Source organism: Taudactylus pleione, unplaced genomic scaffold (genome assembly GCF_031769625.1).
Source record: "Taudactylus pleione unplaced genomic scaffold, aTauple2 ptg000305l, whole genome shotgun sequence".
NCBI lineage: Eukaryota > Metazoa > Chordata > Amphibia > Anura > Myobatrachidae > Taudactylus > Taudactylus pleione.
Window position 1 is genome coordinate 9,026,624 of NW_028284706.1, and position 72,089 is coordinate 9,098,712.

At 42.3% G+C, this 72,089-nt stretch overlaps 1 protein-coding gene across 1 annotated transcript; it reads left to right on the top strand.

Annotated features, from left to right (window-relative positions):
• Positions 1-3,347: 3,347 nt before the first annotated feature.
• On the top strand, positions 3,348-49,871 carry LOC148511560 (pancreatic secretory granule membrane major glycoprotein GP2-like). Its single transcript, XM_088442100.1, has 11 exons — positions 3,348-3,468; positions 7,981-7,995; positions 9,054-9,236; positions 9,689-9,790; positions 26,047-26,267; positions 27,889-28,043; positions 29,601-29,846; positions 30,142-30,298; positions 34,642-34,699; positions 35,700-35,735; positions 48,286-49,871. Exons 1-11 carry the CDS (start codon positions 3,390-3,392, stop codon positions 48,345-48,347), a joined length of 1,314 nt encoding a protein of 437 aa, XP_088298226.1. The 5' UTR covers positions 3,348-3,389; the 3' UTR covers positions 48,348-49,871.
• Positions 49,872-72,089: the final 22,218 nt, after the last annotated feature.

Genomic DNA, 72,089 nt, shown 5'->3' on the forward strand with positions numbered 1-72,089 from the left:
CTGTGCCCAGCATAAATCTTCTCGACAGGACCCGGCTGGTGAATTGTTGCCATTACCCACCCCATCACGTCCATGGATGCATCTCTCCATGGACTTTGTCACAGATCTGCCAAACTCTCTAGGGTTTACTACTATCTGGGTCATAGTAGACCGATTCTCAAAGATGGTCCATTACATACCTCTAAAGAAGCTGCCTACTGCTCCTGACCTGGCTCACCTGTTCATTCAACATGTATTCTGTCTCCATGGTCTTCCTGTTGAGATAGTCTCTGACCGTGGTGTTCAATTTACTGCAAAGTTTTGGAGGGCCTTATGTTCTGTACTTCAGGTGAAATTAAATTTTTCCATGGCATACCACCCGCAAAGCAATGGCTCCACTGTAAGGGTTAATCAAGACCTTGAGACCTTCCTGAGGATTTTCATGACCTTGTCTCAAGATAATTGGGCCGCATTGCTACCATGGGCCGAGTTCACACATAATGCCTCCTACCACTCTTCAACAAACCAAACTCCATTCCAGATCGTTTACGGTCTTCATCCCCAGGTTCCTGAATTCCAAAGCCTGCCTTTCTTTGATGTCCCAGCTGTAGAAGACATGGTGCGGGATTTTGCTGCCATCTGGATTCAAGTGCGTGCTGACTTGGTGAAGGCGTCCTCCCATTACAAAACCCAGGCCGATAAAAAGCGTAGGAAGGTACCACACATGCAAGTTGGAGACCAAGTCTGGTTGTCCACCCGGAACCTACGTCCCAGAGTACCATCTATGAAATTTGCCCCACACTTCATCGTGCCCTTCACCATAATAGAGGTCATAAACCCCGTGGCTTATCGCCTTCAGTTACCCTCATATCTAAAAATTCCTAATTCCTTTCATGTGTCCTTACTCAAACTGAACAAGTTCCACAGAGTCATGCCTGCTTCTCCCCAAGTCCAGACTGAAAGAGGAGTCGAGTTTGAGGTCTCCCAGGTCCTGGATTCCCATCTTCGCAGAGACCGTTTGCAATACCTGCTGGATTGGAAGGGTTACGGTCCGGAGGAGCGCTGTTGGACCGATGTCCGAGATGTCGATGCTCCTGCACTCATCAGGAAATTCCATTCTGCCCATCCGGAGAAGCCTGGTGAGTGTCCTGAGGCCACCCAAAAAGGGGGGGGCACTGTCATGGCGAGGGTTTCTCGGCATGGTGGTCGGCGGGTATTACCTGTGAGGTCACTATGGTGGGGGGTGTCTGGCGGTGGCACTGGTGTTTGGCGAGGGGCATTGGCTGTGCGTGGTTCTGTGCAGGCACATTGTCACTCAGGGTTGGTGAGGCCTGGTGGTGTTTCCGTTCCGTTTGGCATGGGCGCCACCATCTTGCCTTCTAACCATGTGATTCAACTGTCCAATCCTGATGAGTCATGTGCTCCTTCCAGCCAGTCATAGCGCAGCACGGGGTATTTAGGAAGGTCCAGAGCCTTCCTTCATTGCCAGTGCAACGTGTATCTCAGCCTAGCTGAGAGGGAGTTCTCTGAGCTCACCTTTGGTTACATGTGTCAACGCTACCTGCCAGCCTGCTTGTCAGCTCCAGAAAAACCTGCTGGACTACCATGCATCCTCCACTACCTTTTCCCCTGCCTGAGTGCCTGAGCCTGCTGACACCCTGCACCTTGTCTCCATTTCACTCCCAGCTGGACTCATCACCTCTGCCTGTGTTTTTTCCATTTCACTCCCAGCTGGACTCATCACCTCTGCCTGTGTTTTTTCAGCTCACTAACCTGCATACTGGACTTTTCTCACCTGCCACCATCTGGACATTCTCCCATTACCCTCACTACAGAATCTAACTTTTTATTTCAATCCGCTTCTGTGTCAGCTCCTGTCACCACCCCGGGTCCACAACTAAACCAGAACATTACACTTCCTGATTGTACACTTATGAACTTTAACATTAGCTAATGTGAAAAAGTCCTTCAGTTGCTTAGAGGTTATCTGGGCTTAATTTGTGACCTTGCGAACCATTAGACGCCTTGCTCTTGGCATGATCTTTGTTGGTCGACCACTCCTGGGGAGGCTAATAATGGTCTGGAATTTCCTCCATTTGTACACAATCTATCTGATTGTTGATTGGTGGAGTCCAAACTCTTTAAAGATGGTTTTGTAACCTTTTTCCAGCCTGATGAGCATCAACAACTCTTTTTCTGAGGTCCTCAGAAATCTCCTTTGTTCATGGCATTATACACTTCCACAAACATGTGTTGTGAACATCAGACTCACATCTGATTGTCATCCCATAGATTGACAATACCTGACTCTAAATTTACACTTCAATATATCTGCTAAGCCTATTGGTTCACTTACTTTTGCCACTCACAGATATGTGATATTGGATAAGTTTTCTAAAAAAAAAAGAGCATGTCTAATTTTATTGTCTCATTTGTTTGATTTGGTTCTTCTTGTCTACTTTTAGGACTTGTGTGAAAATCTGAGATGGTTTTAGACCAAATTTCACCAGAAATACTGTATAGAAAATTCTGAAGGGCTCACAAACTTCCCAGCACCACTGTATAAAACCTGCTATTTACAGGTACATCTGGAATTGTAATTGACACAACAGGGCTGATAGCTTAACGATACAGGGCGCCGAGACCTCTGTACAAAGATATTGTGCCTCATATATTTAAATTCAATCTAAGCTCCAGGACACATTACTGTGCTATTATGTTTCAAAGTTTCGTGGGATCTTTTTTATATAGGGAACTGTGTGGTTTGTTGCTGAAGAGCATATATTAATTATCCATCTCACATGTTAATACATTAAGCTGTTTTAATATTTGTTGTTAAACTTTTAAATATTTATTTTCTCTTGGTATGAATCATTTATGTTAGCAGCTAATGTGATGTATTGCTTCTTTCTCTTTTACATACTTTATTTGTTATTAATAGGGGCACCAACAGGTCCTATGTTCTAGTATTAGCAGCATCATTTATCTACTAATATTAACAATCCTACTTTGCATTCTTTCATATTACTTATTATTGTTTTTCTCAACGTAAAGCTGTAGGAAATGAAAATATTATTGTCAGTGTCAAGAACAACTTGTCACATGTAACCTGAGGGGTAAGGCAGGGCAACTTCTCATCTTCAAAAATTTGATTTCCTCTCTAACTGAACAACCACATTCCTAAATCACATTTTTTCTTAACACAGAATATGTCACAAGTCAGCATAAAGACAGTATGTAAAGATGAAGGTATTTAAATTTAAGCAGGACCCACCTATTCAAATGCTTCAACAAATAGTGTCCAATAATTATGTCATATTGTCTAGTACGTCACTACAACATGCAGTATATTCCTACTATAAAAACTAATACCGTCTGTATCTTAGCTAACAGGACACCAGCATCTCACAATGAAGAGCCCACAGAAGGAATTTAGAAAAATGAAATTGCTATTTTTTATCAACTTGTGCATTCTGCTGAGATATACAGGTAATTGTTTATTTGTGGATTAGTTGAAGATTATATATATGATGTATTTAATTATGTGTTTTGAAATTAGCATTCACAAAAAGTAATTTTTTTAAATAGTGAAGTGTTAAATAGTATTAACACTTTTCACATCTTACAAGATTTGGATTACCAGGAAGTTTTAAACATGCAGAACTGGAACTCATTTACAGATGTGCCCTCATTCACCAATCCTTTTTGAGCAACTTAGATGCTCCACCGCAGGTAGCAATTCTCATACTTTAACATTTGTATTTTTGTCACAATAGAGTTGGTATTAGGTCACAGACTAAGCACAGGGGATGCATGGTGCTGTTCACTCGTATCAGTCTTTTGCCTTTTTCACAAGTTATACTAGCATTTCCAGTCGCACACAGCAGCTGCATGGAAAGCCAATGGCAGTGGTCGCGGTACTCGTGCATTTTACTTTTGTCGAATCATGGTGTGACTAAGATGCACATTTGGTACAAAACTGTATGGCAAAACACATGGTGGGACTTAGTCGCATAATCTGTGGAAAATTGGGCTGTTTGGTGCGATTTGAGAACAGGGTGTGATCACACATCTGTACAAAGATCACTTTTTTGTGCTAGAAATCATCTTGGTTTTGCATCAGCTCACCTAGAGGGTTTTCACAGATCACTAAAATAGACTCCTACTCTGTGTAGGCACCTTTGCTAAGTAGAGGAGCATCTAGGTGTGTGAGAGGTAGAAACATGTAAAGATGAACTGTAAAAATGATGTTTTCCTCCTAATATACTGATTAATCATCCACAAAAGAGAGACAACATTGGGACAAGAGCTGTAGCAGGGCAACAGTGTGACCTGGTCTGGAAGCCCCTATCCCCCTTCCCCCGCCCCTTATAAAATCACACAACAAGCACCAGGGGAGATGCAGAGGAGCAAGAAGGTGGCTGACGGACACGTCATAAGGATGTGTCCTGTGGTTTCCTTGCAGTGGGAGCCAGAAAAAGTAGAACAGTGTTGTGGAGTGCTGTATAGGTAGTGACTGTTACGCTCCCTCAGCCTTGTGTCCTGGGCACTGTTAGCACATAAACTCGCTCTGATTGGGACTGTCCTTATTACATGATTCCTTTATTATTAGCGACTGATAATGTTGTTGCCTTACAATATCCACATAACCGTACCCTACCCACTCCCTTATTTATTAAGTATTCCCCTCACTTCTTAGATTGAGATTTTTTTTTGTATTATATATAATTAGATTTTAAACAGGGTCTCTACAGAAGATCCAGAAAAAGAGCATTGTGCTTAATAGATCTCATGCTGGTATTAGTAACCACTTAAATACCTAAAATAGTGTACTTTTTATTTAAAAGTATATTTAAATATTTTAAGAAAAAAAAATATCTGAGGGTGAGCCTAGGACCCCCCAAGTGTCCAGGTTCCCCATTGTACCATTAACCCTGATCATTGCAATTGGCAATAGATTCCTAAGTAATGATAGATTCCCCCAGTGGCTTTAACTACAATCCCACCAATAGTAACAGATCGCCCAGTGATTTTGCCCCAATCACCTTAGTATCTCTATTGAAGTTCCCCCTCCATCCCTCCCCTGCAACAAAAATGTAGGTATTAATAATAACCCCCCTCCCCCCAGTGGCAATAAACTACCTTGTGGCATTAACCCCCCTCACCCCCTTGTATCAATTAATCCCCCTATTGATGCAGCCATCTCTGCACATCTCTGCACATGATGTGCTGCGATCAGCCAATAGTGCTTAGAGGGAACTTCATGGCATTCTGGAGTGCAAAAATGTCAGTGAGGTCGAAGGTCACAGACCACTACATCACTGCTGGGGGGGCTGGGCCAGCAGGAGGAATTTCTCCACAAGATTTCATCTTTTAAATGGCAGGGGCGCAGCAGGAGTTCCCCGGTGTATGGGATACGACTGTGTCAGAAAAAGCCCATCTGGCAGCGTTCACATCCTATGCGAATGTGCCAGTTAAGTAATTCATTTAAAATATATCACAATTCATAAAAAAGGTAATTTCAGCCTACTAAGTTTAAATCTTATGTACATACATTTCTTGATTATAGCAGAGTTATTGGGAATAATATTTCTTGTATGGTAGAAGGTTATATATGAATTTGTGCTTCTGATGCTCTCCATGAAATGCCAAATTGAGAAATTAAAGCAAAAAAAGTTTTGCTGTATATTAAGATTACATAAATATCATAGTATAAACATGGTGCAGGGTGTTTATCAAATTGCATTCAGATTACTAATTACAGATTTGAATATGTTTATTTTACTAGCTGTGTTGTTCTAAGTTATTGCAAATATTACGGGTAATATGCTGTCCTGCAGCCCTTGAAATGTATAAGGTTGCCCATTCTAAAGTCTCATTTAAAATTAAAATCCCTTACATAACTATGAGAACCTTTTGTCTTGATCGCTGAATGACTATATGTGGTAAATCTGGACACACATTGTAGTCTAAACTTTTATGTACCACGTGGTTCAATGATTTAACCGAACTGTAGGATTTGACAAAAACAACTACAACAAACTTTTCCCTCCTCTCTTCAGTCCCAAATTGTTTAGTTTTGAATCTGATGCTCCGTAAAAGATAGTCTTAACGTGCAGTCATTTGGTAATCATGACTAATTCTAACCCACTACTCTAACCTCCCCTAGTGCCTAGCCCTAACCTCCCCTCCTGTAGCCTAACCGTAATGCTCCCCTCTTGTAGCCCAATCCTAACCCTCCACTGCCAGTCCATGCACAATGTCATCATTGTGAGCATGTCGACATTCTGTGCATGCTGACAAGTTCAATGGTGACATTTTAACATTGCCGATATTATAAATATCAACACTGTGATGTCAACATTATGAATGTCGACATTGTAAATGTATATGTTATGACTATATGCAGATTAAATGATGATTCTCAGCTTATTATTAGGACATTGCAGTGAAGTTAGACACTGCCACATTATTCCGTAAAAATAAGGTTATAGAACTGGGACTGAAATAATTATAGCTGTCTAGGACAATGTTGTCTGTTGTATATGTGTGATAATGTATCTGTTTACATCCACTAAACTGTTTCCTATTTAGCAAAACAACCTTATTAGCAAATCCATTTACAATCAGATGGCCATGCTGAGTTGGATGTAAGTGTGCTTCATTGTGAAACTGCACATTGTACTTCTGTGCATCAGTACAAAGCACTACTTATATTCCCGGCCAAATGAAGATTTAGATGCATCTGGCGCTTATGACTCTTTGCCACTTCCTATGATTGAAGAGGTGGCTCAAAGGAAGGAGGTGCTGAGCAAGCTTGGACAAACAGCAATATATGTGTTGGTGCAAATGTTACCAATTAAGCCTGGAATACAGATGTATTTGCGACTGGCAGTATGCACCAAGCCACCAATCTTGCTTGACCCCTGGTACAAGTTTCTAATTGATGATGATGACCCAGCCTGTCTGAAAAAGTGCATCTTCTACCCTGAAAACGCTGACTCACTTGGCAATTTTGAAAACACATCACAGCTCACAAATGTGTTTTTGTTTTTTGAGCCCCTCAATGCATCACATTTCAAGCAGTATGTATCATATTATACCATAAAGAATATACAAAATAGCAATACATCTAACCCTCTTTTTGCAGCACATAAAGAAATTAAGAAATATTATGTTATTAATGCTAAAACTGATAACAGCAAGCTAACGGGAAGCAATCGGAAAGCCGTCTGCCTATATACCGGCAGCCGGCTTCCCGACTGTCTTATCCCGGCAAGGGTGAAATGCCGGGTGTCTAGATGTAGACGACCGCATTTCCCCTACGCCGGGAGACTGGCGCCCGGCATCACGATCGTAGTGATGCCGGGCGCCGCGAGCGGACAGCCGTGGGGGGGGAGGGTTAGGTTTAGGGCTCCCGGGGGGGACTTAGGGTTAGGCACCCCCCCGGGAGGGTTAGGGTTAGGCTAGGGGGAGGGAGGGTTAGGGTTAGGCACCCCTGGGGGGGACTTAGGGTTAGGCACCCCCCCGGGGGACTTAGGTTTAGGCAGAGGGGAAGGAGGTGGTTAGGGTTAGGCACTTAGAGGGGGGATTAGGGTTAGGCACTTGGGGGGGAAGTTAAGGTTAGGCACCCCTAAGGAGGGTTAGGGTTAGGGGGTTAGGTTAGTGGATACTTACCTATCCATGATCGGGATTTCCAGCGCTGTCGGGCTTCCGCTGCGTCGCACTCTGCTCCCGTCGGGCTGCCGCTGAGGCCGGCGGTATTTCATACCGATTCCAAAGCTAACAAATGTAACTTTGCTATACAGATCATTACTAAAATTTACATTTTTAAAGAAAATAAATGGGAAAAGTATTTGCTAATATTTTGTTTTATATTGCAATTTGTTTTAGGTGAGTTGCAAATACTATCAATGACAAATTGAAAGTGATTTAAACATTACTTTACTTTAAAAAAAAAACTATGGAATTACTAATAAAAAAAAATTCTCTTTCTTACAGAGGCAGCCTGCTACGGTAAGTTATTTAAAAAAATATATAATAATTAACTTTTAAAAAATATCACATGCTTAATACTGGAATTCACAATTATTATATAGACCACTGAAACATGGAATTAATTACAGTAATTACTATAAGAACACAATACTCTGACATGGGGTTTTAGGACAGATATACACATTATGCTACTTCTATATTTTGCAGCTAAACCCCAGGTTTTGTACTGAAAAAATTGATGTTTCCAAATGTGTTGTAATAGGAGCATTCTCACAAGCTGTACATCACTGTCTATATTTCCCCTACCCTCATGGCATCCATATATACTGTATAAACACAATTGTGTTATACTGTAAAATACAAAGCCCTTCATAATAAATAAGATAGAGCAGCAATGACACCTCACTGTGGATCCTCATTTATGTAATTAGTGTGACAGTCTCTCCCAGCAGCCTATTACCAGGGGCCGTAATAAGGAGAATCAGATGATTTTACATTCTGTACTCTCACTCAGATTCCCATTATATTGCAGAATATCTTCACTAAAGATAACATTGTGGGAACCCCCTTTCTTCTAACAGAAGCATTTTATATTCATTATATGATATTGCATGCCTGTCATTACCATGAGTTCATTAACATAATTTGCATATTGACAATCACACAACAGAGAACATTATCCTTTTACTAAAATAGTAAAACTGCTAAACTCCGATTACAATGACACATATGATTACCTATACATAGATAATCGCATGTAATGTCATTATTGGACAGCATATCCTTTTCCATGCTTCTTCCTTATGGCCTGGGAAAGTCAGTAACAAATGGAGATCATTGATTACTGTATATTTTATTCTGCTACATGTGTGAGTACGCAAACCTGCCTACCATACCAATATATAATACACATTGTAGCATTTACCATCTCTGCAGAAGTAAAATGTTCTTCTCTTCTCGTATATATTCTGTATCTTCTGCTTTAAAAGGTCTCACTACTATGTTCATTCTACTATAGTATTCAGTTCCAGAGTAATGAAAATGACACATGTATGTATGTTTCTATTATTCTGCAGATGACACTTCATCTGATTCATGTACACGTTGTGGAGGGTCATGTGATTTTGAAAATGGATGCCTTTGTCCTGATTTAACGGCCTGTGTTCCTAAAGACAGCAGTCAATGTCCCATGATGTCCAGTGACTGCTGCAGTATGATTTCTGGCTGGTTCTGGGATCCAGCCATGGATTGTTGCACAGGTGAAATACTTAACTGTATTATTTGACAATGATTATCTCAATACCACTCGACTATATGGCGCTCTCCTATCTGGGGTTTCCTGCAGGATATCTGCACACTATGGGCCTCAGAAGCAGACGTATAGCCTGAATAGTACTTGCTGATACATTTTGTTTTTGTAGATATCTCATTGCTGTCATTTACACAGACAAAATGATGATCAACAAATTGAGGACACTTATTTACTTAATAGGTGCAGTTTACCTGGGAACACCAACGTTGAAATTAATTATTCTTATTATTTGTGAATTATGGTGTTGATGCTTTTCTGTATTTAATATCCTGAGCAGAAATAAATACCTTTATTGTGTATTACATGGTTATCACGTCACACATCTACAGTATATGATAACAGAAGCCCATGATACACCTAAAGTTTTAATTGTCTTCTAAACATGGTTGTTTTCTACAGAAACAAAGCAATGCAGTCCAGTGTGTAAAAGTGATGAATACTGTGATATAATTGGTTCAATACCAATCTGTCTCTGCAATGGAGCCATATATGATGGGACAGGTAGGTTTCATCAATGCTTTTATATATAACATTAGATTAGTAAATAGATACTCATTATTTTATTTATGAAGGTGTCAGGTAGAAGGATATTTAAACAAACTATTACTGTCTATTAATGGTAAATATATATGTGATTTGCTTTTGATAAATAAATTGTATTTTTAACATTATTAAAATTTTATAACTTACACTTAGAGGAGTCAGCTTATATATGTACTAATGTGGTATCTGCACTGAAATACAGAATCATGCCTTGGTGCTAAAGAATAGTTTAAATTAACTGCAAAGTGCTGCCGAACATCATACAATGCTCGACATATATGCTCCTTATGGGAAGCATAAACATTAGAGGTTTTCTTTCTAGGTGTTCTGATGTTACTGGGCACAGTGTGCCACTACAGAACTAAATCAACCCTATACAGATTTTCACTATAGTGCAGGACATATTGTGCACATGAGAGAGACACTGTTTTTTAACACATGACGGAATTCAGATTATAATACAAGAAGTATTGCAGTGATGTCACAGCACAATATTTATTGCTTGTTTTTATTTTTGTAGTAATGTATAAAATTACATAAAATTCATTGTAATGGCAGAGTTTATATTTATTCTACGTAGGATTTTCTGGGTAACATTTATATATATGAAGTACTCTTGTGCTGGCCTAGGAGTTAATGCAAAGAGTCTCATGGTGGTGGAAGCTGATATGTACTTTCCGACTTCCATTTCTGGCCCCAAAGCAGTCCCTATATACAGTCTGTTTTTATGAGGGCTAATATCCTTTTGGATTTACCAAGCTCTAGAATGTGAAGCTTGGCCCCGCCCACTAATGACATCTGAAGATGGGTTTAGCCTATAGTAACCTATGATAGCCTACTACTTTGATAGGCAGAATGGCAGTTGCTAAATCAATGCATTGGTCCATAGGTGCATGTAAGGGTGGGGCTCATATAGACAAGAAAAACAAGTACAATTTCCCATTCACATTGCAAAGGACCAGTAAATAAAATTTACATCCTACATGATATTAGCAATGCAGAGATCTCAGTTACATATATTTGCAAAAATATGGCAGTCCACCACTCAATACAAGGCATCGCTGCTTTGTATATGCTATTATTATGTACTGTAGCTTAGAACCACCAAAGCGGAGATGTCTTGTTGCGTCTGGTGGCTTGCCATATGTGTGCAAATATATGTATGCAACTGAGATCTCTGCATTTCTATTACTTAGACAAGATATGAATCTCATTTTCTGGTCCTCTGCAGTTTGCTGGGGGCATTTGTGCTGTTTTTTTCTAGCCTAAAAATGTTAAAAATGTAAAAAATGCAAATTTTACCAGAGAAAGATCCTCTCCATTGGACCCCGAGGATGAAGGCCGCACATGTGCATTATGTGCAGGATACCAACACCAGGAAGCAGAGTGATAGTGTATGGCAGTGTTTCCCAAACCTGGTCCTCAAGGCACCCTAACAGTCCAGGTTTTAAGAATATCAATGACTGAGCACAGGTGGTTATATCAAAATGAATGAGGCACCAATTGAGTCACCTGTGCTCCAGCATGGTTTACCTTAAAACCTGTATTGTTAGGGTGCTTGAGGGCCAAGTTTGGGAACCACTGGCGAAAGGTATCACTCTGCTTCTAGCACAGGCTCTTATCGGACCACGTCTCCCAGCCAGAGCTCCTTACTAAATTTCCATGAAAATATTAATTGTCACGCTGCAAATTTAAAGGTAAAAATAACTTTTCACATCCGCACTATATGGATTGTGATAAATAGGGCTCTAAGTCTTCAAAATGCAGCAGAAGTTAAACCTTATAGGGTAAGATTTACTAATGTGCTGTTTTTTTACAGTTTGCAGTTCCAAACAGCAGAATTTACTTTACTGTATATTGGAGACTGAAAGCTCAAAATCCTAAACTATATGTTTACCTCTTCCATTTTCAACAAGTGCTACTCAGCATTAGGGGTGTGCACCGGTCACTTTTCGTGTTTTGTGTTTTGGTTTTGGACCTGGATCTTTCTTCGTGTTTTGGATCTGGATTGGTTTTGCCAAAACCACCCTTCGGTGTTTTGGCTTCTGGGTTTTGTGTTTTGGATCTGTATTTTTTGGAAAAAAGCATAAAAACAGCTAAAATCACATAGTTTGTGGTTTTTTTTGTTCCTATGCTATTATTAACCTCAATAACATTAATTTCCACTCATTTTCAGTCTATTCTGAACACTTCACACTTCACAATATTGTTTTTAGGCCAAAAGGTTGCACCGAGGTAGCTGGATGACTATGCTAAGCGACACAAGTGGCGGCACAAACACGTGGCCCATCTAGGAGTGACACTGCAGTGGCAGACAGGATGGCAGATTGAAAAACTAGGCCCCAAACAGTACATAATGCAAAGAAAAAAAAGAGGTGCAAGACTGAATTGTCCTTGGGCCCTCCCACCCATCCTTATGTTATATAAACAGGACATGCACACTTTAACAATCATTTAAGCGCCAGGGTCTGCCACACGACTGTGGCTGAAATGATTAGTTCATTTGGGCCCCCACAAAACAAGTTGGCAATTAATCTGTCCCTGGCAAGCTGGCAATTGATCTGTCCAGATGTGAAGCTGAACCATTAGTCATGGACATAGGGGAGGACCTTAGCCGTTCCTTGCCACTCCGTGTCGTAAATGGCATATTGGGAAGTTTACGTTTCTCCTCAGACGATTTAAATTTATTTTTTAAGGTCATTTTCCTCCTGAACTTTACCATTTGGGATTTTATATGCCGTCTACTATGACATTGGGCATCGGCCTTGGCAGACAACGTTGATGGCATTTCGCCGTCTATGTCATGACTAGTGGCAGCAGCTTCAGCACTAGGAGGAAGTAGTTCTTGACCTTTCCCTATTTTATTTTTATCTGACAAATTTTTGTCCTCCATTTAAGTGATATTGATGCACGAGCGGTTAAGGCGCACACAAACACAGAAAAATATATATATATTTTTTTTTTGGAGCACACTTCGGGGGTTACACCACCCTTCAACAGACGAGCCAGCCGGCCCTTTACTTATGACACAGGAGCACGCTTGACGCTACTTTGTTGATGCACGTGCGGCTACAGCGCACACAAACAGAAAAAAAAAATTGTTTTTTGCACTTGGGGGGAGCACTCCTGATGGCCAGAGCACCCCCTGGACAACACTACAGCACCTCTTTAGGACTACAGCCTTTATGGGACACTGCACACAACTCACAAACACAGAAAAAAATCTTTTTTTTTTTTTTTTTTTTAGCACACATTGGGGGTTACACCACCCTTCAACAGACGAGCCAGGCGGCCCTTGACTTATGACACAGGTGCACGCTTGCCATTGCAACTTTGTTGATGCACGTGCAGCTGATGCGCACACAAGTCACAAACACAGAAAAAAAAAATATTTTTTGGAGCACTTTGGGGTTACCAGATGTCTTTGGGGTTACCAGACGTCTTTCACCAGACGAGCCAGCCGTCCCTTGAACTATGACACAGGAGCACACTTGGTGCTGCTACTTCGTTGATGCACGTGCGGATAATGCACACACAAACAGAAAAAAAAGAATTGTTTTTTTTTTGCACTTGGGGGAGCACCCCTGATGGACAGAGCACACCCTGGAAAACACTACAGCACCCATTTAGGACAACAGTCTTTATGGGACACTGCATAACACAGCCCAGCCAGCGCCTATGGACTTTGGAGTGGACACAGCCCCTATAGACGACAGCAGCACAACACAGCCTAGCCAGCCCCTATGACAGCAGCCGAACACATCCCAAGCAGCCCCTAAGGACTTTGGAGTGGACACAGCCCCTATGGGCAACAGCAGCACAACTCCCACCCTCCCTCTTCACTGTCCATAGCCTGAGTGAAAAATGGCGCCGACGCGGGGACCTAGACATAGAATCCAAAACCCGCGAGATCCTACATCGGGATGATGATGTTTTGCCTCGATTTCAAATCCGGGTCAGGTGGGAAAACTCGGGCCTGACTCGGATCGGGGGGGTTCGGGGGGGGTCGGATTTCAGAAATCCGAACCCGCTCATCCCTACTCAGCATCGGGTCCAGTCCAGTGACAGTGAAAAAATTATAATACCCCAGCACTATACTGTAGTACCAATGTTGAATAGCACTGTATACTATGACTTGTAATGCCACAAATGTACACCACAAAATGCTGACCATGATTCTTTATAAAGAATAAATGTCACAGTCCTACATAAATAAATATTACAGCACCAAATCTTATAGTATATAAATATATGGTAAGGTCTCTGATCCTATATAAATAATTATGGCCTCATATCTTGTATTTCTAAATATATATTATTACCCTGATCCTATATACTGTATATATTACGGATTAAGATCCTATATAAAGTAATATTATGGACACCTAATGGGGGATTCAATAGTTTTTTTGGGCCCTCTAAGTAGTGAGCGCCCAATGGAGCAATTTCATTGTTGTTCCGATCGGGCACGAATGCTAGTGGCACCCACATTCTTGCTTGCAGCCTCCTGAGATGGCAAGCAGAAATGTGCAAAAAGTCTGGCTTTTGGGCACCCATACAGCACTTTTTGCATTGCGCTTACTAGTTCAGACAGGTTTAGCCAGTTTGCGTGGCTAAACACGGTACTTTTGGGAGCGACAAGCAAAATAATTAATGTGCACCGAAAACAATTTAATTGCTCTGTGGGGTGCCCATTAATTATCACTACCCAAAAAACAATTGAATTGCCCTCTTTGTGTATTTAAAGACGTGCTATGTCCTGCAATCCTACAAATATATGTAATAATGCCCCCATAAATAATTCATCATTTTTGGCAAACATGTCTAAAATAAATACAATATATAGCAATGGTTGAATACTGTGCTCTGGTTGAAGAGGGGAAGGGGGCGGGGGTTTTGCAGGAGGGAGGGTGTGGGGGATGATGGTGGCTGAGAGGAGAGCAGGGAGGTAGTCTGTGCGCAGCTTCCCTAAGAGGTGTCCGGTCTCTAAATTGGTATCTGAAGGTTTGGAAGAGTAGCGCTGCACAGGTGTAGGTGGGGGATGGTGGTGACTGGAAGAAAGGTGGGGGAGGGGGGGATGAGGGTGTATGGGGAGGAAAGGGGGGGGTGAGCGGATGGGGAGATGGGGAAGCCCATGAGGTGGGGTGGCTGTGTGTGGTAATCTTTACTGGTGTGGGGTGTGTGTGATGCTGGCATTAATAAATACTGGACAGTGAATACAGGGTGAGCAGGTGTTTATTGCAGCATACAAATAAGAGACACAGGGGGTCATTCAGACCCGCTCATGAGTGGCAGTACGCTCGCAAGCGGGTCGATGTTCCCCCACTGCGCATACGCACGACGGAGAGAGCTCCTTCGTGCGCATGCGTGAGACCCGGCAAGGGACGGGCTCTCAATCGCTCCGGGTCTTGCACCAAAGGGGGCGTGCTGTCGATGTTGATTGACAGCACGCCCCCTTTGGTGGGCGTGCCGGGGGCATGCCTGCCAGACGGAGGCGTTCCCATGGGAATGCCTACCATCTGAATCCGGCCCCACTGACATCAGAAGTGATGTCAGTGGGAGTGATTTTGGCTCTGATAGAGCCAAAATCACTCCAGGGCTTGCAGCAGCGAGACCCTACCGCAGGGTCTCCGTCGCATCCCCATAGCTGTGGTCACCCACAGCTATGCGAGCGTCCATGAGGACGCTCCAAAAAAAGGTAGGAGGGCCCTGATTCAGCGCGTCCCTCCTGGGCTCAGAACCATATGAAGCTCGGGAAAAGTCCATACCCTGTTGGTGAGGGGGGGTTGAGTTGGGGGGGTAGCCTGGCTGGCTCCATGGATGCACAGTCCGGGGTGTTCCAGTGCTCGAGCGGCATCCAGCTAAGACTTCATCACTTGCCAGTAAGTGTGGTGGGTGGGGCAGGGGTCCAGCTGGAGCCTCGTGTCCTTGTCGCTTGGGTGTGCTGATGTTGGACCGGGGGCATTGTGATGTGGTGCCCATGCGGTCCTTGCTTCTCAAGGTAGGATCACAAGTGTGGGTGTTTCATCGGTGGTTCATCTCACTCGTACTGGTGCGTGGCGTCACCTTGTCGGTGGAGTGTGCGGGGTGGTGGTTAGCATAGCAGGTAACTTTCGATGTCTTGGCGGTGGGTCAGGACCCTTCTTGGCGGGCAATCCTAGGGCTCTCTTAGCCGATGTAGAAACCCATGCATCCATGTGTTCCTCACTGTGTGCTGGTGACAGGCTGGAAACGTGATGTTCAGCGTTCCTCTTAGCCCTAACTTCCAGCTCCAGGGGCAGGCGGGTTTGGCTTTCACGGTGTTGGCTCTGGTTTCAGCTGGAGATTGGTGTGCCGAGTAGGCGGGTAGCATCGATGTGTGAAAGCTGGTGTAGCTGTGTGTGGCTTGGATCTGGTAGGTCTAACGTGTTTCAGCAAAGTGTGCCTTTGTCAAAGATTTCCAGGTGTGGGTGTGTACTGTTTAAATCACTTCCTGATTTGCCGTCATTGGATGGTGGAGGTGTGACGCCCTAAAGGTTCGTGCTGTGATTGGCTAAGGTAATGGAGGTAATCAGGTTGCTATAGTCATCAGGGTGTGTGTTGACGATAAACTCCTATCAGCTGAGTCACTTCTTGAAGCCCAGAATTGGGTTGCTATAGTAACCAGGGTGTGTGTGTTGATGATAAACTCTGATCAGCTGAATCCCTTCCTGATTTGCCATCATTGGATGGTGGACACCCTAATGACTCGTGCTGAGATTGGCTGAGGTAATGGAGGTAATCAGGTTGCTATTGCAACCGGGGTGTGTGTGTTGATGATAAACTCCGATCAGCTGAGTGGATGGGGTAATCATGATGATGTAGGTGTGTGTGTGATCATGATCTCTATTGCTAAATATCTTGGTGAGTGGGGAAATAGAGATGGAGGATCAAATTGGAAATTTGCAGGTATTGCAAGCGCAGTGGATCAGAATTCTAGGTTACAGCGTAGCTGGTGGATTTGTGGGTGTGGTTGGGACAAGCTCCTAGATGACATGAGAGGCTATCAGCAGTTAAGGGTAGAAAGGGAAAGGCTGCAAAACCTGTTGTAGGTTCTCTATGTAAGTGTTGTCCGGACACTGATATAGTAACTATAATAATGATCCTGTGTGGGAATGGGTACTGAGGATCAATTGTTCACACATGAGTGTGTTGTAATTTGGGGTGGGTGACTGTGGTTACAATGGGTGGGGCATGGTGGTGTGGTTGGGATGGTTGTGGTTTTACATTTGTGTTGATAGTGAGGGGAGGGGGGATAGGGGGTAATTGGGGATTGTAGGGGCGTAAGTTATATTAGTGTGGGGACCGGTGTTTGTTTGTGTTATATAATGGATAGAATGTTGAAGTCAATATTGAGACCCTTTGGTGCTAGAGTTTTAATCATGTAGATCCATTTGAGTTCTGCCTTATTTATTTTCTTAATGTAATCTCCCCCCTCCAATCCATCGGTATTTGTTGAATGGCTGCAAAAGTATGTGTTCAGCTATACTAGTTTTAAAGGGCCTAATGGTTCTGCCTATGTACTGCTGATGGCAAGGACATGAGGTTATGTATATGACTCCTTTTGTATGACAGGTTAGTTCTTGTTTGATTGTGTGCATGTGTCCTGTTGTGTTTGCTATGACTTCTGTGGTGAGTGTCTTCCCTATGTTACCTGTTGTTTTGCAGCCAATGCAAGTGCCGCAGTAATGGAATCCATGTTTTTTGGTTGTGTCATTCAATGTTGTCTGTACAAGAGTGGTTGGTGGTATGTGACTGTGTACCAGTGCAGTCTTGATGTCGGGTGCCTTTCTATATACCACTTTTGGCTTTCTGGGAAGAACTGAGGGCCTGATTCAGATCCGGTCGCAAGCGCTGAGCGCTCGCAAGCGAGTCGATGGTGGCCCAGAGCGCATGCACATGACGGAGCCGGCTCCGTCATGCGCATGCGCGAGACCCGCATATCGACGGGCAATCAGTCGCTCCGGGTCTCACACCAAAGGGGGCATGCTGACGATGTTGAGTGACAGCATGCCCCCTTTGGTGGGCGGGCCGGGGGGGTGGGCATTCCCATGAGAACGCCTACCGTCTGGGGGCGGCCCCACTGACATCACAAGTGATGTCAGTGGGAGAGCTTTCGGCTCTGTTTGAGCCGAAAACTCTCTGGGGCTTGCGGCCACAAGACCCTACCACAAGGGTCTCGTCGCAAGCTGATGATCGTGATGGTCTTGACTATCGCGACCATCATCCTGGCCGCTCGCATTAGCTGTGGGCGGCAACCCACAGAAATGTGAGCGGCCAGGAGGCCGCTCCATTGAAAAAAAAAGACGCCCTGATTCAGAGCAAGCGCTCTGTCAGAACGTCCGGCTCTAAATCAGGGCCTGAGGCTAGTGTTTCATCTTGCACATTGCAATAAACACCTGCTCACCCTGTATTCACTGTCCAGTAATTATTCACGCCAGCATCACACACCACCCCACACCAGTATAGATTACCACAGACAGCCACCCCAACTCATGGGCTTCCCCCATCTCCCCATCCGCTCACCCCCCTTTCCTCCCCGTACACCCTCATCCCCCCTCCCCCACCTTTCTCCCAGTCACCACCATCCCCCACCTAAACCTGTGCAGCGCTACCCTTCCAAACCTTCAGATACCAATTTAGAGACCGGACGCCTCTTAGGGAAGCTGCACACAGACTACTTCCCTGCTCTACCCTCAGCCACCATCATCCCCCACACCCTCCCTCCTGCAAAACCCCCGCCCCCTTCCCCTCTCCAACCAGAGTGCAGTATTCAACCATTGTTATATTGTATTTATTTTAGACATAAATACCTATAAATCTGATGGAGCTAAAAAATTCTAATGTATCACATATATAATTCGATCAAAATCACCCACAGATTGTAGCAATAATAGAGGTATCTGCAACCTCCAAGAAAAAGAGGGGACCAAATAATATACAAATTATTGCGCTATACTTGAAAAAATGTTTTTATAAACGGGGATGATTAAATATGTATCAATCTGTTTTCTAATATTTCATATTTTTGATAATTAAAGTTATTGGGAAAAAATTATTATTATATTATTCTATATATTCTCGGAGGCACACATATATATATTTTTTGTTATGTTATTTCAGATTTTATATATATATATATATATATATATATTTGGAAATTCTATAGAGGTCTTATTTATATAACAAAACAAATGTCTTGTATCCTAATATGAGTTAGGGATAATTGTAGAAATCCTATATATGCGGTTTAAACTTTTTAAACATGTGAAGTAAGGGTTAACTATTTTTTGTGACCAAAGCACGCTCTCAGCAATTGATTGATTGACTGAATGAGGACACTATTTAAATTTCACTGTGGAAGAATACTCATGATCCTCTGATGAACCTTCATGAATGAAGGGAAATGCGTTAGGACCTGGGCTCTACCTATTTACCTGCTCTGCACTACCGCCGGTAATCATGAGCCGCATATCCCAGCACTGATGGGCACTATTGCTGGTAATCACCAGCAGCATATCCCGGCTTTGACGGGACCTATGGTGACGTGATTGGACACGCCAGACCTTGCTCCCTCACGGCATACTGACTGTCAGGTCAAATTTACTACAGACTCTGACACATCTAGATGTCTATTTAAAGGGAATTCGCTGAGGCAAAGTAAAGTATCCCCGTTGCAGAGAACTTTAGTCTCCGTCACGCCATCAGGCTGGAACAAACGGCATGTCCGATTAGGATGCAATAAGTTTACTAATCACTGTGACTTGTTAGACTCTATACTTGTACTTTTCAGTGAAAATTCTGCATCTGGCAATGTTGGACTGAGGGTTGAGATTCGCTCCCCGGATTATTCACTACATTGTTCAATCAACGCAGCTTATTCTGGTGGCTATTAATTGACTACTATTGTGATGATCGCTGTGCTTGTGCACAGCCAGTGATTTAAACGCTACAATTACTTAGTGGGGAGGCAAGATTAATTATCCCCCTTTGCAACAATTCATTAATATAACAAGCCTTTTTCCAATTCTCCTGGTGCTGATGTGATTACCAAATAACAACATAGTTAATACAATCTTACAGAGTGGACACAATTTACAAGCTCTGTGAAACAATTGACATAAAACAGAGCAAGTGTGCTTTTTTAATACCTTTTTAACACTTATTGAAGCTAACTACGTTTGCTGAGTTTATTGTATTCATTTTCAATTTCTACTATATTTTTTATTCATTACAATTGAATTCATTAATTCTCATTTATTTTTTATTTATGTACAATCTATTTATGTGTATTTATATGATTTAGTGATCATTATTCTGTGTATTTGTTTCTATAATAAATTGTTTATAAACCAGACCGCATTTTTGATCATTAACACCCTCAAGTATAGCGCAATAATTTGTACATTATTTATTTTAGGAATTTTGGCCAAAAATTATTAATTATTTATGGGGGCATTATTACATATATTTGTAGGAATGCAGGACATAGCACGTCTTTAAATATACAAGAAGGGCAATTCAATTGTTTTTTGGGTGGTGATAATTAATGGGCACCCCACAGAGCAATTAAATTGTTTTGGGTGCCCATTAATGATTTTGCTTGTTGCAGCCAAAAGTACCGTGTTTAGCCACGCAAATCAGGTAAACCTGTCTGAACTAGTAAGCGCAATGCAAAAAGTGCTGTATGGGTGCCCAAAAGCCAGACTTTTTGCACATTTCTGCTTGCTTCTCAGGACGCTGCAAGCAAGAATGTGGGTGCCAGCGGCATTCGTGCCCGATCGGAACAACAATTAAATTGCTCCACTGGGCGCTCACTACTTAGAGGACCCAAAAAGACAATTGAATCCCCCATTAGGTGTCCATAATATTACTTTATATAGGATATCCGTAATATATACAGTATATAGGATCAGGGTAATAATATTTATTTAGAAATATAAGATATGAGGCCATAATTATTTATATAGGATCAGAGACCATACCATATATTTATATACTGTAAGATTTTGTGCTATAATATTTATTTATGTAGGACTGGGACATTTATTCTTTATACAGAATCATGGTCAGCATTATGTGGTGTACATTTGTGGTATTACAAGTCATAGTATGAAGTGCCTCTCAACAGTGCTATTCAACATTGGTACTATAGTGCTGGGTTATTATAATTTTTTCAGGAACTGTCACTGGACTGGACCTGATGCTGAGTAGCACTTGTTGAAAATGGAAGAGGTAAATATATAGTTTATGGTTTTGAGCTTTCAGTCTCCGATATACAGTAAAGTAAATTCTGTTGTTTGGATCTGCAAACTGTAATAAAACAGCAATTTAGTTAATCTTACCCTATAAGGTTTAACTTCTGCTGCATTTTGAAGACTTAGAGCCCTATTTATCACAATCCATATAATGCGGATGTGATAAGTTATTTTTACCTTTAAATTTGCAGCGTGACAATTAATATTTTCATGAAAATTTAATAAGGAGCTCTGGGCCTGATTCAGAGCCAGACGCTATTTGCGGATGCTCGTTCAGAAAAAGGGGCTGGCTATTTAAATTGAGCGCTCGCTCTTTGCGGTCTCTTGACGCCTCTATGTCTGAGCGAGCAAACGAAACATGCGCTCGCTATTTTGTAAACACGCCCCTTGGCCGCTCGCATCATACGTCATCTCCGCTATTTAGTAGATTAATCGAGTACATCGAAAGGCGTATGAACTGCTCACTATTCTTGTGGTAGCATTTTCCTACCGCAATCATGCGAGCAGTTCAGGCTAAGAGACAATCAAGTGACGTGGTTGATGACGCTGCTTTGTTAATTATGCACACCCTTAAAACGCCCGTTTTGACCGTTTGGCACGCCTGCGTTCGGATCCCCACTCCCTGTTTTCAAGCACCTTACCCTGTTACCACCCACAAACGCCTCATCCTGTCACTCAAATTAGCAGGCATTCACTATTTTGCGAGCACACAATTTCCGACCGCACTGACTGGTTGGCGCATGCGCATTACTACCCATACGCATGCGCAGATGTGCGAACATCGCTCGGAGCGAACGAGCGGCCGCTTACGAGCGGCTCTGAATCAGGCCCTCTGGCTGGGAGATGTTATCCAATAAGAGCCTGTGCAGGAAGCAGAGTGATACCTTTCGCCAGTGGTTCCCAAACTCGGCCCTCAAGGCCCCCTAACAGTACAGGTTTTAAGGATAACCATGCTTGAGCACAGGTGACTCAATTGGTGCCTCATTCAGTATAGATTACCACACACAGCCACCCCAACTCACAGCCACCCATCTCCCCATCTGCTCACACCCCCCCGAAACCCTCATCCTCCCTCCCCACCTTTTCCCAAGTCACCACCATCCCCCACCTACACCTGTGCAGCGCTACCCTTCTAAACCTTCAGATAAAATAAATACAAATCTGCATCAATAATACGTATTTTTATAAATAAGATAATGCATAACAGAGGAAATTTATAACCTAAAGAGCACCCAGATGGATAAGAATAACCTTATCCTCATATTGTTTACACCAGATCAATACAGGATGAATATGTTAGGTCAGGGGCATCTTAACAGAGGAGGGGGCCCATGTGCACTCCCTGTGTGGGGCCCCCTCCTCTCTCTGTGGTGGCCGGCAGCCGACTAATGCGGCTGGCCAGCCACCGGAGCGTTAGTAGACTCTGGAGTGTGCTCGGAGTCTACTGCGCATGCGCAGAACTCTGAGAAAATTGCCACGGTAGCCATTTTCCGGTGTTGCAAGCAATGCTGAGACCCGCCGCGGGACCACGGACAGGTAGGTTAAAAATAATATGGGTGCAGGGTGTGCGGTGCGAGGCCCCATTTGACCACATTTCTCATATGCACCAAGCCATTTGGATGCGGTGGGTAACACCATCTTTTGATGGCATTACCCTATAGACACCTAAGGGCTTCTATTAAGAGAGTGCTGTGAGAGGGATCTAAGCCCAGCAGCCCACAGGGGTGTTTGTCATTCTCAGCATGCGCAGAATAATACCAGACCCGGAAGTCCCTCATTTGCATAGGACAGCTCTTACTGAGAGAGCTGTCCTTTGTGATTTTGTTCATGCATACTGGCATAATTAACGCCGGCACGCATGAGAAGAGTGGCAGGATCAGGGGCTGAACTACCGGTTGGTGCAGTCGGTGCACTGCACCGGAGCCCACCTCAATATATAATATGCGCCATTTAAAATTGTATGGCGATTACAGTGCAGCTGCTTGCTGGGCAGTCATCAAGGCTGTGACTGACCCGGCCGGCAGCTACATACAGAGAGTAACAGGGCACAGTGCAATCAGGCTCAGCACTGTAGTGCACTACTGGGTAATAAATCCCAGTAGTCTCTGCAGTGGGGTCAGAGGAGCATGTGCTGAGCTCTGATTGGAGGAGCCCATCAAATGCTCATCTGACTTGGAGTTTAGCAGCAGCGCAGCCTCATGGGTGTGACTCATTGTGAGGGTATGACTGCTGCTCTGCTGGCTGCTTAAGGATGCTGCTGGTGAGTACACTGCGTGGGCACTATGGGGGGCATAATGTGTGGGGACTACAGTGTAGCATAATGTGTGGGCACTACAGGTGGCATAATGTGTGGGCACTACAGGTGGCATAATGTATGGAAACTAAAGGTGGCATATAGTGTGTGCACTACAGTGTAGCATTATGTGTCGACACTACAGGTGGCATAATGTGTGGGTACTATAGTGTGGTATAATGTGTTGGGCAACCACTGCATCTCCCTGACACCCACTGTCTGTCACTTCTTCCTATCACCCTCTCCCTGTCACACACTGCCTGTCACCCTCTCCCTGTCACCTATCCCTAATACCCTCTCCTTGTCATCCACTGCCCCTCCCTCTCCTTGACACCCACTGCCTGTCATCTCTCCCTGTCACCCTCTCCCTCTCACACAATGCTTTTCCCTGTCACTACTGCCTGTCACCTCTAGCTATCACTCTCTCCTTGCCACCCACTGCCTATCCCCTCTCCCTTTCACCCATTGCCTGTCAATTATCCCTGTCACCCTCTCCTCCTCCTCTATGCCACCCACTGCTTCTCCCTGTCACCTCTCGCTCTCTCCCTTGTCACCCACTGCCTTTTCCGTCTCCCTGTCACCCACTCCCTGTCACATCTCCCTGTCACCCACTGCTTCTCCATCACCCACTGCCTGTCACCTCTCCCTATCACCCTCTCCCTGTCACCCACTGCCTCTTCCCTCTACCTGTCACCTCTACCTGTCACCCACTGCTTCACCCTGTCACCCACTCCCTCTCACCCAGGACCGGATTAAGGTCTGTGGGGGCCCCTGGGCAACAAACATGAGCTCACGTGAGCTCAAGCCTCCGACTCCGGCTGGCGCTGTGGGGAGGGAGCCGGTAAATGGAGCCTCCCTGCAGCGCTGGGGTTAGATTGGCCAGAAGAGGTGGAACTGGTTCTGTCTCCTCCGATCCACTTTAACCCCGATGGGTGTGGTGGCCCTTACCATGTGGGGGCCCAGGGATGATCGCCCCTGTCACCCCCCCATTAATCCAACCCTGCTGCCACCTCTCCCTACCACCCTCTCCATGTCACCCACTGCCTGTCACCTTCCCCTTGTTACCTTCTTGCCTCTCTTTGTCTACCTCTTGCCTCTCCCTGTTACCCTCAACCTCTCCCTGTCACCTACTACAGTTTGAACTTGGAGTAGGGCGAAGAAGGGCAGCCCAAAGCAAATTTTTGTACCTGGGCCCACCACTCACAAGTTCCGCCACTGGGCAGGATGCATCGCATCCCAAATGCGATGTGTCATGCATCCCACCCTGGATTTATTATTTATGGGGCCATTGTTATTGATATTATATAGGAACAGAGGGCCTGATTCAGACCCGCTCGCGAGCGCTGAGTGCTCGCAAGCGGATCAATGGTGCCCTAGTGTGCATGGTCTCGCACCAAAGGGGGCGTGCTGTCGATTGTGAGTGACAGCACGCCCCCTTTGGTGGGAGTGCCGGGGGCGTTGCTGCCCAGACGGAGGCGTTCCCATGGGAACGCTTACCGTCTGGGGCCGGCCCCACTGACATCACTAGTGATGTCAGTGGGAGTGCTTTTGGGTCTGATAGAGCCAAAAGCACTCCTGGGCTTGCGGCAGCGAGACCCTACCGCAGGGTCTCATCGCAAGCCCGAAGGTTGTGATGGTCTTGACCATCACGACCATCTTTTTGGCTGCTCACATAAGCTGTGGGTGGCCACCCACAGCTATGCGAGCGGCCAGGAGGCCGCTCCATTATTAGGTAGGAGGGCCCTGATTCAGAGCGAGCGCTCTTGTCAGAGCGTCCAGCTCTGAATCAGGCCCAGAGACCATAATATTTATTTAAATAGGATAGGGGGCATTAGTCTTTATTTAATATCATGCCACCACTTAGGTTACACTTTTGGCACTACAAGTACACTGTAATATTAGGCACTTGTGCCCATTGACACTTGTACTTCTTCAAGTGCCAGCATACAAGAACAGTCATGGTTGTCAGTTCATGCTAGTACTTGTAGTGCCAATAATGCTTGCACTATTTTTGAACAATAATAGTAATTATTTTGTCTGCCCCTCCCGTTAGAGAAACTGGCCTTTGCTGAGTAGTGCTGGGCTTTTAGAAAGCCTTTTTCTTTCTTTTTTTCTCATTCTGAAAGGCAAGATAGTGTAGCCCAAAGAGCATGCTGTCTGAGCTATCTCACCTGTGTTATCCATGTTTTTTTTAATTTGTTTTTTTCAACTAAACTGCCGCTTAATACATGGAATGATTGGTATAACTCCCAGGTGTTAAAACTAAAATTGTGGTTTTAAATTTTGCTATTTAAAATCATGCACTGCGATGTGCCGTTTGGCCTTTAGTAAAACGTTCAGTTTACAAACCGCAAATCAAAAGGCAGTAAAACCGCAGGTTAGTAAGTCTCCCTCTGGAGACTTAGCCGAATTTGCTGATAGCCATGGAAATGCTAACATACTCCAACAGTGACTATTTTATCTTGCAAGGACCAGCAGAATCATGTAATTTTGGTCCCACCCCTTCTTAGACCCATGATTCGCAGAATTCTGCCTAATGACATGAAGGGAAAGTAAAAAGAATGCCTCGCTGACTGTCAGATACATGTACCTGGATATTATAACTATTTTTCCCATCTTAAAAGAGCATTTCTGTTTGTGTGCAGAACCTTCTGATTTGAATCCTACAGTGACGTGTGACAGTGGTACAATGATAACTTCTGTCAGTAAATGTAGACTGCAAGAACTTGGGTATAATTACAAAACCTTACATCTGGCTAATGATACTAATGACTGCCTCTTCTCATACGCTGATGTTATCAACAATGTTGACATGTGGAGTCTTCAAGTAAAGGCAGCCGTAGGATGGTGCAATAATATCGTTAAGGTAAAATACTTTTATTTCAGTTATTACTGTAAATCTTATTTTTACATGTATTGTGGAGCTATGTAGCTGCAATTTCCTTCTACCTCTATTTTAGTCTTTACTTCTAGCTTTGAAATTAACAGCATATACCAGAGTATTGGCTTTCTGCAGATGGCATAGTACAATAAGCTCCAACCATTATACAAAAATGAAGTGCAGAGTCTGTAGTTCATCCATAAATAACCAATCTGTTTGCTATGAGCTAGCTATTTGGATAATACTTCAAAGAGTTATTATCAACATTTTATTGTTTATATGAAATTATTTTCTTCCCTCTCTATTACTTTCCTGCACAAACTCACAATCAATTTGCTGCCTAAAGGGCTGATTGTGACTTGGGAGTAAATAAAAAAAAAAAAGGTAGCCACTTTGTATCTGGAACAAACCATGTTGCAATGCAGGGTGTGCAAATAGTAATACATTATTATTATTATTATTATTATTATGATTATTATTATTATTAGCTTGCAGGATAAATACTGGCTGCTTTTGCATATAGCTCATAAATACTGGACAGCTTTACCTTAACCCTGCAAAATAAATGTATGTTTGAACACACCCTACTGAAATCTAATGGGGGTATTTATCAAAGCTGGGAGAGAGACAAAATTGTGAGAGATAAAGTACTAACTAATCAGCTTCCAATTTACATTTTGCAGGCTGTGTTTATAAAATGATAGTTAGGAGCTGATTGGTTGGTTATTTTTATTTATTTATTACAATTGTATCTCTCTCCCAGTTTTGATATACAGTATCTTTCTGCAACTTTTAAACCTGCCCCACGTACACAGTAAAAGGTACAAAGTTACTGGCTCCTTTTAGCTTTGCTCCCAGCTCAGAAGCATTCCCTAAATGTTCACATACAATGTGGACCAGGATATGCTCCTAGTTATTTTTAGTTACATGGATCTTTAGATACAAGCAACTCAGAATAGTTCATTAAAATGTGGTCACTTGTTCACTGCAAAGATCATCAGGATTTGACCAACCACAAGTGAAACCAAAACTTCCACTTTGTTTATTATGTGCAGTAAAGTAGGATTTTGGTATAAAACTGGATCTACACAGCTATAAATGGGGTCCATTGTGTCCTGTTATCAACACTATGACCAAACTGACACATAGGCCTTTATATATGTTTCCAGCTTATTTGGATGTGAAAACCAGGTTGATCATCCAGGTTATCCTCTATTACAAAAGCAATACATAATCAAGTTTGTTTTGTTTTTATCTCTACTAAAAAAAATATGCATTGACATATAGTATATATTATATAATAAGTTATATTATATCTACTTCTCAACCAAAATAAATACAATCTAAGGTGCTTTGAAAAACTAGAACAATGTGTTCCCATCAGAGGCTGGGTTTGTGTCTATCCATCCTTTCATTTCTTTAATGTTCTGAAAATAAAAGTTAGTTTTAATGTGATTGTAAATACCCTAATTCCTATTATTTTTATAGTTTATGACTTTCATCTCAATTAATACAAATGAGCCATAGACAGTATGACAATCAAAACATATTTTTCTTTTTAGCATTATAACTTTCATTTTTACATTTCTTCATTTTATCTATGCAGGAGGATGCATCAAAGATCTATTTTATCAACACTGTATACATTGATCCATTTGGTGGACCTCTCATTACCAAGAATCCAATCAGCTACAACATGACCTGTATGTACGACCTGAACATGCAGACCAGTCTAAATTTCTCAATAAAACCTATAATGAGGTGAGATACCTAGGGTTGTATATGTTGTTAGTCCACAAAGTGTGGTCTTATAGGTATATTATTCTGTAATGCATTACTATTACAATCTAAATCATTGTTTAACAAAGGACATAGTAAGTGTTTGACGGGAGATGGTACTAAGCTTTGGAAAGAGATAAAGTGGTCAGAGATAAAGTACAGTAATAACCAATTAGCTCCTAACTGTCATTTTTAAAGGGAGCAGTTGAAAAGCCAGTATACTATAGGATGAGAACATAATTTAGCAAAATTTGCTTTGGATTTGGGAAATGTAACTTTGTCAGCGTTTTAGTAAATGTAATATATTAGATAATATAACCAGTAGAAATAATCAGATACATATTTGTAATTACGTTTATCAAAGGGCAAAAAAAACCCTATTGATTGTCAATGTAAATGTGTGAGTTTCCTTTTGCCCTATACTGTAAAAAATCATTGGTATGTTGCATGGAGAAGACTATTCAACATCGTTGTTGTATTATGGCCATCTCAGTATGGTGATTATACATACTCTTAGTCTAAAGCATTTTTTACTACTTCATTTTTTTTTATAAATAGTTATTTATCAAAGTATTTATTTTTTTCCAAAAAATTATTTTGGCCAAGGATAAGCCACTACTCACAGGCTGTGTGCTTTCCTCCCACACTAACATTTGGCAGCCAGCATCAACATATAGTATATTTAAAACACTTTAACCCACATTAGCATATGTCATCACACAATATCAGAGGGAGCTGGCTTTCGAGAAACTCTACATTTCATGTTATGTTACTGCACATGCTATGTAAGTGGAATTTATCCTGGAAAGCTGGATTTGCATCCAACTCCAAATGCTGAACTACAACAGGGGCAAACACAGTTACTATTCTCAGACCAGTAAAGTGCCATCTCCTTGTTTTGACAACGTCCCAAGATTGAGTGTAAAAAGTACTGCAAGTTTGCCATTCTCTTGGGATAAAGTGAGGCCGATGTCCCAAAATCAAGCATTTGGAAACTGTCTTTTAAAATCTTGCATATATAAAGTTATTGCTGGCAGCAGCTTGGTATCTTCTAATAATGACGAATGCCAATGCTTCCAACACCAGTCTGATTGTGCAGGTTCAGCTGTAAAGAGCATCCACAGTTATGCATGCAAAGATTTATAGTTTTTGCCTTTTACTGAGCATGCTCATTCCACCACTCAATGTGCTCTGTGTTTATGACATTTTCTTTAAATACTTTAAGGTGTTATTCCTAGATTGTGCACTGAGCTATAATGTGACCGCCCCTCCTTCGCACACCAGCCCTAATGGGGTATATTTTGTTTCAAAATAAACAATTAGGGAGTTCATCCACACAATTTTAGACAACAGACTAAAGCAAATTGGTTGCCAAAAGAAAAATAGTTTGAGGTAGGTTAGTAGGGTACACTAGCTTTCTGTTTGTGGCTTAATTTCAGTTTTATTTATTTCTATTGACACCTATATAATGGATTGTTTAAAATATAGTGATAGGATCATTAAAAATAGTTTTTGATTTGGGTGTTTTCATTTTTACAGTACAGTCCCTATACAACCATCTGATGGAAATGGCACTTTTACTATCACCATGGCTGCATATAGTGATCAGGAATGCATCAAACCATTAGAACAGGATGCGGAGGTGATCATTGGAACAGATTTCTATATCGGGGTGTTTTCTCCAGATGCAGATGGTGATACATTTGCTTTAAAGACAGACACATGCTTTGCCACTCCCTCCAGTGACAAGAATGACGTCAATAAAGTGCAGCTTATAACAGGAGGGTGAGTAAATGCTAATATTTTGGTCTTGATATTGTTAAATGGGCTCACAGTTATCAGTCAGTGGAGATGATGCCATACTGTACACCCTTTGAATGTTGAGTAATTAATCAAATTGAAAATTCCATTTATGTGCACATGAAAAATATGATATTGTATAGACAAATAGAAAGTACAAGTCCTGTGCTCAGCCTATAATAAGAACACAATAATAACGTAACCTGTTCCTCTAATACTAATTTATATGTATCAAGTGAGAATCAAATCATAACGCATGCCATTTGATTTCTATTAACAGCAAATCAGTTCCTGGTGATGTTCAAGTCACAGTGTTGTCAAACGGAGAGACTCTAGAAGACAAGATTAAAATTAGTTCATTCAAATTTCAAGGATCCACTGAAGTGTATATATTCTGTAATGTGCTTCTCTGTAGCAAAAGTAAAGGATGTAATGTGGTAAGTGAGAGGATTTATTATATCTCGCAACTCTAGTAACTCAGTATTGTGCACACTCTATAAACTGATACTGTAGCAGAAGTTCATATAGAAGGCTTAGATGTGGGAATATGATGCTCAATTAGTAATTTTAAAAATAAGTTCCTCAGTGTCACTCCAGCAGCACAAACAAGACACAAGGAAGTTTATTTACTAAGTGACAGGTTGTAAAACCTGTCACTTTTGTTGGTGTATATGCTCGATAATTAAAAGCGCAGTGCTTTGCTGTGTCTTGCTATTAATAGCACTGCCCTTTTAAATACTGGGCATGAACGTGAACAAAGGTGTCGGATTTTGCAACTGACAATTAGTAAATAAACCCCTAGAAGGTAAATTTACTAAGAATCATGTCTGGCTGAGATTGCATTCCCATTTGAGTTTCTCCTGATTTTCAAACATAGAGATTTACTAAAGGCAAACATAGGTGTAAAATCATGATTCTCTCTGCATAACACAGATGAACACACAAATAGAAGTACACTATTAGCCAAACTCGCAAGTACTTTCCATAGACAGGAATAGAATACAGGGATTTACCAAGAATCATGATTGCTTACATGGGTGAAAATTAGACAAACTTTGGTCAAAGCAGAAGTTTGAAATAGATCACCTCCTGAGCTGCATGTTTAGCAGAACCATGCACAGATCAGTGTGATCTGTGCATGCTTCTTTGTGTAATGAAGCCATTAAATGGTTAAAATAGAAAAAAAATTACGTGGGGTCCCCTCCAAAAGCATAATGAGCCCCGGGCTTTTTGAGCTGGCCTTAGTTCATAAAACAAGGAGGGAAAACTGTGTTGGGGTACCCTATATTTAGTGAAGCAGCATCGGGCTCTTGGTTCCGGCCCTGGTTCTAGAAATATGGCGTAAAATGTGTGTAGTTGTCCCCTGTATTTTTAGAACCAGCACCGGGCTCCAATAGTGGGGGGGGGGGGGAATGCCACAGCCAGGGGACACACTCAATGGGTTCCCACCGGCCAAGTGGCTAGGCAGCCAAGGCGGGAGATTCCTGTGGAGGGGTGCAAATCTTCACCTGGGATGCCTACTGGACAAGAGGACCAACCAGAACAAGGGACAAGGTAAGTTTGTAGTGTGAGTGAGGGTTAATGCCAGTGCATGTGAGTGAATGAGTGAGTGAATGAGTGAGTGCATGTTTAATAAAAGAATAAAACATTTGGTGTCTGCACTCTTTATTTTAATATTTCTTTTACAGGGAGACCTTAGGCACCAGCGGGTTCTTAATGCTTTGCTTGCTGGTACTTGTGGTTCTCCAAGTACTGACATGTAGGGGAGACTTGTTTGGACCTGTAGTTATAATGTTAAAGACAATACTACTTTAAATATATTGTTTACACCTACCAGGGATGTGCAGTATAGCCCCAGTCTGGGGTACACTGGAGAGGGGGACTCCTTTATTTGGGGGTTTCCACCTCCCAAGGAATCCCTGGGCTGACTAGTTGGGGGGTGAATGATTTGACTGGGTGACCCTGTCAAGTGTGCACCTTGGCTGTGGTATTACCCCCTGCTAATGATGCCCGGTATTGGTTCTATAAATACGGGAGACCCCTATGAATATTACCCCATAATTTTAGATCCAGGGCTGGATCCAAGAGCCTGGTGCTAGGTCATTAAATACAGGGGACCCCCACAAATGTCTCTCCTCATATTTCCTGAACAAGGACTGGCTCAAAGAGCCTGGTGCTGCTCATGATTGGGAGGGGGAACCCCACTTAATTTTTTTTTCAAAAGAAAACTTTGTTTTTTTTACAATCTTAAGTGGAAAACATGTTTCAGTCATATATGATTCTTAGTAAAATTGTGAATAAATGTGTGAGTTTCTTTGAACATACTGACTCGTGTCTATGCGATGTCAAGCATGTTTAATACCCGGACAGACACGATTCTTAGTTTACCGCTAACGGTCTATTTATCAAACTAAAAATTGTGGAAAATCTTCCGAATGTGCTGCAATTTACAGTATTGAGCAATTTAAGAAGGGGGTAGTGCAGCAGATATTGAGGAATTGCTGTGGACCCCCTCTTAACAACTTCAGCACAAGTTCAATAGCTGTATATGGAGACTGTGATAATGCCAAATTTACCAAGTTCCAAAAAGCTGAGGTTTTCTAATGTAAAGAATTTTTTTGGAATAACATATTATTCCTACACAGAGTAAGGGGTATATTTACTAAAGTGAGAGTTTTTAGAAGTGGAGATGTTGCGCACAATGTTAATGCTGACAGTCGGGATCCCAGCGGTCAGAATCCCGACCCGGGATCCAGACAGGGTTAACATACCGACACTTGTTGGTCAGTATGCAAACCCTCACCATCTCCCTACCCTAACCCTAAACATCCCTCTTTGGTGCCTAACCCTAACCTTCCCCCTTATTGCGTGAACCTAACCTCCTCCTCCCAACCCCCCCGATACTTACCTTCGGTATGCCAGCGATTGGTATTCTGGAGCCGGGATCCTGACTGCTATTTTGGATTCCGGTGCCGGGATATAGTCAGTCCGCATGCCCTGTGGAGGCATGCTGACTACATCCCTTCACAATGCCTAGGACAAACAACACTAGAACCTGCTCAAAATAGGCACAGGAAGGTGCCAACAGCCATGTGCCAGCCCCGGCCGGGTGCCCAAATCTGCAGCCACTTACCTGGGTGAGGCAGGCTAGGCAGTACATATGAGTGTGCAGATTAGAGAGGGTGTAGTGTGGCCAGGGAAAGAGAGGGGACAAGATCACGCTTGCTGCTGCTGACAGTTGTTAGAGATCTCTGCAAACTGAAGTTCAGCCTCAGCGGCTCCATGAGATGAACGTTCCACAGCCCCCGCCCTCATCTCAGTCTGGCTTGTGATTAAGTTATGTGCCCTTAGTCCAGTTCTAGGCTAGGAGCTGGCTGCACACAGGAATAACTTTCTGGACACGGCAGCCCTCCCCCACCACCTCAGAGCTCCGTTCACAGCACAGCCTAATAAATCATGCAAACAGGCTGTTCCATCTCTATGAGTTCAACTCCAGGAGGTATGTGTACAGTGGCATCTTAACCTACGTAGTGCAGGATTGCAGGAAGAGATGATCAAGGATGGACTTTGCTAGGGGGGGTGATTGGTCCATTTGCTCCCACTCCCCTAGATCCTCCACTGCCTCCTTCTTACAACTAGGGCAGTGTTTCCCAACCTCGCTCCTCAAGACACCCTAACAGTCTGGGTTTTAATTATATCCATGCTTGAGCACAGATGGTTAAAGAATAATTACTGAGGTACAAATTAGGACAGCTGAGCTCAAGTATGGCTATCCTTAAAACCTGGACTGTTAGTGTGCCCTGAGAACCGTGGTTGGTAACCCATGATCTAGGGTATACTTACCATTTTCAAGGGATCACCCAAAAAAGGCTGATAAATATGTCTCATAGACTGATCAAATAGTTTACTGTTTGTGAGATCATTGATTTTTTTTGTCATTTGAAATACTCAAATTTAGTATATATAGTAATGTAGAAAGTCTTGAAAATATAAAAAACTAAAAAGAGTAATAGGGCTTTACACTGTGCAGTTGGACATTTCTGAATAAGGGGACATTTGCAAGTACAAAAAATCCCAGGGACAAATCCTTAATATCTGGGACCTTAGGCATCTTTATAATGGGTGCAAGGTGACACGGGCTCCTGGGTCATGGGGAGCCCACACCGCACACCCTGCACCCATAGTTAAAATTATACTTACCTCTCCGCAGACTCCAAAGTGCTGCTCCGCAGCGCCGGACCGAAGCTGCGGAGCAACAAACACTCACTGGGATCATGGCGATGGCCATTTTCCCAGTGACCTGCGCATGCGCAGAAAAGATGCTCCTGGGAAAAGATTTTCCCGGAGACCCACGCATGCGCAGTAGTTTCTGGCATAAAGAATGCGGTTCCCAGACAGAGAGGAGGGGGGCCAAATGGAGGCTGCACATGGGCACCTCCTCTCTTAAAACACCCCTGTCTGGGACTGTCCCTGGGATAAAAGTAAGTGGGAGAAACTACAGGTATAGTTTATGACGCTAGGTCTATTGTCTGCTATCTGAAAGTTTCATCCTAATGACTTTAATTTTTATGCAAAATGTCACTCTTCTTTGCAGCATCATTAGTACAGTGCTTATTTCCATCAACTTCTTGGTATGTTTACCATAGGGATATCCATCAGTGACATTTTAAGGGTAGTGCGGTAGTGCAGAAACTGCACAATTATTGTCATTGTCCTATTTCACATTGTTAATGATCGACAAGGTATTATTTTCATACATGCTCTCTCCTTGTTCTCTCAGACTAGCCGGTCAGGAGATACAGCGCTTGATGGACCAGTAATAAATGTGCAATTTAGAGGTAAATATGAATTCTAAATTGATGTTTATGTTGGTTGGGCCAAATTGGTATCTGATATATTTAGTGGTTTCCAAACACCCTGGGGTGATGCAGGGCACGTGCAGGGATGCCATTGGGTTGGTGGTCCAGGACCAAATTATTTATGGTCAATGTGATTGGCAAAACCAGTGATAGTGGCTTCCAATCATAAAATGTGTGGACAAAGAGAAGCACAACCATGTCCACCACCACATAACTGATCCTAGCCGACGGAGATCCTGGCCTCTTCCCTCCCCCCAGTGGCAGTGACACTCCTCTGTTTTGGGAAACATTGGTCGTCGCCGCCTCCTCCCCGCCCCCAAACAGCAGCTGGCTGTCAGTGATTGGACCCGTACTGCTCATACGCTAGCACTGACCACTCGCAACCGGGTCGATGTTTGCCCATTGGGCATGCACACGACGGAGCCGGCTCCGTCGTGCGCATGCGCGAGACCCGTCTAGTGACGGGTGCTCCGTCACTCCGAGTCCCGCACCAAAGGGGGCGAGCTGTCGATGGTGATTGACAGCTCGCCCCGTTTGGTAGGAGTGGCCGGGGGGTGACTTCACAAATGGAGGCGTTCCCAAGCGAACGCCTGCTGTTTGTGGGCGGCCCCACTGACTTCACCAGTATGTCAGTGGGAGAGCTTCCGACTCTATTAGAGCCAGAAGCACTCTGGGGCTTGCGGACATGAGACCCTTGTGGTAGGGTCTCATGTCCGCAAGCCCGATGGCCGCAATTGGTCTTGACCATCGCGACCATCAACCTGGCCGCTCGCTATAGCTGTGGGTGGTCACCCACAGCTATGCAAGCGGCCAGGAGGCCGCTCCAAAAAAAAGGAAACCGCCCTGATTCAGAGCGAGCGCTCTTTCAGAGCGTCCGTTTCTGAATCAGGCCCTCTGTTCTATACTTTAATTACTGATAATAATTATAATAAGAATAAGCTGCTGTCATTTAAAATACTGTAAATCTTTAACTTTTCAGATGATTATGGTGATAATAGCTCTGGACAACATACAGGTAAGATTATTTTAATTCAAAAATAATACCTGGCAGAAGTATTTGCAGACATTGTAAATGTAATTTTGAATATAGGATAAGTTACAATTAGAGATGTGTGCATAGAAACAATTTTTGTCTTTGTTTTTTTTTAAATACCTTGAAATGTTTTTGTTTGGATCTGGATTTCCTAAAAACAGGAATAATCATGCATTTTTGTTCTTACATTAGTATTTCTATTATTACCATTCAAATAATTTTCAACATTAGTAGCCAATGCCTGCAACAAACTAAATGGCTAAAACTAGTGACAGAACACTGGGCCTGACTCAGAGCCAGTGGCGTAACTAGGGCAGGGCGAGCGGGGTTCGTGCCCTGGGCGCCGTTGGACCGGCAGCGCAGGGGGTGCCGCCGGCCACGGTAGCGGCCCGCCCGCCCTAGATAGCCAGTGTAGCACCGACCGCAATGAGTGCGGTCAGCGCTACACATTTGCACAGGACCGGCGCTAGGCTTCCAGCGCCGGTCCTGTGCTGCACGCCTGAGCCCGTTCCCTCCCCCTGAGCGCTTGCCCAATAGCGCTAGGAGGCGGGCTGAGGCTGTGCATAACACACGCATCGCCGCCAGCGCTGGCGGCGATGCGTGTGTTAAACAGCAGCCAATGAGAGTCAGATAGACTCTCATTGACTGCTGCAGCACCCACTGCAAGAGCCGGACTTCCGTCCAGCTCCTGCAGTGGGTAATGGGACTGACGTCATGACGTCAGTCCCACAATGCTGAGCGCGCCAGCCCGGGCGGACTGGCGGGCGGGAGCGGCATCGCGGACAGGAGCAGGAGCAGCGTGGAATCAGGAAAGTATATTTTTATATATATTTATTTATTTTTAAACCTATCTGCACAACGGGGGAGGGGTTGGCAACTACTGGGGGGACCTCTACTGGGGGAGGTGTGGCTACTACTGGGGGTGCCATTGGGAGGACCTCTACTGGGGGGGGCTACTCTACTGGGGACTACTACTTGGGGGGGGACTACCACTGGGGGCATTCTAAAAGGGGCATATTACTAGAGGCACTGCACTCGGGGGACCACTACTGGGGGCAATAATAGGAAGGGCCACTACAGGGACAACTGGATAGGGGGGGTCACTACTGGGAGCCTGCATCAGGGGGACCACTACTGGGGGCACTGCATGGGAGGGGGGGACACTACTGCTGGGGGCACTATATAAGGGGCTTACTGCTAGGGGCACTGCGGGGGACCACTACAGGGGGCACTAGATAGGGGGGATCACTACAGGGTGCCTGCATAAGGGGACCACTACTGGGAAAACTGCATGGGGGGACTTCTGCTGGGGGCACTATATAAAAGGGCACTGCATAGGGGGGGGACTACTACTGGGGGCACCATATAAAGGGCACTGCATAAGGGGATACCGCTACTGGGCGCACTGCATTGTGGGGACAGCTACTGGGGGCACTGCATAAGGGGGAACACTACGTGGGGCACTGCATTTGGGGGGGCCACTACTGGGGGTACTGAGTAAGGGGAACTAATTGGGGGCTGTATAAGAGGGACCACTACTGGGGATACTGTATAAGGGGCACTACTATGGGCCTGCATAAGAGGGACCACAACTGCATACTGGGGGTACTGTATAAGGGGTACTACTGGGGTTAAGGTGCATATGGATAGGAATGTTCAGTTTGAAAATAAAGGGGTGTGTCATGTTGACACGCCCCATTTTTAAGTGACCACGCCCACGGCGTGCAGACATGGGGGGGTGGGGGGCTCCCTTTTCAAATTTGCCCTGGGCTCCAAATACCCTAGTTACACCACTGCTCAGAGCCACTCCCTATATGCAATCGCTCACACGATGTGTATGCAAATTGCATAGCCATTGCTACCACACAACAATGTATTAGCATGCCCAATATGTCTTAGAGAGCGATCACATAGTGTATGCAGACACCCACCAGCCTGTTTTAAGACGCCCACTTGTGCACGTCATGTCCAGGAAGTGTATGCAACCATCGGTACATCAGATGCTATCGCAGCGCTTGAGGTTGACCATACCCTGCCGCAAGCACTGCGAACACTTCACTGTAAAAACAAGCCAGGTGACGTGTACTATGATGCTGTCTTATAATTATGCACACCTCTAAAACGCCGTTGAGATGCTCAGGCATGCCTGTGTTTACACCTCCTCCCCCGGTTTTAATGGACAGCCCCTGTTACCACCTACAAACAGCTTCTTCTGTCTCTCACTCTGCTGGGCTGTCTATGCGCAGCGAGCGAATGCATTGTGAACTTTCGCTAAGGTATGCACATGTGCACTGCGATGCATGCGCACAATGCATACACAATGCATACCATTGGCAGCAGCGAGAGTATGCATCTTAGCGAGTGGGTCTGAATCAGGCCCAGTGGCACAAGCACATGGCAGCATAAAAAACCATGGTGGCACAGCAGTGGCAAATAGGATTTGAGTTTAATAAATGTAAAAAATTTAATACCCCAGCCGTGTGCATACCTCCTACCTCATTAGTGCCTCCACCCAAATTGTGACATGCTAGAATACTTCTGGGGAATGTCTGGAATCAGAAGCACCAGGGGGAGATTCAGGGAACACTCCCGCTCACTACGTGACACACACAAGTGGTCTATGACAATTATTAACTGCAGAAGCCATTGGACTGTAGGGCTTTTTAATACATATTTTCTTTGGGGCCCTATTTACTACAATCCGCATTTAAAATGTGGTTGTAGTGTTTTCCGACTAAATTTACATTGCAAATTTAGGAAATATCACAGGAATTTATAAAAAATCTCTTGCAGGGACAGAGCTTGTGATAAAGTTCGGTCCCTGTGAATCCCGTCCGAACACTTCTCCCTTTATTTTTCAGAAAAAATACAGGGAGAATATGTCTGCGCACGCACCGATTCTGGCTACTGCAAGAACCCCCCCGCCCCCTTCCCCCCCCTGAGATCCCCCCATGGCCCCCTGAGACAATCCCCTCTTAGCTTTCACTTACCTCTGGTAATCGGTGCTCCGGTGATGTCATCTGGGGCTCCGGTCAGCTGGTCCAATGCAGCAGCTGACCATGGTCACAGTGCAGGAGTCGGGAGACCAGCTGACCGAAGCCCCAGAAGACATCACCAGGGTACCAATCACCAGTCCCTGGAATCAGGTAAGTGTTTTTTTAACTATTTTTTTTTTTGCAGTAATCAGCTTGCGATCTATTTAGACCACAAAGCTGATCACAGGGGGCGGCTACTGGCTCTGCTCTGCTGCAGGATCATAAGTGGAGAAATGAAAAGGCTCAGAAATCTTTTATTTCTCTGCACTTTTCAATGTTCTAAATAAAGAGAGGAGACAATTATAGCTTTCTCCAGCTAAAATGATGGAGAAACGCTGTTTTTAAGTTTATTAAATAGAGCCCTTTTAAAGGAACAAAGGTTTTGAAATATTTTGGGGGGATAATAATATACTGTATAGCAGAAATGCAAATGCTGCCTTTGTACAAATGCTGCCACTAATCAGATATTGACACGTACAATTCCAGTGACATTTTCCCAGAAATTACATTTTGCTTTGTTTTGAGACCAGATTTTGGCTAGAAAATGGATAAAGGTTTTAGTAATGTCCAGAGTGATGAAGATACATTGGGCCTGATTCATCATGAATCGCAGATGCAACCGCATATGCGGATCATTCGCTGGTGCATACTGCGCATGTGTGTGCACTGCAGTGCGCGTGCGTGAGTTTGCTTTGTAATCGCTCTGCGATCACTCACGCAGAAAGAACCATCGCAGAGTGAGTGCCATCATGTCAGCGATTGGGGGTGGTGACGGGGGAGTGGTTGGAGAAATGCAGGCGTGTCTATCCCTTTGAACGCTGTTTCTAGGGCGTGCATAAATTAGCCACTGTGATGGCATACGCAGCTTGTGTACTCACTGCATGCGATGAGGTTAGACCTGTTGTAAATATGTGTGAGGGACCAATGTTACTCGATGTTTCTGATGTATACGCAGGATTGCAAGGTATTACAGATGTGCGATAGTGGTAGTGGGCATTCCTATGCTGGCTTTGGGGGTCTCTATACTAGCTTTGTGATTGTAGTCATTAGCATATTTTCGTGGTGCTTTGCAACAGGTGTGCTTGGTAACTGTCTCACATTTAAAAGCAAAGTTGCTGTGAGCTTTAAACCTTGATAGTATACCCTGAGTTTAACACTAATGTGATGGCTATGTCCATGTTATAATTCTGAGCAATAGAGTAGGGACTTGCAGTAAAGTGGGGGCTGCAAGCTTAAATGCATTGATCAATTCATGAACCAAAACCCCACTGTTTATAATGTTTATTATTATTATTATTGTTAGTTATTATGGTGAGTGCAGAGCCCCTGTGATTTCTATTTAAACAATGTGGTCACATACCATGTTGCACCCCAAAACTAGGAATGGTGAGTGCCATGGATTAGTGCATTATATATATATATATATATATATATATATATATTCCTAAGACAAAAAACCTTAGGACTTCACATGTCCCATTAAGGCTTCTTAGACATGATCTGAAATTTCATAAAACCTGCTGAATTTTTGCCATGCAAATTAAAAAAGCAATGAAATTTTGATCATTAAGTCTGACACCTTAATGGATGTGTTCCTTGCGCAACACAGATATGGTATGCCAACACACCCTGTGGTTAACTGCAGGTTCAGCAGTCTCACAGAATGAGATTGCTGTCACTCACAAAATTGTGGAGCTGCTAATTCACTGAATTGTGTGCTCATTGGAATAGACACATGCAGTCTATGCAACTGAGGTCTGAACAGAAGATAGAGCTGCACAGATGGGATAAGAGTGGAGTGGATGGGGAAGAGACAGAGTGGTGCAGTTATATGGCACACACATCCCACTGAGTGCCCACAATCTTCTCATTTGGTCACCACAACAATCCCACTGGGCTAGAACATAATTCTTACTCCATACATCCATCTCATTCAGAATACGCATTCAGCTCCCTAATTGCTAAAACTATCATACTCTGGGCCATATTCTATTCCCGGCGAAAAGTCCCATTCTTTTGCATGCAGCACTTTGGAAAAGTATCGCGCGTGTGCCCGCTTTTCACCGTATTCAATTAGAATTTGGCAAAAACGGGAGCCGACAAAACTGTAACATGCGAAAAGTCCTGTCAGCTTTGGGGAAAACAGCCTGAGACCCCCCAAAAGATGCACTGACACTGGGGATCACTGTACATGCTCCCAAATAGCCCTGCTGAAAGTATTTTGGGTACTTAAATGTTCACAATAGCTGCTATTTAGCATCTTTGTTTAAGTGGTGAAGAATAGGATTTAGCAGTTTAGTTTGGTGAAAATAAGTAGTCCCAGCAAATTTGGGGTACCTGAAAATGGGTGCTAGCATATTTTTAAGTTGCTAAAGTGAAGATTTAAAAATCGTAAACAATCCACCTGCTGCAAGCGCCTGCAAACTTAAAAACACCTGCCTCATACTTGGGGACCCCCTGGAGTCGATTTTGCTAGTTTTTAAGTTTTTCCCCAACTGTGGACTTTTTCACTTCAAAATGAAAGTACTTTTTTGGGGTGTTCTAAAGTATTTTTTAAACTTTTTTTTGACACAGTTTACCTTTGGAGGACTGTCCAGAGGGCACTGGGGTTTTTTCAGAAGTTTGCACCCCAAAACCCCAATCCAGCATTTTTTTCTGACTGCTATTCACAGGCGAATCTTTTTCGACGATTCCAATGCATTGAGTTTTCGCACCGGCAAAAACCCTTTGGAATTGAATACAGAGGATACTTTTCGCATGGCAAAATGACGTCACTCGCAATACTGTTCCGCAGAAACAGACTTATCATGGCTAATTGAATATGGGCCTAATTAGTTTATGCGTGTACACTATCTGTGCCTCCATGCTGCTTTAACTTCCGCAATCCCTACAGCTGTGTGGTCTCCTAACTGTGCTAGTTCTTTATTCCCTCATTCACACCAATCTGTCTTTCCCCATCCGCTCTGCCCTGTCTTACTGCATTCATGTCACTCTGTTTCCTTCCATCTGCACCACCACCTTCCCCCTAGTCACACCACTTTGTCTTCCCCTTATCTGTTCCACTCTTTATTCCTGTATCTGCACCACTCTGCCCCCCCTCCAACCGTGGGAATCTGTCTTCCCCCCTATCTGCACCAATCTGTCTTCCCCAATCTCTACAGATGTGTGTTCTACCACTATGCTAGTCTGTATTCTCTTATACGCACCAATATGTTTTTACCAATCTGTGCTGCTGTCTTCCCACATCCATGCCACTCTGTACCCCCAGCCACACACTGTTTTCCACGCACCTGCATCACTTTGTACCCCCCATCCACACCACTGTTTTTCACCCATTTGCACCATTTTGGCTTTTTTCCATCAGTGCTGCTTAATCTTCACCCCCTCTCCACGCTTATATATCCCCATCCACACCACTCTGTCTCTTCCCCATCCACTCCACTCTTATCCCATCTGTGCAGCTCTATCTTCTGCTCAGACCTCAGTTGCATAGATTGCATGTGTGTATTCCAATGAGCACAAAATTCTGTGAATTAGCAATTCCACCATTTTGTGAATGACAGCAATCTCACTCTGTGAGAGTGCTGAATCTGCAGTTAACCACAGGGTTAGATGGCATACCATATCTGTATTGCGCAAGGAACATGTCCATTAAGGCATCAGATTTAATGATCATAATTTCATTGCTTTTTTTTAGTTTGAGTGGCACAAATCAGTAGGTTTTGTGAAATTTCAGATCATGTCTAAGAAGTCTTAAGGGGACATGTGAAACCGTAATGTTTTTTGTCTATGGAATTTTATTGCTTTTTTATAATTTGTTAACCATCTGGGTTTTGACAAGCAAACCGGGCCATCTGCAGGGCAGAAGGACAACAAATAGCTACACTAACATGGGTGGAGGAGCAGACAGCACACAGGAGGTGTTTTAAGGGTGCAGAGAGAGAGATGGCTGCAGGGGCAGGCTGCAGGTGTGTGGGGCAGTGGCAGCAGTGGGGTATGGAGCAGTGGCACCAACAGGGCCATGCACAGAAGCATCAGCGGGTGACAGAGAGACTCACTGGTGCTGGGCATGCACCTGAGAAAATCAAATCAATAAGACACAGATACATGAATATATCAATGAGATCCATCCATGCATCCATGCATTGTTTTAAAAAATGAATGTGTAAACTAAAATAAATGACGTGCCCTCACAGCACAACCAGCATCAATCTTTGGAGCCACAGTGCTGGTTGCGCTAAACACAGGGGACAAATGATGTAGGGTTTCCCTGTATAAAGTACAACCAGCACCAGGCTAATCAGAGCCAGTCCTGGTTAACAAAATATAGAGGACAAATGACTTAGGAGTCCCCTAAAACCTCCCAGAAATTTCCCATAGATAAATCCTGAGGAGGGGGCATGGTGTTTATTGGGCTACACCTCATACGGTGCTGAAATTTGGCATGGGCTGGTAGAACTGTTGCTCAGGGCAAAAATATAAAAAATGAGGACTTGGGAGTAAACTAAATTTCCAACTGTCAGTTTTTTCTGACCCTCAATTAGGACCACTTTTCTGATGTTCTCTATGGGGGATTTTTTGGAAGGCATAACTCAGGGTAGGGGGCGAATTTAGACTTGGGGTATGTTTTATTAGGTAGCTATTGTTCAATGATAGGTGCTTTGGGGGTTTAGGTAATTGAGAAAGTTACAGTTGTTAAACTATTACCTCACAAATCTGCCATTATAGAGATAGGAAGTTTCAAATTGATGTGCAGCCTTAGTAGTAGCGTCCATCAGGTGTACTTGCTGTTGCATTACTTGGGTGTACCAAGATGGCAGGTCAGTGTGGGCGGTAGCGGCAGTGGGCTCGAGGGAAGGAAGCAGCCGGAAGTAACAGCCGGAACCCGGGGGGTGGGCAGCAGATGTTATCTGTGGCCTGGACCTGGGGGTGTCAGTTGTGGTGGTGGTGCAGGTGGAAGGACCCAGGGAGGCAGCTGCAGACAGATGCATGCTTGGATCTGAAAGATCCATGATACTTGCATCTGTGTATAAATATACACAGAAGCATGGATGGGATCAGTGAGTCCTGTCTATGCTTCTGTGTTTAAAAAAACCCTGTGTAAAAAAAATGGCAACGAGCATGGGGCTTTGGAGCCCCAGTACTGGTTGTACTAAATACAGGGGACAAATGATATAGGAGTCCCCTGTATGAAGCACAACCAGCACTAGGCTTTTCAGAACCAGTCCTGATTGCCAAAATACGGGGGACAAATGATGTAGGGGTCCCCCGTATTCAGCACAACTGGCACTGGGCTCTGAGCCAATCCTTGTTCTGGAAATACAGGGGGAAAAAAATTGTAGGGTCCCCTTGTATTTACCAGAACCAGCACCAGACCCTTTCTAGCAGGAGGGTTATTCCACAGTTAGGGTAGTCCTTTCACTGGGGCCCCCAGCCAAAGCATCACTGCTAGTCAGCCCAGGTCGGGGATCCCTGGGGAGTTGGGGAACCCCCAAAAGAGTGACCCCCCCTTTCCAGTGCACCCCAGGCTGATAGCATGGGGCTAACCCTAGCACCCCTGGGTGGTGGGTGCCGGGTTGTTTATGTAAAGTGTGGTGCATATGAAAATATAAATATTGTCTTTGCAGTAGTACTACCGGTCCCAGCAGGCATCCCCACAAACTGGTACTTGGAAAACCACAGGTACCAGCAGGCAGGGCACTATTACCTATAGCACCCCGTAAACTACAGCCATCTTTTTATACCCAAGTGAAGCCACAGTGAGTACACTTGCTGGAGGTTCCTACTGAGGCTGTGCAACAAGTTGAAACTTCCTATATACTCAATGGCGCATTCTTGAGGTAATCGTTTAAAAACTGTAACTTTCTAATTTACCTGAACCCCAAAAGCACGAAACCTGGAGAAATAGCTACCTAATAAAATAAACCCCAAGTCGAAATTTGCCCCCTACCCTAGGTTATGCCTTCCCAAAAAACCCATAAAAAACAGCAGAAAAGTGGTCCTAATTGAGATTGTCAGAAAAAACTGACAGTTAGAACTTTAGATTACTTCCAAATCCTCATTTTTAATGTTTATGTCCTGAAATTTGGCATGCAGCACCGAGTGACAGTTCTAACTGTCCTTGCCAGATTTCAGCTTAGTACCTATAATAGCTTCTGAGGTGTAGCACATTAAAACACCATGCCAGTTTTTTAGGTGCAGCCTTAATATAAGGGCATGACTATGCCCTTATAATATATAAAAATAATTTAGGTGGTAGGCCAGTGTATGACAATGTGAAATGAAACAATAATAACAATAAAAAACACCCTATATGGGTATAAGTCTTTTGAAAAAGTCTGTTTCGTGCCTAGAAAAGTCCACTCATATTGGACAGCCAAAACTCCTTGTTGTCAAGCATACCAACTCCTTCAATGTGAAAAATAACAAAACAGTGCAATAACCATGGAACAACACCAAAATTGTGTGATGTGGGCTAAGAGTGAACCCGTACCATGTGCATATAATTATGACAGCTTATCTCATTTCCTTTGTGAAGATCCTCATAAGGTCACTGACATCAGTAGTGATTTTTAGTTTTAATGGCAATCCAAAAATAGAAAAATAGACATACATAGTGTAACACAGTTTACAATTTAGGAGCTTCAATATTGCAAATGAATGCCCGTACATTAGAGATAGTAAAAAACAGCTTATCTGAGAATCAGCAAACAGTTAAGTACATAACGCATTTCATCCAGGTGGAACTCTGTCCTCTCCTCTAGACTTCCTCAGGGGTAATGGCAAGCCTAGTGCCTAGCAGTCTAGGGTCCTTTTCTATATACTCTATTTAGTGTGCTCCTATGCACACCTGAAGGCATATGTATTATTTTCACATCTTTATTTTTCACCTTACTATATACAGCAGCAGCTGCTCTTTTCTATCATACCTTTTTACACTTCACCTTTCCTCATTAGAGTTATACCCTGGGGTGGCTCAGCTGGGCCTGTTTGGGGGTGTCCTGTGCTCTGGATTTCAACCCCAGTATGTGAGGGACCTACCCTCAAAGGTTATCTGGGTGTGGTGGGTAGGCCCATAACCATGTCCATGATTATGCCAAAACCTCTATTTATTTATTTCAAAATTCTATTGCAAAATGTATTATATATAATTAGTAACACTTGTAATTCTTCTTTTTGAGTATACCCACACATGTTTTTATTAGCAAGTAAGTTGCATCATGTTGTTTAAAACTTTTTGCTCCATTTAATACCTTAAATGTAAATGAAATGCAATAATATCAGTGGACATACAGTGCATCCGGAAAGTATTCACAACGTTTCACTTTTTCTAAATTTTGTTAGGTTACAGCCTTATTCCAAAATGGAATAAATTTATTTTTGTCCTCAAAATTCTACACACAATACCCCATAATGACAATGTGTACAATTTTTTTTGCGATTTTTGGAAATGTAATAAAAAAAAATAAGAAATCACACGTACATAAGTATTCACAGCCTTTGCTCAATACTTTGTTGATGCACCTTTGACAACAATTACAGCCTCAAGTCTTTTTGAATACGATGCCTCAAGCTTGGCACACCTATCTTTGGGCAGTTTCGCCCATTATTCTTTGCAGCACCTCTCAAGCTCCATCAGGTTGGATGGGAAGCGTCAGTGCACAGTCATTTTCAGATCTCTCCAGAGATGTTCAATTGGATTCAAGTCTGGGCTCTGGCTGGGCCACTCAAGGACATTCACAGACTTGTCCTGAAGCCACTCCTTTGATATCTTGGCTGTGTGCTTAGGGTCGTTGCCCTGCTGAAAGATGAACCGTTGCGCCAGTCTGAGGTCAAGAGCGCTCTGGAGCAGGTTTTTATCCAGGATGTCTCTGTACATTGCTGCATTCATCTTTCCCTCTATGCTATCTAGTCTCCCAGTTCCTGCCGCTGAAAAACATTCCCACAGCATGATGCTGCCACCACCATGCTTCACTGTAGGGATGGTATTGGCCTGGTGATGAGGGGTGCCTGGTTTCCTCCAAACATAACGCCTGGCATTCACGCCAAAGAGTTCAAACTTTGTCTCTCATGGTCTGAGAGCCCTTCAGGTGCATTTTGGCAAACTCCAGATGGGCTGCCATGTGCTTTTTACTAAGGAGTGGCTTCCTTCTGGCCACTCTGCCATACAGGCCTGATTGGTGGATTGCTACAGAGATGGTTGTGCTTCTGGAAGGTTCTCCTCTCTCCACAGAGGAATGCTGTAGCTCTGAAAGAGTGACCATCGGGTTCTAGGTCACCTCCCTGACTAGGGCTCTTCTCCCCTGATCACTCAGTTTAGATGGCTGGACAACTCTTGGAAGAGTCCTGGTGGTTCCGAGCTTCTTCCATTTATGGATGATGGCGGTCACTGTGCTCATGGGGACCTTCAAAGCAGCAGATATTTTTCTGTACCAGTCCCCAGATTTATGCCTTGAGACAATCCTGTCTTGGAGGTCTACAGACTATTCCTTGGACTTCATGCTTGGTTTGTGCTCTTACATGCACTGTCAAGTGTGGGACCTTATATAGACAGGTGTACACCTTTCAAAATCATGTCCAATCAACTGAATTTACCACAAGTGGACTCCAAATAAGTTGTAGGAACATCTCAAAGATGATCAGTGGAAACAGGATGCACCTGAGCTCAATTTTGAGCTTCATGGCAAAGGCAGTGAATACTTATGTACATGTGATTTTTCAGTGTTTTTTCTTTTATTAAATTTGCAAAAATCTCCCAAAAACTTTTTACATGTTATTATGGGGTATTGGGTGTAGAATTTTGAGGACAAAATTGAATTTATTCCATTTTGGAGTAAGGCTGTAACATAACAAAATGTGGAAGAAGTGAAGCGTTGTGAATACTTTCCGGATGCACTGTAAGGCTTTAGAGAGTTTTATAGTTTGCTGATTATGTGGTGCGAGTGTGAGAGCCGATGCTCACATCGCCAATAAAACATTATAATTGGAGATGTGCGCCGAACCCTGACTTTTGGTTTTGGATCCGGTTTCATCATTGTGTTTTGGTCTTCATTTTGGTTTTGGATCTATATTTTTAAAGATAAAAAACAGCTAAAATGACGTCATTTTGACCTGTCAGTATGCAATCCAAAATCCAAATTTGTTTTTTAAATCCAAATTCCGAACTGGGACTCAGTTCAACTCGGTACCCCAAAGTGATTTCGAACTTGGACTCGGTTTGGCTCAGAATCCCTAAATTGCATTGTTGATGGTTCTCTGAGGACCGGACCAGTACATGTCTAATTGTAATTATAATAAAATGTGATAAAAGTTCTCTGCAGCTCATCCTAGTGGTGAACCATAAATCATAATAAATGAATAATAATAATAATAATAATAATAATAATAATTTAATAAAACTGTGGACATATGAGTTTGGATATTTATTTAGCAATTATTGAGTCTGAACTTTGGATACAATATAACCTCCCTGTATCTCTCTCTCTCTCTATCTCTAGCTGCATCATGGACTGTGCTGGCTGCTTCTCTACTCACATTTTTTACCATTAAACTCTTCTAACAAGACAAATGCAACCCAGTCTGCAGAGATGGCTATAGATGGCGTACATCATGGGTATCACTTTTATGTACTGTAAGACTTAAGATTGGAAAATCAAGACATTATTATTGTTCACTTGACTAGAAGTATCTGTATAATAGCACTGTAAGGCAATATGAACAAAACGGGATGCCTTCTGTTGATGTCTCATATACCCAGAGCTTTCGCTTTAGCCTTCCCACTATATTTAAATTTCTTCTTTTTTTCTATACTATACAAATCAGAGTCACTAAGTTCTGTATGTATTTATCCAATCATTGTATACAATAAATGTATTTGTAGTATACAAGGTATTTGTCTGCTTCATTTATTGGTAAATTGCATAAGCCCTGAGAATGTAGCATGTGTATGTGTGGCCAGAGACAATGGGCCCGATGCACCCTAAATTAAGCACAAAGGAGGTACAGGTGAAAACGCTTACTTTCACCCATCTGTTTAGTTGGAGACAAATCAAGAGGAGTCCAGTTCTGCAACAGTAACATACTGTATGCATCAGGTTTAAATCAGACATACAACAACCAGTACTATTTATATTAGTTTTATGGACCCAGAAAAAAGAAAGGTACTTGTTAATTATACGAGCACCCTTGTAGCTCACCAGCACTGCGTCACTGCAGCTTGTACCACAATATTCAAATCAACCACTACCTGGCACAAGTCAAGATTCGCTCATGAGTCAGAAATAAAAACAGTGATTCAAGTGGATAAATCAACTATAATATGCTACAATGGCTTCCATATAATTAACCTAAAACCAATAAAAAATATTTTTCATTAAAATAAGTTAATTTTATGTTAATAGAAAGGTATACATATAAGCTATAAAACTGATAGCTTTCTTGAAAAAAATCAAATAAAATATTAATATACTACACATACACCTTACTGTAAATGGATAATATCCTCCTACTTTTCTTTTTTTCTTGTCTCTCCTTTGTCTTGCATCTTTATGTTCTTGTTTTTCTGTTTCTGGGTGCAGGGCAAGCTTTTCCTGTACCCTGTCTGTATAGCAGCCTGTTCATGGGGACTCCCATCTTGAGTGATGCATTTTCCTGTTTTGACTGAAGCTCCCATTTATATATTCTATCTGAGAGGGTGGCAGTGGTGAGAACTGGGACATGACAGTGACAAGGCCATTAGCTACATGCCGCTACATGTCACTTAAACCTTGCCCTGCATTCAACCAACTCAACCCAGAACATACAAACGCATTTAGTAAAAATGAAACCTATTTGTGATGGTAGAGTGTAGCGTGAGCCATATTTTTCAATTAGTATTGCATTGCATCATATTAAATACAATAATGCTACATTAACAGTGCGTATGTCTTGTGTACTGCTGTATACCCATTAGCAAATGATTTCATTATTTTGTTTTTGAAACATGATTCTTATCTCCTTATTATACTTGTATTGTTTATCTTTATGCCTTGTTCTGTGACTTTTCCATCTTGAATCAATAAACATTTTTTGACGTTGGCTTTAACTACTGTATTAGCTTTATGTATTGTGTACTGTGATTGCACAACTTACATTCCTCAAACAGTTTAACAATAATTCATACACTTCATTTGAGAAAAAAAAAATCAATCAATAACAACTTTATCCAGGTATTCCTGGGCCATATCCTTTCCTCATGTGCAACATTTTTTTTTATAAGTAAAATAAATACACAGAGTGCATCCATCATTACTGACAATTGGTGCTTGGAAATAGGCTTACTATTTCATTTTAGTTTGATATTATTTTTCAATTATATGGAATAAAGGTTTTGGATTATGCAATTTTAAATTCTATGCTTAAGCACAAAAGTGATAATTAAACTTAGCTCTACTATAGAGGACATAATGAATCAAGTACTGTATGTCTCCATGGCTGTAATACATGGAAATCTGTTTGGATGACACTACTTACACATATGGTTTACAATATATACTGCATTTATATGTTAGTATTATATCATTGCAATATATGCTTCAAAATATATAATATTGTACATTATCGTTCCTTTATAAGGTGCCACATAAAGCAGCAGATGTAGAGGAACTACATACAAAGTCATTACAGCAAATTTGACATTTTCTTATGTTCTTTTCCTAAAGATCTTGCCTTTTACTTATAAATCACTATGCATCACAGATTGCTTTTTTAATATCATCCCATGACATCAGCTTTAAACCTTTAACATCCGTCACTCTGCCTGCATCTCACCCCTCTGTGCAAATTGCTGCTTCAATAATCCACTCACTTCTTATAAACGCTCATGAACTTATTTCTTATAAACTGACTGTAACATCCTCAACCTGTCACTATTAAAACTTTCACACACATCATACAACTATATTTATCTCTCTCTTCTTCTACTTCTATTAGCTGGTGATATATCTGCTGGTATATGGAATGCGCTACTGCGCTACTTCCATGACGCTCCATAACTGAAGCATCTATCCTTTATCAAGATAGCCACCATTGGGTTGTCTGTGCATGAGCGGTGCCATCCTGGATCACTGTGCTTGCGCGCCACAGTACTTCATGGATGTGTAATACTTAGCTCAATGGGAGACATGCTACATCCCACTACACTGCCTTCATGCATGACCGGACGTTTTGTTGTATGCTCCGCTCCATCTCTGCTGCATGTGCATGTAACTGTGAGTACGGCTGTAGTAAACTGGTTCATTGCAATAATCCCAAGCTCCTGGTTAAGTCTATCCAGTTGGTGTGTCTACTACAATACTTTTCTCTGGTATCTACTATGTAATAGCTGTGTATACCACAACAACATTACACACATATCAACAATATTGCCCAAAACAGGCCCGACCCCCATGCTCCACTCACATACAGCTGGTTCACAATGGTATAGAAATGCAGTTAATCTCATAAACATTTCTTCCATTACCCTCTAAATCACTTAAATTAAAATGTGCCTTATTGAATGCTCGCTCTGTATGTCACAGATTAACATCCATCCATGACCTCTTTATCTCAAGCAACCTCAACCTTTTGGCAATAACATTATCACTAAAGAAATATATACATCAATCCGCACTGGTTCTAATTCTCTTGTATATCAGTAATGTTTATATATAAAAAAAACCCTTATATCCTATATCTTCATTTAATTATTACTTTAGAGACAGGGGGTTCTATTATACGACAACAGATTATGTAACCAAAATAAAGAGAAAGAAGACATGTTGTTGGGTGATACACTGAAATGAAAACATAACCTTTATTAAACATATGTAAAATACATCAATATTAAATGTTGAAACAGTGAATATAAAATATAGAATTGTGTTTGTAAGAAGGAAAATATTGTGAATTAAACAATTTCAGCCGCTGGAAGCTCTCCTGATGACCTAATTGATTATGTTATAATATTAAATACAGACCCATATTGTGACACAAAAGCAGACACAAATCCTATTATCACATATGTATGTATCTATTATTGAAGAAATAATCAGATGTTGCTGTGGATAAAATTATACATATTTAAGGAATGTTTGTTTTCAGGGAATAAATATTCCTTTCTCCATGATATTCATATATGTCAAAAAACAAAGTATCCAAACTAGAAAAACATTATACTTTGTGTCTGTTGTTAGAGACCATCTGGAGGATTAATATCTGTTCCGTTTTTATCTAGATTAACCAATTGAGTGATTCTCTTGTGCCAGACATACTAATAGATTTATCTAAAGAAATTATTATGCTCCTTTTTTTATCGCTGTGATCCTATAAATTCAGTAATATATAAGTGGATTTATTTAAATCCCTCTCAAAGGCATTATTATTACACATGCGAGGAGACTGCAAGATACCTTATAACAGATAGATATACATATTGTGTTATATCAATAGTCTCCTATTAATCACAGGGCAATTTATGTTTATTGCTTCCCCTTAAATTAGTATAAATATGTTCTTTGTATTGTGGTCATGAAGGAATGCAAATATAAATTGTTTCATATTCAGGATGGACATCCTGTAATAGTGAGTTCCCACATATCAGAAGCGGGGTCACTGTACATATGAGGCAAGGTTATTTATATATATATATATATATATATATATATTTCTTTCCTCCTATAATGTGATTTCTATGTTGAGCAGTTTCAGAGTTAACCCTCTGTTAAGCAGCTTAAGATGAGAGGGAAAAGATAGCCTGTATTCGGCTGCTTCTCCCATAAATTATGTTAACATGCTGTGCCAAAAATCAGGTCAGGGAAACTGCACGTCTTTAGCCGCTTCCCCATTTTTACATAGTGACAGTGTTAGAAGGGGATATTTGCATCTCAAATCTAGGTGCACCTGTCAGAATCCCGACCTCCAGAATTACGAAGGTAAGTAGCGTGGTTAGGGGAAGGGTTAGCATTAGGGTTAGGCAGTAGGGGGAGGGTTAGGCACTAAGGGGGGAGAGTTAGGTTTATGGTGTGGGGAGGGGGAGGTTAGGTTTAGGCTCTAGTGGTGGGAGGGTTAGGCTAGGGAGAAGGGGGGAGGGTTAGGATAACGACTGACAGGTGTCAGTATCCTAACCCTGTTGGGATGCGGTGTTGGGATTCTGATAACTGGGATACCGAGTGCCAGAATCCCATACCCAACCCCTCTCTATAAGCTCCTCTCTCTGCCTCTTACAGTGTACTGACTCCTCTACTCATTAGGATGGCTACTGCCTTGATCTTGTATTCACCGCACTATGCTCAGTTTCTAAACTTACTGTATTATCACGCCTTTCCCTCTTTCAGATCACAACCTTATCACCTGCATGCTCTCGTCAATCAAGCTCAGTGGTCCTGATTCAGACGTGGATGCTAATGCAATCGCAGTTGAGATCTCTCGCAGATCGCAATTGAGAAAATATGTTAATGAGACCCTCCATCCAGTCCATCAAGATGTCCACTGATAGCATCTCACATCCACTGCTCACACACAAAACTGGAAACATCGGAAACATCTAAAGCAGATTAGGCAGCCATTAGCCTTCTGAGTAAGTCTAAGCTGCTGAAAACACAGCGGGTCTCCAGTCACACAGAGGGCTTTTCTGCTGCGAGAAAGAACGCAGTGGCTAGTTTTATGCACACCCAGAATACAGTGTTTAAATGATCTCACATGCCTGCGTTTCTCTATTCACCCTGATTTACCTCCCTTAAACACTGACTACCTGTCACTCAGTTTTCGAATGAATACTCTGTGTGAGCACAATCACAATACAATCACCTGTCAGTTCTGTACAATAGCTTTTGCTACAATACAATGAGCTCAGATGACCCTCATGGCTTTCTCTGCTTCAGCATATGCTATGTATTACATAGGAGAGAAAAGAAACACCACACTGTTGCCTTGTGTAATGTAAAATCAATCTCTGCTTTAATGACGCAATAATAGGTATATATATACACTTGGAAAACACATCTGTATTTCATTATTTTCCGAAAAAACTATTGTGCTGGCTAAAGATTTGGAATTGCATACCTTACCATATATGTACATATGCTTTACTGTGAATATATGACAGGATCTGTACAATGAATTAACTCCCTCCTGTCCTGTGCATTTACTTTCTATGTATATGTGGCATACTTGAAAACAAGATGGATTCTATACTTCCACATTTTCCTCCATTCGATTAAAATTTTACATACTATTTTTTTTCTAGCTTAGCTAGCCATGACCCACCCCCTATGTATTTGGTCCTAACTTCACACAACAAGTTATACCCCCTAACGAGGTAGCTGCATGGGTCAGTGCCCATTCAAGACCATATAGGCGATGAGTCTCTTAGTCCCTATAGTCCTGAATCTTCCTTTTCATCTGTATTCTTGTAAAAGCCTTTTATTTTTGCCATACATTGTTCGCACAAGTCTCTGCAAAGCAATGGTTCTCTTGTCTTGCAGATTACACAGAAGTTCTGGGTAAGTTCATGTATCAGGAATATAGTTGTCTTTGACATTTCTTTAAACATTTTAATCATATAACCAGTCAGATCACCATGTAGATGTTGCAACTGCTGAGGAAATTAACAACCAAGTTTGTATGGATTACCAAATAGTATTTTATATGGTGTCAGCTTAGTCTTTTTCAATGAGGTATTTCTTACAGAATGTAGAGCCATTGGAAGGTATTCTACCCAAGTTTTACTTGTTTCTGCCATTGATCTTTGTAGCTTAAGTTTTAGGGTACCATTTAGTCTTTCCATGTGCACGGAACTTTGTGGGTGTTACAATACTTGAAGGCCGGAGACTATCCCTAGGTCACTCATTATGTCTTGTGCAATTTCACCTGAAAAATGAGTACCTCTGTCAACTTCTATTGTTTCTGGTACCCCATATCTGCAAATGACTTGAACTTTTTTGGTACTGTTTTAGCATTTGCTGCCCTACAGGCCCAGGCCTCTGGCCAGTGACTGTAATGGTCGGTTGCCACGAAGCCATAGACATACCCAGAGCAGGGAGGCAGTTGGATTAAATCTATTGGATTCTCTGAAATGGAAAAAATGTCTGCGGGGTGCTTTTGAGTGGTGCCTTGACAGCTTTGCAAGGGTTGTGAAGTGCACATACCACACACCCAGATACAAAGGCTTGCGTAGCCTGGCTAAACCCTTGAGCATACCAATGTTTTTTAACAGTGTTGATCATGGTGTCTCTAGACAAATGCACCTTTCCATGCAGGATTTGTGCCATCACTGGGTAGAGGCTCTTGGGCAGACAGGTGAGTCCTTTACATGACCAATCTCCTTGTATACACACAGCTCCTTGTTTCTGCCAGGCTTTCAACTCAACTGGAAAGACCTGTTTTTGGAAATGTAAGAGAAGGTCCTGACTCACGTTAGGGGATTCTACAGCTGATGCTATAAGAGCAGCTGATTGTGGTGGCTGTTGTAGAGGCTTAAGAGCTGCCTCCTTGGCAGCAGCATCTGCACATGCATTTCCCTTTGCTTCTGGCGTCTGTTCCCTAGTGTGAGCTTTGACCTTTATTACTGAAAGTTGCCTCGGAACCTGAAAGGCTAATCAAGTTTGCATGTTTTATTGGTGTACCTGTAGACCCTACAAAGTTCCTGCTCTTCCAGATTGGACCGTAATCTTGAGCGATCCCGTAGGCATACCTGGAATCAGTATAGATGTTTACAGTCTGTTCCTCAGCATAAAGGCATGCAGCCTTTAATGCCTCTAATTCAGCCTCTTGGGCTGACATGTTAGGTGGTAAATGTTCATGAATTATTGGCTCATGTACAGTAGTAACTGCATATCCCATATGTGGGTAGCCATCTACATAGTATCTTGAACCATCTTCAAACAATTCTTATTGTGCATTAGGAATTGGTATGTCTAATACAGGAGAGATCTGTGTGTTTTCCTGTTCCATAAGCTGAATACAATCATGCTCGCAGCATGTGTCTGAAGAAAACAGATTGTGATTTTCACATTCCTTTCTGCTATCATTACTGTCACTGGCAGCACTACTATTAATTGTTTCTAGACTCCCTCCTTTTGAATCCTTGGTAAGCAATGACACTGGATTCAATACCGTAAACTCTGTATGTTTACATTACATGGAGTAAGTAAAGCTACTTCATATTTTGTGAGTCTAGCTGCAGATAAGTGTTTAGTCTGTGCCTGATTTAGTATTTCTTTAACTGCATGTGGCATTTGTAATATTAATGAATGACCTAACACAATATCTGCAGTTTTGTCTAGTAAAATGGCTGCTGCTGCCACCCCTGGATACAGGTTGGGGCAGCTCTAATGACTGGGTCTAGCTGTGGGGAATAATAAACCAAAGGCTTCTGCCTACCCCCGTATTCTTGTGTTAACACCCCTTGTGCGTGGCCCTGGACCTCATAACAGTATAGTGTGAAAGATTTACTGTAATTGGGTAAAGCCAGGGCTGGAGCACATAAAATGTATTTCTTTAACTCCTGAAACACTTGTTTCTGCTCTTCTTTGAACTTAAGAGGACCTTGTTGCTTATCACTTTTTAGTGCATCATATAATATTTGAAGCTTAGAAGATGCACCTGGGATCCAATCCTTACAATATGTGATAAGCCCTAGAAAGGCTCTTAATGGTTTCAGTGTCTGGGGTGGTTTTACATCTAGTATAATCTGTTTCCTCTCTTCCAGGATATGCTTAGCCTGGTGGGTTATACAATGGCCTAGTAATTGTACCTTAGGCTGTGCAACTTGTATTTTGTCTCTTGATATCTTACATTGTGCTTCATGTAGGAAATTCAATAATGACATTGTCGATTCTATGCACATTGTTTCACTTTTGGTACATAGCAACAAACCATCTACATACTGGATGAGCACTGTTTCTGGGTCCACTGGTACCCATCCTTTTAATACCAGTGTCATAGCTTCTGAGGAGGCACTAGGTGAAGTGGCTCCTCCTTGTGGTAATCTTGTCCACATGTATTGTTGACTTTTGTGAGTGAAGGCTAACATTAATTGACTTTTTTCTGTCAGATGGACTGAGAAGAAAGCATTAGCAAGGTCTATGACTGTGAAGTGTGTAGCAGAGGGAGGGATCTGGTTTAGCAGTGTATGTGGATTTGGCACAATAGGACTATCAATTATCATATGCTTGTTAACTTACCTAAGATCATGAATTAGCCTGTAAGATACAGGTTCATTATCCTTAGATCGTTTCTTAATTAGATACAATGGAGTGTTCCATGGGGATCTACAGGGTTTTAACACTGCTGCTTGTACATATTGTTGTATCTGTGTTTCTATTGCCTGTGTCTGGCCTTCGTTAAGGGGATACTTTATCATTTTTACAGGCACTGCTGCAGGTTTAATTTTGATTGTTAGTGGATCCCCTGATGGTACCCTTGCCTCAATTACAGAAAATAAGGGTTCCTCATTTTGTTCAGATGGTAAACATGTAATTAGGGATTAGGATGTTTATGCCCGATATTTAAAAGGGCAGTGCTTTTACTAGCCATGTCTTGCGAGTAAAAGCACTGCCCTTTTAATTATTGGGCATAAACATGAACAGATGTAAACCCAACACTTTGTTAATAAACCCCCGAATCTCCAGTCTAAGGATACACTAGAGAAGCTTTGTATGTGTAGGGATAGAAAAATCTAAGGAGACACACTGAGCAACAGCACATTACATCAAAAATTCAACTTACTACCACTTTAAAACTACAATTTTTGATAAATATTACATTTTCCTGCTAAGATACTGCTCTATCGTACATGAAATGGAAGGAAACATTGTGAATGTCCTTGCTACTGTCAAAGTCGAATAATTGCATGCGACCGCAATTCAAATGTTATTGGATGATTTGGTCGTCCGCTGTCCAATTTATGTTGGTACAATCCATGATGCACCATTGCGTGCTCACACACACAGTGTGCGCACGTAGCCACACATTCGCACAACAAACACAATATTCATGCAGGGTTTAGCTAGTAATGAGAAACATCTTCTGTATACATATCTGAGAAAATAAATATATACACCAGGATACTGTGAGTGTTTTACATATAAATTGAGAAGCCCTGCATACAGACAAGTATGGCTGTGGCAATTGAAATATAACCCAATCAGCTGGTTGCCTTGACAAACCGGCAGTGCTGTGATGATGTCATCATGGGACGACCGGGAACTCGTGGTGCGTCCCCTTTCCCCAGTCTGCAGCAGATCAGCGTGATTCACCGCCTACTTAAGGTAGTGTGTTTGTGTATTTGTATATACTATTTGTATGAACCTTGATAAAAAAGCCTGGAGGCTTTGAAACATCAGTCTTCATATTCAATACAATTTGATTTTTATGTAACCAGCCTTGGAGTGCCGCAGTTTATTCTATCTACTATTTCTACTACGCTGAAGGCAACCAAGCAGTTGTTCATTAATTTTGAAGTGCCGGTCCACACTGCTAGTGTATATACATATATATATATATATATATATATATATATATATTAAGAAAAGAGTAGTACACGGCGCTGAGTCCTATAAAGTCAATGTAATCCCAATACAGTCTCAGTATCTGTTCATCAAATGACGCACTCCCCAGGTATATAGGGTGGCGCTCCTACTCCCATGTACTGCTGCCCAAACAGCATAAATTTCTGTAAAACAAAAAGGTGGAGAAAGGGCGCCTCCTAGTGCATTAAATTGGTATATAATGTAACCATCACCAAAGGTAATCACCCTCTGTGCAAGTCTATGTGTGTGTGTGTTATGCAATTCAGTCTATTTATCATGGATTATATATATATATATATATATATATATATATATATATGTTTTTACATATATATATATTTTTATATCTATTTTATATTCATTATATATGTATTTTAAAATGTATTATTGTCATGTATGTTTATCCATTTTTGATAATTTATTATTGTGTATGTCAATGTATTATCATCATATTTTTAGTGGTTCTATATAGTAGCAAGGACATTCACAATGTTTCCTTCCATTTCATGTACGATAGAGCAGTATCTTAGCAGGAAATGCCAATCCATGTTACACTGCGCTTCACTGTCTAGATCTGGCCTAATCTATATGACTATTTTTTAGGTGAAATATTTTGCAGAGAGTAAAAGTACAAAAATAGCCTGTCTCCTCTGTGTTAGACTTGATATAAATTTAGAAAGAAAAGTAAATCGAATATGTAATTGCACATAAGCAGCGTGCTGTTATCCATTTAAGAATTGTAACATTTTATGATAATTATCATCTTATTTTTAAGGAATTGCAGTGGCACATAAACATTAAGTCCTAAAAATATGGTAATGTGACTTAGGGCGGGATGTACTAAGGCTAACATGTTGCCAAAGCTCAGAAAACTGCTGCTTTCGGAGTTCTGGTCGCATTCCCCAAATGTGTTAAGCTCCGGAATGTAATTCTTTACAGAGTTTGGACCCATTATGCACTTCTCTTCTCAATGTTCATTGAGGGGGATCTAATCGGATCCCTCACAGTGTTCCCCTCAGCACGTTAGCCCCGCTTGCGCACATAGGACTCCTGGGTCATAAACCAAAAAGTCCTGTCATCACAAAGGACAGTTATTTTTAGGAAGAGCTGCCCTGGTACATACCACCATTATTAATGGTGGTATGTACCTGATAAGTGGCAGGATTTACTGCATCAGTAATGCAATGTGTAGTACATCATGCAATGCGTACCCGGCCTGGGACTGGTATAATTAATGGTGTATAGAATTATGCTGTCTTTTGTATATTTGGACCAGTGCTTCAAATTATATCAACTAAATGATACAATGATACTTTAGATATTATTTAGTAAAATTACTTTATTAGCAAACAAACTTGGTACACCGAAAGTTTGTTACTCAGGGATCATGTTGAGTTGGACATACTGTATAGAGCATTTTGCTGCATAAAATATGATACAAAGGATTATTTACTGTATGTTTGCAAGCATATGGAACACTCAGTGGCATACAACCACTTGCAGCTCCTTATGATTAGAGGTGGATTGTAAGAATTAGTCAATGCAATCTACTGGATGAAGACTGAGACACAGACAGATATTCATCTGTCAGTAAACTAGAAACATGCGGGTGCAAAACCCCTGAAGCAAGTTATGAAATGATGAAAAGGTGCATATGTTACACTTTGAGAGCTGGATGTGTTTTGTGATTTTTCTTAAGCCGGCCATACACAGTGCAATTTAGAAATGCAACAAGGCTTTGTACGATTTCCCTTGAGATTGTTCCCTCGTTTATTGCACATGCTGTAACCTCACAATGAATCTTCTGGAATCTGAATACGGGAGGGCTTATCTAGGGGTATAAAAGGCAGCATCCATTTTATTATCAGTTATTTATATAGTGCACACATATTCCGCAGCACTTTACAGAGAATATTTGGCTATTCACATCAAGTCCCAGTGGAGCTTACACTCTATATTCCCTATCACATGTGCACACACATACACACTAGGGTTAATTTGTGTTGGGAATCAATTAACCTACCAGTATATTTTTGGAATGTGGGAGGAAACCAGAGGAAACCCATGCAAGCACAGGGAGAATATACAAACATCACACAGTTATGGCCATGGTGGGAATCGAACCCATGACCTTAGTGCTGTGAGGCAGTAATGCTAACCATTACATCGTCTGTGCACACTCTGCTCAGTGACTAGTGTGGTTTGGTTTTATACCCTGCTGAACGTCTGCTTTGTTTCAAGGCTTGCCTTTATAAAGTATGTATATTTTGCTTTTTTATCATCTGGTGATGGATTCATATCGCCATAAGCTTCTGCTAGCCTATAGCTATCTGAGGCTGAAAGGTGAAGGAGCTGAAGACAGGAGAGGAGGAGGATGAGGTCATGCTGGACAAAGGAGTGGCTGACAAGGAGGGAGAGTTGCTCCCATATGCCCCTGCTGATGGAGATTAGGGAAAACAACCCGGATGGTTATCACAACTGCCTGCGTATGGATGACGCCACCTTCCAGAAGTTGTTGCATCTGGTGACCCCCTATGTACAGAGGCAGGACACCAGCATGAGGAGGGCAATTCTGGCTGAGGAGAGGCTCATTGCAACACTGAGGTACCTGGCTACAGGATGTTCTTTCGAAGACCTGAAGTTTGGGACCCTAATTTCCGCCCAGGCATTGGGGCGCATCATCCCGGACACCTGTGATGCCATTGTAAAAGTGCTGAAGTTCCAATACTTTACGGTGAGTAAAAACATAAAACTTTTTTTTGGGGTGAAAAAAAAATATATAAATCTTTTTCACATTTGGTAAATGCAACAACCAACATGGCTGCAAATAATGTTGTAAATATAGAAACTTAAGCGTAACCAACATGGCTGCTTTTTAATGTTTACTAAAACCAACATGGTTTGTTTATTAAAATAGCTGATTAATATCAACCAGTTTTTTGTCACCCCATACCTAGCCAGCTGCATGGTATATGGTGTGTCAGATGATGGATTGAACAGGCCAAGAGGCACATGGCGCAAGTGCAGATTGAGGCCCTGGCAAACAACAATCTGTCCTTGCGCCATGCGCTTAGTGACCCTGTCCAATCCGCATTATCCGCACGACACACCATGCAGCAGGGATTGGGAGAAAAAAAACTGGCTGATAATGAAATATAAATGTATGTTCAAATTTTAATAAATTGGAGAGTTTCATCCTCCTCTGCCAAAATGGCAATATACAAAACCTCAGAAGAGGTGGATTTGGAGGGGTAGGTGATTTTGGGTCTATTGTAAGTGGGAGGGGGTGTGGGTTGGAATGGGGTTGGCCCCATTCTTTCTGTGACCAGGTAGGTTGGTGGTGGGTATTTTCCCTGCATAATAACTACATAAATTATGCCATCTGCATGGAGTTGTTGTTCCTCCTCCATGACCCAGATACTACTTGCAATATGGGATCCCAGCCTGTCAAATTGATGGGAGGTTTGGAGGGGGCCTGTTTGACCTGCTGCAAGAGTGGATCAGGGGTGGGCTGGCTACTGCGTTGCACTCTTCGGGCTCGTCTTGGAGCCCTCAGGCACTTCTGTACCACTTTCTGGAGGCTGTGGTAAATGCGGACTAGTATTCCGCTCAAACGCAGATGTAAATGACTGTAGGACCAGAGATAGAACAGATTAATGTTAATATACAGTAAAGTATCATTATTATTTTTACTTTATTCTAGTTTCCAGCAACGGTGGTGATGATTTTGATCGCTGGTGGAAATTCCCAAATTGAGGAGGAGCCATCGATGGGAAATACATTCGAATTACCCCGCCTGCCCATTGATGTGGGAAAAAATGGCCATGCTTCAGATGGTGGATCCTACAAGCAAACTAAATTTTATGACTCTCCAACAACCGTCTGAATTTGCCATCAGCAGTTACGGAGCACGGTCTGAACTATGTGTTTGTGGCTGATGAGCCATTTGCTCTACATGAGCATTTATTGAAGCCATATGGACAAACGGGACTGACCGAAGAGAAATGTATTTTCAATTATTGCCTATCCAGGGATAATAAAGATAAAAATGCATTTGGGATAATGTGTAGACGGTTCCGGATATTCCATACGGCTACAAACCTTTGTGTGGACAAAATAGATTCTGTCGTCACGTTCTGTTGTGTTCTTCACAATTTCTTAAGGAAAAGAAGTTCTATACAACAGTGGACAATGGGGATGGCCATCGAAGGACCAGGAGCAACCACATGAGGATGTAGAAATGCCCTCTGTCACCACACCCACAGTGAGGGAGACACTAGTGAGTGTGCTGGCAAAACAGGTCAGGGAGCAATATTTGGCCTACTTTAATGGAGTGGGGGCAGTACCATGGCAGAAGAACAATATCCAATAATGAACAAATATTTACTTGCAACATCCATACTAGATGCTGGCTCACTCCCAGGGTTCTCCAATGCCTCATCTTCACATAATTTGTCATCCTTCTTCCTCATTTTTTTCCCCTTGTGAGGCTGTGGCTTCTCAGTTGTAACAATTATTTACAATATTTAGGTCATTATTTCCTCTTATGTGGGTATACAATACCTGGTATTCTTAAATGAAAAAAATGAGGAAGAAGTATGAGAAATTATGTGATTCACATTGAAAAAGAAAATCAGAACAAAGGAAAATCACAATCTAGGGCCCTCATTCAGACCCACTCGCAAGCGGGCGCACGTACGTTAGGCGTACGTACAAAATTATTTAAATTCAATGGCTCGCTCGTATTTTCGTTCGCATCTAAAATTCCTCCCTAAACTCAGATGACCCCTCCTCTAACTAACGAGCGTGCGAAATAGCGAGCGTACATCCCCGAAATGGCTTGAAGGGAACGCACGCACAAGTATAAACCGGAAGTGGCCTTGTCAGATGTCGATTACCTGCTCCTTTATTCTGCCTACCTCCATCAATCGTATCATGCCAATCAATGTATCAATTAGCTTAATTGTTTGTTTTTTTTCAACACAATGCAAGAAACTTTACTCTTGTCCGTGTTTGTGTTTACCCGCAGAATACGTACGGATGGAACATTCGCTTTTATTGTTCCAGAAACATGTGAACCACAATTAAACAATTGTTCTATTGCTGTGGATCCCCACATATTTCCCGGGGTTCATTTCTTTATTTAAATTTGCTTACGCATGTCACTGCATCAAGCCTATCATAACTATCCAGAGATTTCTAGCCCTGTTGAACACATGACTCATACACTAACCAATAAAATTGCTCCTGTTAATTTCCAAAATACATTAGCCAATCAGAAATTTTTTGCACACTTTATCAAAAATGATTTGTATGAAAAACACCATTGCCATCATGAGAGCCTCCGCATTCACCAGGCGCGAGCTGCTGGTGCTTACGGAGGTGATGGATCGCCGTATCACCAGACAGCCTCCACCCATCACCAACCGGCAGAAGCGCTCCGCGTATGCGGAGGCACGGTCCCGCCTGCGGTCCTTCGGTTCACGCCGCAACATCGGGCAGCTGGAGCGCAGGTGGTCAGACCTGCAACGGCGAACGCCCCGCTTGCTGGCATGCTTTCGCATGCAGATACAGGAAAGTAAGTGTTATGTATTGTGGTTTTCATGTTTGTGTTTGTGGGGCAAACTGCGTGTGCATGTTTTCCTGTCTGTCCTATTTATTATTTGTCCTCATATCTGCGTGTGCATGTTTTCCTGTCTGTCCTATTTATTATTTGTCCTCATATCTGCGTGTGCATGTTTTCCTGTCTGTCCTATTTATTATTTGCCCTCATATCTGCGTGTGCATGTTTTCCTGTCTGTCCTATTTATTATTTGTCCTCATATCTGCATGTGCATGTTTTCCCTCTATTTCTGTTTTTTTCATTCTACTCCTATTTGCATGTTTTTTGTTGGAGGGTTTTTTATTTTTTTTGGGCCCCGGATTTGGCCAGAAACTAACCTCAATTTGTTTGACATATTTTAGGTGGACAGCCAAGACTACGCCGTCACCGTCCGGCCAGATGGCGTTCCCGCCCACTATCCCCAACCCCCAGCCAACACTCCACCCCAAATATTTCCCCTATACCCCACTCCTCCCCAGCCTTCCAAGACCCTCTCCCGGAACTGTCGGGCCTCCTTCCCCTCCGTCCCACTTCCCCCTCTCCTCCACCCACCCCTCTTCCAATTACCCCCTCCCCGGAGTCCGTCATTACCCCTCCCCGTTCTTTGGGGAATGAAGGCTCCTCCGAGGAAGAACATGGAGGGACTTCCGGAGCTCCCGTTTTGGCTCCCGGTATGTTTTTCTTTCTCATTTTTTTTAAGCACAAACTGTTTGTATGTAATCATGTGTCGTGCCTTTATTCGTGCTTTTTTGGTTTACTTTTGGTGATTTAGCAGTTTGCCTTTACCTCTTCCTGCTGATTTCAACATACACATATCACACCTGTGTGAATTTGTACATAGGCCTTGTATTTTTGGCAGCACCCCCTTTTTGTTTTGGTTTCTTTTTTTTAGGTTTTGGAGTGATTTCGTTGTGTTTTTGTTTTTTTAATGTGGATTCCCTATTGTTTTATTAATCCACACACTTTTCGCACCCACAGAGGAACAGAGGCGTCGGCAAGAGGAGGACGAATGTGTTGCCCAGATGCGCCAACATGTCATTGGCGTTCTTGTGGGCCTTGACCGGCTGTCTGGCATCCTTCGCCAGTAGTTTTTTTTGTTTATTTTCGTTTTCTAAATAAATTTTTTAGTTCTAATATACGTTCTGGCTCATTCTTTTTTTCCAAAACAAAAATAGTTTTCCCTGACATAAGTAGACTGTTCCTGCAATGATTTCCCTTTTTTAAAAGTAAGATTGTGTTTTGTATTTGTATGTTAAACAGCCACAAGAAACACATAACAGTAACAATGTCATTTCCCTTTTTGGGTGTAGTGTCAATTAGATATTTCTACATTTTACAGGTTCCTAGTTGGTGTGCAAGCTGCTTAGGCCAATCTTCCAAATCCAAAGGTTTGGACAGGCTTCCTTTTGGTGTGGGTTGGGAACCTGAAAACATATTTCAGTTTACATCAACTGGTGTCAGTACTGGATTACCCCTTAGTCAAATGTAAGGTGTTAACTTGCTGTTAACGTCCAAAAAAAGGAAGACCATTTCACTCTCCAAACATTTATTCACAACATAAATGAGAAATCAAAGTGGTCACTCCCAAAAAAAAAAAACAGTGATAATCTCAAATACAACACATACAAATAAAATATTTAAATAAAAAAAACAATCAAGAACTGGTTGACGAAGGACCATGCCAACATGATTCCACAAACATGGCGTTGCGATATGGGTTCCAGAATATATGCCCAAAATCACCAGATCCAGGTTTGGTAAGGGTAGCAGGAAGTAGTGAGCGTTGGAGTGCCAAAGATTATGTGAACAAACAGAAGATGGTGAAAAAAATAAAAATAAATTAGATGTTCACAAACAAACACAAACACATTAGGTATAAACACTGTAGTTTTGGTAAAACTTACCTAAAAAATCTGGCCACCACATCATCGCGTATGGCCCCCCCACATACTGACCTCCGACCAACCTCGTGGGGGCCATCCTCAGGTAAGGCATCCTCTGGCTGCATTGGGACACCACTCCTTATGGCGATGTTGTGAAATATCCCACACAGGACCACAATTTTCGACACCATATCCGGCAAATACATGAGCTCGCCACCAGAGCGGTGGAGGCATCTGAATCGGCCTTTTAAAAGGCCGATACAGCGCTCCACCACTTGCCTGGTGGCTGTAAGTGCGGAATTATACTCACTTTGTTGGCCTGGTGTGGGAGCCAAATAAGGAGTGAGCAGCCAGGACATGCAAGGGTATCCACTGTCTCTTGTGAAAAATAAGAGACAACATCAGGAACACTGTGTATCAAGCTTAACATTGTTATGTACTAAAGATCTCCACTTACCCAGAAGCCACGCATCACCAGCTTGTAGGTTGGTTAATTTCTGCCATATCCCTGATTGCCGGATGAAGAAGGAGTCATGTGCACTTCCTGGTAATTTAGCATTCAGGGACAGGATCTGGAGGGAGGCATCACATACCACCATTACATTCAGGGAGTGATAGTGTTTCCTGTTTCTAAATATTGCCTCCAGCCGTGCTGGAGGCTGAAGTGGTATGTGAGTACCATCCACAACCCCTATGATGTGTGGGAAGCCAGCTATTTGGTAAAAATTGGCCTTGGCCACACTAAGGGCACCCATATCCAAAGGCATTTTAATAAAATGATGGAGGTGCTTGAAAAGTGCCTCCATCACTGCCCTCAGGATCCGGGAAAAGGAGGATTGGGAGATGCCCGCCACTTTTCCCACCGTTGTTTGAAACGATCCTGAGGCACAGAAATGTAACACCGCCATAAATTGCGTCAGTGGTGGTATTGCTGTTGGACTGTCAATTTGCTGCTCAAGATCACTTTCTATTAATGAGAGAGTGTCTATGATGATTTTGGGAGGTAGACGGTAGCGTCTTAAAACCTCATCATCGGGCATTCCAAAAAGGGTGACACGTGTTCGAAATATCTGGGGCCTTGCATGCCTACGATGCCTATGCCTGGGATGAGATTGAGGTTGGTCGGCTTCCGGGAGCAGGGCCAGAACAATTCGACCCAGATCTACCTGAAATTCAAAGTTTACAATGTAAGGCTTTTGAGCCACCCCAAAAGTAACATAAAACAACTTAGCTTTATGATACCATCCATAGCTGCTTACATGCCGGGGTATTGTCATGATACATCAAAACTGTAAACAAGCCAAAAATTATACATCAAAAATTTACAGGGTGAATTTATGTTTGTCAAATTGGTGCAAGCCAAAACATAAAATAGGCGAAACACACATTTGGGCATCGATCAAAACGACATTGCACACCGTACGTCAAATAGGGGTCAAATGTAAGGCAAAAATGGAAAAGGGAAAACAAAAACTGGTTTACATGATGAATAAGCATCCCAAAATGCGCAAATTAGTTCGCAAATGCAAGTCACTAGACCAACAGTGAAAAATGCGCAAATTAGTTCGCAAATGCAAGTCACTAGACCAACAGTGAAAAATGCGCTAATTAGTTCGCAAATGCAAGTCACTAGACCAACAGTGAAAAATGCGCTAAATAGTTCGCAAATGCAAGTCACTAGACCAACAGTGAAAAATGCGCTAATTAGTTCGCAAATGCAAGTCACTAGACCAACAGTGAAAAATGCGCTAATTAGTTCGCAAATGCAAGTCACTAGACCAACAGTGAAAAATGCGCTAATTAGTTCGCAAATGCAAGTCACTAGACCAACAGTGAAAAATGCGCTAATTAGTTCACAAATGCAAGAAAAATAATGGACTTAACAAGAGCTAATATAAAAGATTTCCCTCAAAAAGGTCTTTGGGTCCGCAAGCCAAAAAAATCTAAAAGAGATGAAATTAGTGTTAAGCTGAAAATATTAAATTAAAAACAAGAAGTAGACACCAATTGGCCACAAGTTAGACTTCACCAAACTTACCAAATCAGGAAACGAGGCCCAAAAAAAACAACAAAAATGCGAACGGATAAAAAAATAAACTGTAGCAAACCCAAAAAATGCCAAAATCCGCCAAATCCTCCAACCGTAAACCACAAACTCCAACCAACTTAACCGCCAATAATCCAACAACGCAACCTCGAATCCACACACACCAAGCCATAAATAGTGTTTATTTTCCCGCACAAATTAAGGATGAATCATAGGGACGCACAATCAATGATGCGGCCGCTAACTAAGGACGCATGTATAAATACGTCACGAAATCACATAGAATTTCTGGATGATTTCATGCTGGAAGCAGAGACATGGCTTCAAACCAGGGAAACAATGGGCAAAATTCCGGCGGTAAGGCCTTCATGCATTTTGTCTCAATGATTATTTTCAAACATATTATTGTGCAAGTTGTGAAGTGGCTAAATCAGCATATTTACCCAAATAGGTGAGGATGATGACATGGAAGAGACTGCTGGCCCCAGTCAACCCGCCAAAGCTGCCAAAAAAAAAAGGCAGCCACAATTCACAAGAAATGAGATGGAGGTTTTGATCCAGAAGTGTGTGGACATCCTGCCCCAGGCAGACAGGAATATGAGCCAAAGCCAGAAGTGGAGAATGTGGGTGGAGGTCGCCGTTGCTGTCAATAGGGTGGGTGATTATGTCCGTCTAGCCCGGGATGTAAAAAGGCGGTAAGTAAACACTTTCCCACCCTATAAACAAGCCCCATTTTAAACAAAAGGATAATGGTTCCAATTTCATTCCACAGATGGGGCGACTTCAAATATCGTCTCAAGCAAAAACTTGCCGACAGGGCTAGGCATGCAAGGGGGACAGGTGGGGGTCCCACCCCTGTGTCATTGGAGTTGACAGACTTAGAAGAGCTGGCACAGGGGTGTGTGCAGCCTGTGAAGGTGTTTGGCGTGTCCAACATGGATACGGACATGCCAGACTTTGCGGCTCCTCATGTTGGCCCAGGTAAGTCTTGTGATGTCACCAACTCTGAAATGCTATTGTGCCAATATGTAGATCCTAATGTGACTCTTTTCTCATTTTTCCAACAGAGACACAGGCGGATGAGTCTGCTCCAGAGGGGAGCCTTGGCCGCAGAATTTCTGCTGGCTCTGCAGGGGAGGAACCAGTACATCCGGCTGAGGACCCTGCAGAAGCCAGTCCAGGGCGTGCCCCCTCGCAGGCAGTGGGCCTCCTCACAGAACTCAATTTAATTTCCATACGGAGATTCTGCAGAGGATGGACGCCAGTCTGATACGGGTGGCTGAGGCCCTGGAGCAAAATGCTGCGGCCAACGTGACCATTGGTCAGGCCCTGGCGGAAAATACCAGGGCCAACATCCGCATCGCCGATGCCCCGGAGCAGCTCGTTCGCCAGCACATGGTGGAGCCGACCTCCCTTCCTGCCGGAACATCAGGATCCTCCACCTCTGGCACAACATCAGCCAATCCTCCAAATGTGCCTAGCCCTGTGCCTAGTCCAGAGGCCACAACATCTGCCTCTGGACAGGCCAGCCCGATGGCATCCCGGACCCGGTCTGGCGCCCACCCTCCCCCATCCAAACGGGCGAAAAAACGGTGACAGCAATGGCGACTTTTCCCACACTCCTTCTGTGCTTGGCTCATATTCCTTTCTGGTCAAAACTTCCCTCTCCTTTCTTGTGAAATGTTTTTAATTTATTTTTGTACGTTTATGCAGTTATTGATTATTTATTTTTGTGAAAAAGTATCTTTGCCAGAAAAAAAGGCAACAAAATATTATGCCAATTGGTTTGTGTTTAAACAATAAATTTATGATAAAAATCTGACATTGTATTGTGACATTATTGTACAAATGGGTTACATTTAATCCTGGCCCTAAAGGCAAAAACTGACCAAAAAAACAATTTCATTTATTTTAAAAAAAGGCCTCTTGAAGGAACGTTTAAAATTCACCTAACGATGCAAATTCCACAGTAAAAAAAAAAGGGGAGCTAATTAAAACATGATGACATTATTGTCACAATAGGCCATAAACAACAAATTGAGGCCAAAATAAAACCCAAAAAATGTACGCAAATTGATTGTGTAATCCTGACATTAGCAGGTATGATTTCCACCTGCGTACGCTTTTGTGCTATCCCAATAAACTGCTTTCCAAACACATACCAAGCCAGTTTTCAATACAACACTAATTGCTTTTGTGACCACCCGCGATTAATCGCTGCAACATCGTGGAGTCCCGGGACGGAGGAGAAGGCCATCGCCAATGTGGTCGAGTAATCCAGACCCTAAGCTGTGCGAGCATTTTGAAGGGAAAGAGGATGTTCCAGTGACGTATGAGACGGTCCGAACACATTTGACGTTCGCATCTGCTAATGTATGTACGCCCTAAAAATGCCTCGCCACGCCTGCGTTTTTCCATCTCCACCCCCGTGAACACCCAAAAATGCCCTGTTCTGTCAATCACATTTGACATGTCACTTCCTGTACGCTATTTTAGGAACAAGAGAAAAAAAGCTTGCAATCTGCCGTACGCACATGCGCAGTGTAACACCGACGCATGCGCGGTTAGTCAACATCGGAGCGCAACGAGCGTACTGTTGTTAACGTGCGGCTCTGAATGAGGGCATAGGTTCATTATACTAAAATAACATAAACAGAACACAGACCTTTTAAAACCAGAAAAAAGAAATTAACCCGTATTTAACCTTGTACTATCACACTAATCACCCAATCTTCCTTTTTAAATTTTCCACCCTCCCTTATCATCATAGATCTACTATATATCTAGAAATGCAAAATGAACATTGCAATCATTATGTTTGATGTATCATAATACATCGCTCTCCCTTATCAATTATTTTCTAATATATCACATCAGCCTCCCCATTTATCATATAACCCTTTGGATTATACAAGATTTCTGTTTTCATTTTAATAGTAATACTTTATTTGGTGCGGAAAATTATTACTATAATTTCAAGTAATTTTAGTTCATATTCTAATACCATCATTTACACGACCAATATTAACTAATATTCATCTAGTGCAGAAAACCACCACTACAATTCTAAGTAACTTAATTTCATACTTTAGTATTACCATCCACATGTTTTATTTCCACTGTTAATCTAAACACCCAGTTAAACACCATTTCATTAAATACACTGGATACAAATTTTAAACTGCTTTCACTTTGTTGCAGCAAAAGCATATTGGACACTTTGTTTATGTTTAAAACTGATACAAACAGCTAACAGGTGATTGACATCATGTTCGACCAATAAGGATACAATGACTCTCATAAAAGACAAGCAGGCAGACAGCCAATCAAATTGCCCTGACAAAGATCATGCTTCTTTGTGGAGATCGAAAACACACACTTTCCCCATGAGACCCGTCCGGCTATGAGCTTAGCTGAATTACGGTGGTCGCCGGAAAAAAACCATGCACAAGTCATTGCCCAGACAAAACAGATAGAGAGTATTATGTCATTCATAGCTCCAGTCCGCATTTAAAGCCCATCCACTCACACATCGTAAGAAATCAGGAAGTTCAGGCGGCCGCCATCACTGGACTTAAGTAAGAGCCAGAGCATAAGTATATCTTGCAAATACAACGCAGGCTCATACCTTAGGCCTAGTCCACCGGAACATTATAAACTCAAAATATTTTTTCCAAATGGCAAAAGACTTATTTGCACCTCCTGGACTGTAAACAACAGCTTATTAACCCGGACTAACAGGGAGCAAGAAAAACTCCTTTTTAAACATCAATCTATTTGTTTTCATTTATATATGTTCTATAAATATTTTTTACATGTAAATTTATATGTGTTAACCTTTTAATGGTACTCATTTCTTACCGGATCACGTGTGTTTAACCAACACTTATTTTACTATCTATCATATGATACATTTTATCAGAATAAACTTAATTATACTTTACACATATACTCCATACTCCTCTCATGTTATTTTATCTGCAAATCTTTACCATTATTATTTTTTTATATATATGTTGCAAATTGTATTGTTGTTGTTGCTATAGTTGAGTTTAAATTATATTTAAAAAGTTTAAAAAAAAATTCAAATATTAATCTGTGTACATAAATTTGCAGGGCCAGGGGGGATATGCATTGGTGGCACAGTGGTATAAACATTGCAGGGCCAGGTGGGATACGTATTGGTGGCACAGTGGTATAAACATTGCAGGGCCAGGTGGGA

Coding starts and splice junctions, on each gene's coding strand:
- LOC148511560 (XM_088442100.1), top strand. CDS start 3,390: ATGAAGAGCCCACAGAAGGAATTTAGAAAAATGAAATTGCTATTTTTT. Junction 28,044..29,600: donor TCAATAAAACCTATAATGAG/GTGAGATACCTA, acceptor TCATTTTTACAG/TACAGTCCCTATACAACCAT. Junction 30,299..34,641: donor AAAGTAAAGGATGTAATGTG/GTAAGTGAGAGG, acceptor TTGTTCTCTCAG/ACTAGCCGGTCAGGAGATAC.